The 63,880-nt window shown below is 41.1% G+C and overlaps 1 protein-coding gene across 1 annotated transcript; it reads right to left on the reverse strand.

Annotated features, from left to right (window-relative positions):
- Positions 1 to 25,173: 25,173 nt before the first annotated feature.
- Positions 25,174 to 60,526, reverse strand: LOC122563210 (leiomodin-1-like). The gene is made up of 3 exons (XM_043716770.2): positions 60,025 to 60,526; positions 31,667 to 33,070; positions 25,174 to 25,368 (listed from the first exon to the last, which is right to left on the reverse strand). The coding sequence occupies exons 1-3, from the start codon at positions 60,289 to 60,291 to the stop codon at positions 25,342 to 25,344; spliced, it is 1,698 nt and encodes a 565-aa protein (XP_043572705.1). The 5' UTR covers positions 60,292 to 60,526; the 3' UTR covers positions 25,174 to 25,341.
- Positions 60,527 to 63,880: the final 3,354 nt, after the last annotated feature.

Below are 63,880 nucleotides of genomic sequence, written 5' to 3' on the forward strand. Positions count from 1 at the left end.
TAAACTGAGATAAGATTGGAGTCAGTTGTTTTTAATGAGGAGATGGCTTTAGTAAAGGCAGAACTGTGTGGTTTTAAGAACATCTCAGCATCAAATATTGTTTTTGCATCACTGGCTTGCAAATCATAAGTCAGGCCACTCCCCAATACAACATTCTAGATTCAGCTTGAGTATTCATGCAGATGCAATTTTGACTCCAGAGAGTCAGAAAGAGTCCTAAGGTGTGAACGTTTGTTTAAATTAGCACAGCTGATAGATGAGGAGATTTGGTTCCATTTGTTGTGATATAGGCCCAGCTTCATTCATTGTTCTTAAGTTGCCTTGCCCTCACCCAATCAACTCCTCATGCCCTATCCAGACCCCCATGGATGTTTCTTACCTCCTTGTCTCTTTATAATCTGTGCACTCTCCCAAATACATTGACCCTCTGTGGTGTAAAATTATGTCCCAATACATGTGTGAATCATATTATTGGGCCAAGCAGTGGAATGTGGTGAAAGGGTTAAAATTGTGTCCCAATATATGTGTGAATCTAACCGAAAATGGAAGGTGTCGCTTAGTCCCGTGTGAATCTTATTACACACCTTCCCGTGTGAATCTTCTTATCTGTATGTGACCAGAATGGAATGTGTTTTTCAGCCTTGCTCTGCTGTTCACATGAATGTTTAGATCTCGAAAAGAGTATATCAGCTGGAAAAGTCTCCAGTTCGGTAGAGTCTGCTCCGGGGTTGCGTTTAACCGCCGAGCGTGGGTTGTTGGCAACCGCTCTACGAGAACTGACGGCTCCCAGTTCCGGTAACACGTAGAGTGAGTATAAACCAGACCCGTTGTAAGTACGAGACCTGGTTGTGGCGACGCTGCGGGGAATAAAACACTTATATTCTAGCAGACTCGCCTCTTGGCTGTTTGTTCTGTGTCAGACTACTTTCCTGCGAGCCTGGTCCTTGACCTTGAGAATTTTTTAAAACATTTTGGCGTAGTCGGCAGGATCGATCGCAATTGAGGAAAGATTTTGATACAGAACAATGTTTTGGAAAAAGGCTAAGAAACCAGAGGAACAAACTGTGGAGGTCCCGACCGTCCCGGGATGGCATGGACCGTGGCATGGCGTGGCAGTTTGTTTGAGAAATGGTGGGGGGCGACCGGAGAACTGGGAGGCCGAGGGCGTAGGAACCCCAGGGTCGCTGCTGTCCACCCTTGAGAGGATCCCAGTCCTGCCGAAGAACCCCTTGCCTGGGGTACAGCGGAGGATGTGGGCCTGTGCGGCGGCTTGTAGACAACAGTCAGACAAGCGCCAAAAAGCTGAAGCAGAATTAGCCCTCCTGAAACATGAGCAGGGACTCAGTTCGGGAGATGCCTCTATGTTGAGGCAGGAAATTATGAAGTTAAAAGCTGAATTGACAGCATTAACTGAACTAGCAGGACGAACTATTATGTATCTGTCTGCTAAGAAACGGAAAGAGAAAAGGAAGGTCCCTCGAACCCCGGACCCAGTACAAGTACGGGCGTTTGTAGCCCAGTTAAATAACGGGGATCGGTGGGATATCGATCATTGGGATGGGAACATTTGGGGAGATTCAGATGATCAGTACGAAGAGGACCCACCCGTACTCCAAGCTAAACCAGTGGTTAGGAGAAAGCAGGTTCAGAGACGTCTCCCAGTGCAACGGGAGGTAATGTTAGATAAGAAAGGAAACCCTATACGGAATGAACAAGGGGAGGCAATTATGCATGAATTACCGCGGGCTCAGCCTCCTGCAGAATTCTCTGAATTAACGGAAGACTTCACTACCGATGAGGTGCTGTTTATCACCCAGAAAACCCGACGTAATCCTGGGGAGCCGTTAGAGCTATGGCTAATTCGGCTCCTCGAGGAAGGGGGGCAACAAGTGCAGGTAGACTATCAGGATGCTCCCAAGTTTGGTGGATTAGCAAAGGATGCTGCCATAGACCTGGGGTACCGCAGACAAGCCAAGGATATGGTAATAGATCGCAGTATGGGGACCTTATTTGGGATGTATGCCAGGGCAGTGGCCGAACAGTATCCCTTCCCGTCCGATTGGCCCCCCTTGGAAGGAACTTGGACAACAATTAAGGAAGGGGTTCAGAGGCTAACCCGTTTGTGTGTGCGGGATGCCCTGTTGCTGGGAGTGCTGGACGAGGTAGATAACACAAATGTTAGTAGACAGACTAGAGACCACCTAGTGAAGACTGCCCCCCCCCCATTATAAACCACTGTTATTAACCATAATGTTGAGTGGACGGGGAGAAACCCTAGGAGATGCCCGTAGTATGATGAGGGAGATGGGTGGTTTGGGGGATTGGGGACCCACAACCCGTGCTTCTCAGGGGGGCACGGAGGGGCGTCGCCCTGAGGCTCGGGCAGGGGGAAAAGTAAACCCTAATCAAGGAAGTAACCAAGGCCCCTCACGGCGTGCTTTGTGGCAAGCTTTGATACGGGCGCAGGTCCCAGCATCGGAGATTGATGGCCTACCTACACCGGAATTAAAAGACTTATGCAGACGAAAGGGACTGAAGGTGTCCCGGGTAGAGACGGAGTCCCGACCCACTATGGAAGACCTAGTGGAATTACTAACACAAAAATGTCAGACACGGGGTCCGGTTGTTAATGAGCCTCGAAGGGGTAGAACTTCCACTTCCCAGCGGTGGGAATCCTCGGAGGACGAGGAGGAGGAGGAGGTACGGCCTCCCCTCCGAGAGTGTTATAAAGTGGATCGGCGTGGCCGGAAACCTAGTAAGAAAGGCAAGAACGAAGAAGGGCGAGGCAAACGTCTTTACCCAGTGCTGTCTGGGGAAGATGAATGGGAGGAACAATAGGAATCGGGCCAAGCCCCAAGGGTTTGCCCACGAACGAGCCAATGGTCAGCAGACGACATTCGACCTCATGTATCATTGACTATCTATTGGCGCAAATCCGTCCAAACCGTTATGGCTCTAGTGGACACAGGGGCGGAGGCCACCTTAATCTATGGGACGCCCCATAAGTTTAAAGGAACCCCAGTCACGCTGGTTGGGCTGGGAGGTAATCTGATTGAAGGAAAAACAGTACAATTGCCCCTAAAGATAGGTACAATGCCCATTAAAACTTATTCAATTATCATTACACCAGTTAGAGAATGGATCCTGGGAATGGACATTCTGGCCGGTTTAACACTTCACCTCCAACAAGGGAAGTTTGAATTTGGAATCACGAAAATGGCTTTGCGCTGTAGGACGGTGTTAGTGGGAAAGGTTAAAATGGACCCCTTCCCCATCCCGATCGCCGATCGCGTAATAAGTCTTAGACAGTATAGGATTCCCGGCGGACATAAAGAAATATCCGCCACAATTAAGGATTATTTGGAAGCGGGAGTGCTTAGGACATGCACCACGGCGTGGAATAACCCCTTATGGCCCGTACATAAAGCCGATGGGTCATGGCGGATGACGGTAGATTATCGGCAACTAAACCGTCACACTCCGGCCTTGACGGCAGCGGTCCCGGATGCCGTCACTATTATAGGACGAATCCAACATCATCCAGGGGTGTGGTACGGAGTAATTGATTTGGCTAATGCCTTCTTCACAATTCCTATTCCCGAAGATAGGCAGGAACAGTTCGCATTCACTTGGGAGGGTAGACAATTCACGTTCACGCGATTGCCCCAAGGATATCTGCATAGCCCTACTATCTGCCACCGGATAGTTGCAGAACACTTGGCTGCCTTTAAAGTGCCTGACGAAGTGATGATCTCGCACTATATTGACGATATGATGATACAGGGGACAAGTCAGAAGCAGGTTCAGGAATTGCTGGACCAACTGGTTCAACATATGCGAGGATATGGGTGGGAGATCAACCCAGCCAAAATCCAGGGTCCCTCACAAACGGTAAAATTCTTAGGAATCGTGTGGAACAAGGGGGAAAGGGAAATCACTGCGAAAGCTAAAAATAAGATTCAGGTCTTTGCCGTCCCTCACACCCAGAAGGACGTGCAGCAATTTATTGGGTTATTCGGATTCTGGAGACAGCATATTCCCCATTTAGGACAAATTTTAAAACCTTTGTATCGAGTTACGAGGAAAAAGGCAGCGTTCGAATGGACGGAGGTCCATCAAACTGCATTTGAACTGGCCAAGCAAGCGATACAGCAAGCTGTATCCTTGGGAAAGATACAGTCAGGACCTGTAGAACTGCAAGTCTCAGCACAGGGGGATTATGCCAATTGGAGCTTATGGCAAAAACAGGGAAGAACCCGTAAGCCATTGGGATTTTGGTCCCGAAAATTACCCCCGGCAGGGGAACGGTATACCCCCTTTGAGAAACAGTTATTAGCATGCTACTGGGGCTTGGTGGAAACCGAAGCCCTGACCATTGGACATGAAGTGATCATGAGAACAGCTATCCCTATTCTTCCGTGGGTACTTAGTGACCCCACTACCCACCGAATAGGAACTGCCCAAGAGAGCAGCATCATTAAATGGAAATGGTATGTGTCGGAGAGAGTGCGGACTGGACAGAAAGGAGTGTCAGTCCTACATGAGCAAGTGGCGGAGGCCCCTGAGGAAGGGGAAAAACGGTTTGAGGTGATTGAATACAAGGAATCACCCGTTAAGATGGGAAAACGGTATGATGAACTGACCCCGGATGAACAAGCCACGGCTTGGTTCGTAGATGGGTCAGCCCAATGGAAAGCGGGACAGCGTAGATGGAAAGCTGCCGCCTTTAACCCAAAACAAGGCACTACCCTAGAAGAATTAGGGGAGGGAAAAAGTAGTCAGTGGGCAGAATTAAAAGCAGTGCATATGGTAGTCATGCAAGCAGGGGTCATGGGAGTTTGTTTGTTCTCTGACTCGTGGTCAGTGGTTAACGGCATGACACAATGGATGCCAACTTGGCAGGCCAATCAGTGGATGATCCAGAATAGGGAAGTATGGGGTAAACAGTTATGGGAAGATATATGGGAGAAAGCTCAATACCTGGTCATATACATCACCCACGTAGATGCCCATACATCTCGAAATGATGTGGAAGCTCTACATAACCGATATGTGGATGGTATCGTCCGAACCATGATTGTGCAAAGGGGCACCTCAGTGGACCTAGCTAGATGGGCACACCTTAAGGCTGGGCACTGGGGAGTGCAAGGAACCTTGCAATGGGCTCGAGACCGAGGAATAGATCTTATGGTAGATGATGTTAAGACTGCAGTAAACCAGTGTGAGCAGTGTCAACATCAGCGGCAGGGAGTGCCCCAACACATGATGGGACATATCCATCGGGGGGATGGTCCGGGACAGAGCTGGCAAATGGACTTTGTGGGTCCCTTACCCTCCTCACAAGGATGTAACCACATATGTACAGCTGTGGACACTATGTCTGGGGTTTTGGTAGCCCATCCCTGTCGTCACAACAATCAACAGGCTACCTTGCGATGTTTAGATTTGATTGAACAATTTTATGGATTGCCCATACAGGTCCAGAGTGACAATGGCTCCCATTTCACAGGAAGGGTGGTAAAGCAGTGGTGTCACGATAACCACGTGGAATGGGTTTATCATGTACCCTATCACCCACAAGCTGCGGGACTTATAGAACGAATGAATGGGCTTCTGAAGTCCTCACTACGAAAAGCAGGAGGTTGCAATGACTTAACAGGTTGGAAGAAGCAACTAATTCGGGTGGTGAAACAAATTAATAACCGCCCATTAGGAAATGGGGTAACACCCTTGAATAGGATGATACGAGTATGTGATACCCCAAAGACTCAGCCTATTAAAATGTGGAAATTCGCTGAGGAAGCTGATATTCCCGTAAGGGCCACGCCGGCTTCGGTGATTAAGACCGGATTAGGATTGATTTGTCCCCCTGGAACCTATGGGCATATCTTCCCGCGGTCGGGACTGTCTCTAAAGGGGATTGATGTGATGGCAGGCGTAATTGACGCGGACTACCAAGGGGAGTTGGGGGTGGTCCTGGTCAACATCACTGCTGAACCTTACGTGATACAGAAGGGGGACAGAATAGCGCAATTGGTCATTAAGCCATGTAACCTTACAACGGTGGAAGAGACGGGAGCTCCCGTTACGGTTACTGAGCGTGGGACGGGGGGATTTGGGTCTACTGACACTAAGGGGGCCAAGGTATGGGTGCGCCAGACGACCGGCCCCCCCAGGCCGGCCGAAATCATAGCACAGGGGAAGGACAGTCTGGTCACCATTATGTACCCCGGGGACCCGACCTGGGCAAACGTCCCGGCGAACCAGTGCTACTTACGTGAGACCTAAATAATGTTGTAATTGCTATGCACCCGCAGGCTGGCCCTCCGCCTTGAACATGGGGTGGTCATGGGGATTGCGACTCCTATTGGCGATGTTCGCGATCGGATGGCCACTCCAGGGCATCGGTATCACGGCCTGGACGCTGGTACCGGTCGCCCGCCATGAGGTGCGGTGGGAGGCCAGTAGCCAGCGACGGACGCAGGACAATTTTACATGTGAACCCGGTCAGCAGTGCGTTGTTCTGACTCTCACCAGCGACTGTCAATTGTACACGTGTGCACAGTGCTACATGCGCCGGGATGGGGAAAAATATGACATATCGTTCATACCGCCTAATTGCACCCTGGTGGTGAATGCCCAAGTCAAGACGTGTTTGTGGGACCGACGCACCCAGACATGCGGGACAACGGGGACTCATTGGAGCATCACAGCTCGGGGGGAAGATCTGTGGCTGCGCAATGCCACCGATATTCGGAATCGTCATCGATTCATGTGGTTAATAATGGTACTGCCCTCGACGAACGCCCCGTCTGAGGCGTTATTAAACCCCACGCGGGGCGGGCCAGCACCGAAGAGGGGTGCCACGGGGGGCGTGCGGTCGCATCGAACACAGTTGGCCCCTATTATGTCAACTTGTCAACAGATGGCCCGGGGGGTACTGCACACTGATGTTCATTGGCGGGTACAGTTGCCCCTCATACCCGAGTGTCATACCAAGAGGCGGCGACGAGCGTGGTACGACACCCTGCTGGGAGGCGCAGGAACTGTTATGGGTATCTCGAATGCCATTGACTCTGAGGTAACCCGTACTAAATTATCTAACACGGGACAGGCCACCTCACAAGGACTACATACTATTGGAAGGTGGATGCCATCTGTAATGATGACTCAAGGAGAGACAGCTGAAATAATGATACGATCTCTGCAATGGGAACTGGATGTCTGGGGTGCCACTCAGGAACTGTTTGAGAACATTACGGCTCAGTTAAATTGGACTGGCTGTCATATTCAAATGTTGCATGCTCAAATACAGAAAGAACGCTTTTTGCGTGTGGTAACATCCCCCAATGTACAAGCGTGGAGGGGAATATGGAATGTATCTGAGAAATTGTGGATGATAACCCATCCAGAACGAACATGGTGTAACGCAACTATGTGTAACGGATACTTTGTTACCATGAATGTAACCCACACTGTTACGGTCTGTCGATATTATGTATTACCAGTGATTACATCTTCTGGATATTATTTTCTGAAGACAAGGGGACAGTGGTTTAGCCCAGATACCAATATTACCTATGATCTGTCCGCTTGTGAACAGACTGATCAGGGGAAAACTTGCCTACTGATGGACAGGTATCGGGACCCTTGCTTGACTAAGGGAACGGCCCTGTGCGAATGGACTGTTGAAACTCCAAGGGACATGATGTGGCAGATTGGGCCACACACGCTCTGTGTGGCTACCAATAATCCACATCCTATGCTTCCCTCAGCACCGTTCTCGGGATGCCTCTCAAATGTCTATCAGTGGCACTGGCAGAATCAGACCTATCTGTTGACCACTTATAGCAGTGCTCGCCACTTTACCAAGGTGCAGTGGAAAGTGCTGATGAATCCTTGGAACATTTCCCTGGATCGGTTTAAGCGAGCATTGGACCGATCCGAGGAGCTTAAGCAGATATTACGAAAGCATCAAACCAATGTCACCAAGGTTACGGTGTCTACCTTTATACATGGACAGGAGGTAGTACATGCTGCCCGTGTAGTGGACGTGGAGTCAGCTCATCATTGGTGGGACATATTGAGTGGTATGTCCTCCACTGCGGGGACATTCCTGTTCCCACCCTTGTCGATCCTGGTAGCGGTCCTGGTGATTTTAACATGCTGTAATGTCCTGACTTGCTTGTATATTTGGCGTGTACGTAGGCGCTTGTTAGAAAGAATACATATGGGCATAATGTAACACATGTATTGGGCCAAGCAGTGGAATGTGGTGTAAAATTATGTCCCAATACATGTGTGAATCATATTATTGGGCCAAGCAGTGGAATGTGGTGAAAGGGTTAAAATTGTGTCCCAATACATGTGTGAATCTAACCGAAAATGGAAGGTGTCGCTTAGTCCCGTGTGAATCTTATTACACACCTTCCCGTGTGAATCTTCTTATCTGTATGTGACCAGAATGGAATGTGTTTTTCAGCCTTGCTCTGCTGTTCACATGAATGTTTAGATCTCGAAAAGAGTATATCAGCTGGAAAAGTCTCCAGTTCGGTAGAGTCTGCTCCGGGGTTGCGTTTAACCGCCGAGCGTGGGTTGTTGGCAACCGCTCTACGAGAACTGACGGCTCCCAGTTCCGGTAACACGTAGAGTGAGTATAAACCAGACCCGTTGTAAGTACGAGACCTGGTTGTGGCGACGCTGCGGGGAATAAAACACTTATATTCTAGCAGACTCGCCTCTTGGCTGTTTGTTCTGTATCAGACTACTTTCCTGCGAGCCTGGTCCTTGACCTTGAGAATTTTTTAAAACACCCTCCCTGCTTAATGCCCTCATCAAACTCCCACACCCAGTACCCACCATGAAAAAAATTAAAGGCCAATATTAACACTAAGAATTCATTGTTTCTTTTATTTCATAACCATTAAAATCATGGAATAAGATTCTGCTTAATAAAACGCAGGTCTTTGAGATCACTGTATTAATAGCATATTTAACTTACCAAATATCATACAATTATGACATTTAAAGCAGGCTAGACCTTTTAAGTTTACCGGTTAAAAAGTTCCAGACTCCATAACCTCTTTCCTCCCTAGGTTCATGACATGACTTACTTTTTATGGTTTACTTAGTCTTCAAGAACCTATCCACCTCAACGAAAATATCAGTCTCAGGAAACAGTACATTGCAACACACTTTTAACAGGCAATGCACAAATCACGATATGTTAGCATTGGGCTATTCCCTCCCACATTTCCCATCTTAGGGAAAATGGCATTAGTTACAAGTGGTTTAGTAAACACAAAGTTGTGAGGCCTCAGGCTTTGGCCCAAAGGTCTGGGCCTCCAGACATGGGTTTGTTCAGCATTAGGATAGGAAATCCCAGTTCCAAGATTGTGAACAGCCTTGTTCAGCCTCAGGCAGTTGCCAGGTACAGAGGTGTCTAAGGAACAAGGTTTATCACAGAAACTGAAGACAGTGGATTTGGTCTTTCAAAGTATTATTGATGGAAATTTCTACTTCTCCAACACAGTAAGCTGAACAAGCAATCTCAAGCTAGAAACAATGGAGGGGTTGAGAGAGGGGTGCATCAGCATCACGTCAGAATGTTTCTAAAACTTATGCTATTTTCTCAGTTAATGTTGCGAGAGACTCAGGGATACATCTTCAGGGACATCAGAAGTAATAATCTAACAATTAGAGATGCCACTGTGAACAATTCTCTGGCTACAATTAAAGAGATAAGAATGGAACCATTGGTTGCAGTCACACCCAACTGAATAACAAAGTTGTAAAGTCAGAATCAGGATGACGAATGACATACTTTTTGGTGGTGACAAGAATGTTTTGCCATCCTAGTCCACCTCTGCATCTCTGCAGCCTGTCATGTGGTAAACCAAATCATGGTCCTCTGATGATAACTTATCCTCTTTCTCCTCGCTAGGGCAATTGTTTCCCTTGATTCCCTCTCACCATTTCATAGCCAGATGGTTATTCCTCTCATCCAGCAATGAGATTTATGAAATCCCAAGGTTTTATTCTTAGACCATAACTCCTTCTCACTGGATACTTCATCTTGTAAACAATATCTGACAATATGGGGTTATTTTCAAAATGTAAACATATGTTTCCATATGTATGCAGTACTGTTTTCACTGTCAGATTGGCTGGTCCATCTGCTCCCCGCTCCCGCTATTAGACCAAAATTCAATCTCCACAACTTCCCCCATCATCATTGACCCTACCTGACACCACTGCCACCAGACATGACTACCCATCCTGCTCCCCCTGTCAGACTGGACTCAACCCTCACCCCCCTTCAACATTCTCCCTCCTGCCAGATCTGACTTGACCTGACCCAATCCACCCTGTTGCCAGACCTGATTCCCCCCCTCCCCCAGACTCAACACTAATCCTTGCATCCTACAGTGGACCCGATTTCTCCAGTCCACTGAGCCTACTTCAAACACTTACCTGGCCCCCTCACAATCTTGCACCCTAGCCCCAAGTTGGCACTCTCCTCTCTGGCAACCTATCACACATGTACTTTGTAATAAAATAATCAATTGCAGATGCTTGAAATCTGAAACAAAATCAGAAAATGCTGGAGAAACTCAACAGGCCTGGCAGCATCAGTGGAGAGAAAGCAGGGTCACTGAACTTGAAACATTAGCTGTTTTTTTCTCCACAGATGATGCCGTGCTTACCTTATAGTGTTTTTAATCAATCTGTTAAAGCGCACCTCTGGGATAGGTGGGAATTGAACCTGGACCTTTTTTGGCTCAAAGGTGGGGGAACTACCACTTCACTATAAAATCCCGACATAGATTTTGTCATAATCAACATGTTCAGATATGCTAAGACATACTTCTGGAGCAGGTAAGACTTGAACCTAGATCTCCTGACTCAGAGCTAGGGACACTACCACCACACACCCCAAAAACATTTACTTCATATAGGTCTGATTTGTCAGTAGCTGTCAAAACAGTTATCAGAACCTTTACATTTTAGCGTATGGCAGCTGTCTGCTTTGAAAAGGAAATGCAGTTTTCCTTCCCCTGGCAGTTCTATGCTACAAAAGGTCTGTCAGAATGGCATGACAACATGCAGTTCTGAGGGCAATATGAGAGCAATGTCCTTGCAGAAATGTGGAGCTTCCTTCTTTCATTAAGCTAAAGGGCTAGCACGGCAATCTGTCTGAGATCGTCACTGCACATAAAATCTGGCCGCATACAGTAAGAAAGTGAAATGTGTCCACTGTCATCAAAGACCAAAGTTATACACAATACTATAGGTGAGCTAAGAAAGTGCCCTATAAAAGATCATAATTAGCTACTGTGATTTATGATCTGTGATGATCTCGAAAATGTCAATGATTATTTGCATGCAAACTATTATGTAAAATGTATTTATTCTTGTAATCAGAAAGCTAATCTACTACTATAAGCTTTGTTGCAATTCCTATATTATACTTGCATTGGGAATTACAAATTGTTGAAATAGGAGATGGCACAGGGCAGGGTGATACTAGGCACACGGACACACAAGATGGACACTTAGCCATCAGTTGGCCACTTGACACATAAGATGGCCACCGGACCACAATATGGAGAAAGATAGCAAAGCAAACACAGACACTGCCTGGGGCCACCAGAATGCCAGCACAATGCACTCACAGCCTAGTTGATTAGTTTAAGGCGGGTGGGGGAGAGAATACACATGAGTAGCGTGTACTGCCCGCCAAAGTGTCTGGGTCCAGCCAACATCTTTGATAGAAACGCTAAGTTTGATACAGACTCAATACAGAGTACTAATTGCCATGGTTGCAGTAATTGTCCCTTTCAGAAAGAGCGATTAGTGCCCAATCCTACAGCAATGAACTTTCCGCATAGACATTGAAATTGACAATGTCTGCGCTGAAACTGACAACAACCACGCTGAAATTAACAAAGACTGCGCTGGAACTGTCAATAACTGCATCAAAACTATCAACGATTCTGCAATGTTTGCAATAAACAAACAATGTTACAAAGAAAATAACCTCATCACTGACCTATTGTATTACAACATGTATAAAAGTGCCTTGACATGAGCAGGATATTTATTACTGGTGCCATGGTCAAAGGCCACGATCGGGTCCTTCGTGGAGAAGTTTATGAAGAAAAACATCTTTGACCACAAGTCCGTCAGGAAGTGGTCAGCACGTAGTGTCCTTGAAACCCTTCGGGAAAAGGAGAGGGCGGATCCTATCGAGCGGTTCCCTGAGCAGACTGTCAAAGCCATTTGGCAGAATGCCTCATCGCCAGAACTTTCCAACAAGCACCAAGACATGGCTTGGCTGGTGGTGAGAAGGGCTCTGCCTGTGAGATCCTTTATGCACGCCCGGACTCTCAGCTGCACTGCACGCTGCCCTCGAAGTGGCTGCGGGGGGGACGAGACTGTCACACACCTCCTTCTGGAATGTGCCTATGCAGAGGCAGTCTGGAGAGGAATGCAGCGGTGTTTGTCGAGGTTTGTCCTGAGCAGCGCCGTGACGTGGGACTCCGTGGTCTATGGCCTGTTCCCTGGGACGCACGCCGAGACGAACATCAACTGTGCCTGGAGGATCATCAACTCGGTGAAGGACGCTCTCTGGGCAAGCCGAAACCTGTTGATCTTCCAGCTGAAGGAGTTGACCCCGACTGAGTGTTGCAGACTGGCACATTCCAAGGTACAGGACTACATGTTGAGGGATGCGCTGAAGCTTGGGGCAGCTGCCGCCAAGGCGCGCTGGGGAAAGACCATTGTGTAACGTCTGCCTGCCTAAAGAAGAACAGGGGGCCCACGCAGTCATTTGGGCTCTGCTGACGCCTCAGCTAAAAATGTAATCATACAGACCTGTAAATAGGAATGATTACTCTGTTTCGATATGCAAACAAATGGAATGTTTATATATGTATGGCATGTCCAGTTATATAGATCATCAAAGTATTTAGGAATAAAGTATATTTTTGAAATAAAAAAAAATCGGGGTAAGAACCAATTTGTACCTGCAAATGGGAAGAGTCAGACCGGGCCAAGACACAGTTTAAAAGGTATACCGATTGTAATGTCTAACTTGCTACAGTACTGAGTTAAAAAAATTTAAGTGCATGTCCGTGTAGAATAAGTGTTTAACTGTATTAACTGTTGTAAGAACCTGTTGCTTGTGCTGAAAACAGGACAAGGTAGTGCCTGTCTCAAAAGCCCTGTCCTAAACCGGTTGTTCAGAGGGGTAGCCCCCTCCCAATGCGTAGGTTGGGATTTGAAGTGAGAATTGAGGCGCCAAGGTCACTAGGAGTTGTGAAGCACGAGTGGCAAAGTCAGGTAACATTGGACTCTGTAGAGGCGAACAACACAGAGTCCAGTTAGAGTTTAAGTTAAAAGCTGGGTGCTGTTTGTACTTGTAATTTCCAATGTGGTGAGGAAGAGGAGTTGATCACTCTGACCAAAAGCCAAACCTCAGTGGAGCATGTGTTACCAAGGTGTGGAGCATGGACACTGTGAGGAACCGTGATATCCTGTCAGTCCATGGTAGAACAACAGAGCTTGAATGGTGGCGGTGGCTGAGAGGGTAAAGCATCCCACCGGTAGAGAGCACACCGGGCTAGAGATAGGTTTCTGGGCCTATCAGGAGGCATTGGGTCAGTAGAGGTGGCCAGGAGGTTAGAGAAGTCTCACCAGTAGAGAGCACACCTTGCTAGGAAGCTGCTATGGCCATACAAATGGTGCTGGGGCAGTATTATTGGCTAGGGGGTAGAGAAGTCCCCACTGGTTAGGAACACTTTACTGTTGGTGGTATCCGGGGGTACACAGTCTGCTAAATGGCAGATCAAAGTTTTAAGGGAAAACTGCAGGTTCCCTTATTAAGAAATACAAGGCAGACAAACAAGGGCTGACAGAACAAATGAAGAAAGGTGGTTGGGATCCATCCCAGACATTAGCACAACAGAGAGAGTAGATAGATAAACAGAAACGGAATAAAACTAAAAAAGATAGGGGTAATGTTAGTATACCAATTAGCAGGCCGAATTGAACAAGTGAGTGCCACCACAGTTGGTGGAGAAAGGACCAGAAACAAGTTAAAGAGCTGGAGGACAGAATACAAGAGTTAGAGCAGGGAACAATGTAAAATACTGCAGCCACTGCTAGGAAAAGCATGGGGCACCCCCAAACACCACTCAGAACACCACAGAACTGTGGGAGTCCTGAGGACAGCAGAGCTGACAACCAGCAGCCCCCATTCATGAGGGTAAGGGAGAAGGGAGAATTTATGTACCTGTAGTAATAGGAGGGAGGAAATGTGAAATGCAAATAGAAGCAGCTGTATCCATCACAAACTTACCCTTACCCTACACAAATAAAATGATTCTCTTAACTGAAGCAAGAGGGGATAAAACACCAACTTACTTAAGTGAAACTACCCTCACAGAAATACACTCTATATACATATATATAAAAATATATCCCCATGAGATTCTATGAATGCCAAAATAACGAGGGCACTATAACGGGCAATGATCTCACGCAAGAATATAATGTTCTAATCAATTGTGCAAAAGGGAAATTGATTTGGCCGAGACAGGACGGTTAGAAGACTGAGATTGGGAACCTTACAAGTCACCTTGAAACTATTAAAGTGGCTACAGCCACCAGTAGGGACTGGAATCTCAACAAGGGGGGATTTGGAGCCATCTGCACCTCCGTCCCCGGAACGTGGGCAGTAACAAAGTTAGATACAGATCTAGTTAACATAGACCCGATAAGGGTTCCCGGACCAGAGCATAAGCCCCACCAGCAATACCCAATACAACCTGAAGCAGAAAAAACAATTGTGGAGATAGTGAAAGGATTAGTGAAACAGGGAATCCAGCAACCAAAAGTACAACTAATTCCCCAATGTGGCCAGTAATAAAGCCTGATGGGAGCTACAGACTCACCATTGATTATATAGGACTAAATAAGGTCGCCCACAAATTGCACGCCATTGTAGCAGACCCCTCCACCATTTTAAATGGCTTGGACCCCAAATACAAGATTTTTACTGTTTTAGACATAGCCAATGGTTTCTGGTCTATCCCGTTACACCCTGAGTCCCAGAACAAATTCGCTTTTGTAAGGGACAGTCAGTATACATGCTCTCGCCTGCCACAGGGGTTCCACAACAGCCCCACTATTTTTCACAGGGTGATAAGCAACATTCTGAAGACAATAGATTTACCAGAGGGTAGCACTGCCCTTCATTATGTACATGATATCCTAATTGCCTCAGAGTCCAAGTCAGGACACCAGGAAGCTTTATGTCTAGTATTGCGGGAATTGGCAACCGCAGGTTTAATAGTTAGCTCCACAAAGATACAAATTGGAAAACACAGGTCTTATACCTGAGACACCTCATATCCCAGGGACTCAAAGAAATGCCCAACAACCGCAAGAAGGCAATCCAACAGATGCCACGACCTGCCACTGTCAGGGGAGTCTCAGGGCTATTCAACTACAGTTGGAGCTTTATACCCGAATTTGCAAAATTGACTGAACTGATCCAGAGATTAATTAAAGGAGGCAAGCCTTCCTTGGAAACTGTAACCTGGGAGCCAGAACAGGAGGAGGCATACAGTCAGCTTAAAACTCAACCCATATCAGCCCCCAGGCTTGGGCTGCCAGATCCCAGCAAGGATTTTCACATCCACTGTAATAATGAGGGAGGGTTTTACTCTGCAGTGGTCACCCAAGAGCACAGTAGCAGGAGAAGAGCCGTAGGGTACTATTCAACGACAGAAGGGCCAGTAGTCACCGGGTTGCCCAGGTATAGCAGCCTTAGACTGTACTGCTTGGGCCATTAGGGTTAGCAAGCCCATGATGGCAAGGAATGTCATCCGCTACACTGAACACGCCCTCGTAGAGATGCTAAACACAGTGAAACTGAGGGCCATCTCCAATATGAGAAGGGCAAAATGGAAGGCAGTTCTTTTACCCCCAAGTCAGTCCACGGTAATAGGGATATAGGAGAGAATCCAGCTGAGGGAATTCTAGATGCAGGGGAACTGCACAACTGTGGGGATATAGAAGGAAACAAGGATGGGGGAGAGTAAAAGATACCCCCAAGACACAACCAAGGAGACCCTCTTCATGGATGGGTCATGAAAACACGTAGCAGGGTCGCCCCGAACAGGATGGGCTGTGGTAAATGATAGAAACAGTTCTGTCTGGGAGGATTGATGGGAGTCAGTCCGCACAGGCAGCAGAACTGGTAGCACTCACCAAAGCACTGGAACTAGCAAAAGGAAAAACCGTGACTATATATAGACAGAAGAAAGTGAGGACTGCAGATGCTGGAATACCAGAGTTGAAAAATGTGGTGCTGGAAAAATACAGCAGGCCAGGCAGCATCCGAGGAGCAGGAGAATTGACGTTTCGGGCATAAACCCTTTTTCAGGAATCTTCCTGAAGAAGATTCTCCTGCTCCTCGGATGCTGCCTGGCCTGCTGTGTTTTTCCAGCACTACATTTTTCAACATATATACAGACAGTCAATATGCCTTCAGTGTAGTGCATGACTACATGGTGGCATGGGGGCAGAAGAGGTTTCACCACCATGGGGGGAGCCCCGTATCAGACACCAATTAAGAATTCAGACACTATTGCGTGCCAGTGAACAGCCAAAAGGGGCTGCAGTAATAAAAGTAAAAGCCCATCAAAAGGAGCCAGCAAAAAGAGAGCCAAAATTGGCTAAAATTCAAAGGAAACCAGGCAGCAGACCGAGCAGCTCAGAAAGCCCGAAAACAAGAAGCCATTAATGAGGCTGCAATAGCCACTATTGAATTAGCGAGATATGCTATCCAAATTCAGCAGCTACAGGAGGACACCCCATAGGAAGAGAGAGAGCAATGGAAACTGCAGGGGGGTATTCAAAGGGGAGGATGGTGTCTGGAGGTGAGCAGAAAAGGAGGTAGCACCAGAATGTATAGAGAACACATTGCTTGAACTGCACCACGGGCTCTGCTATAGAGGTAGAGAGGCCATGAGAGCAAGCCTAGGGAGAGAGTGGTGGTGGAAGGGGATGGTAAGAGACGTGGCCAAGTACTGCCGCAGATGCATAGTTTGTGCACAACATGACCCAGGGAGACCCATAAAAGTTAGGATGGGACCTAGCCTAGACCTAGGGGACCATGGGAACTCCTTCAGATAGATTTCACAGGGCCATTACCACCTTCCCGTGGGAAAACGTACTGCCTGGTCATCGTAGACCAGTTCACCCAATGGGTAGAAGCATTCCCGAATAAAAGCTGCACTGCGACCACTGTAGCCAGAATATTAGCGAAGGAGGTAACCCCAAGGTGGAGGGTACCCCTCCAGATCAACTCTGACCAAGAGACACATTTTACAGGCAAGGTCATGAAGACTGTCTGTCAATTACACGGCATTAGACAAAAATTTCACATCCGCTATCACCCCCAGAGCTCAGGGATGGTAGAGAGAATGAATAGAACATTCAAAAATACTTTAGCTAAGGCTATACAAACCTCAGGCAGAACATGGGCTGAGGTGCAGCCAGCCATACTAATGAAATTAAGAGCCAACACAAATCAGGCAACAAGATTAGCACCAAATGAATTAATGATCAGGCGAGCAATGCAATTGCCAGAGACCATAATCACAGGTGGCACCGATGTGGGTCCACTAAAAATCAAAATTCGGCGATATGTCATAAAATTAATCGTCCAATTGAAAGGGATGCGTAAATCTGCAATTGATAAACAGGACAAAAAGGACAAGGCAGGGAAACTTGAAATCATCCCTGAGGTCCCAGCAACCGGAAGCCGCATTCTGGTGTGAGCATTCCCTGACAAACCTGGCTTTGTCCCAAAAAGGAATGGCCCATATGACGTGGTAATAAGTGGGGACACCGATGCCTGCCTAGACATTAAAGGAAAAGGCACATGGAAGCACTGGACCCAACTAAAACCGTTTAAAGACTCCTGTGACCAAACTAATGTCATTGACAATTCCCCAGGTACGGACAGGAACTGCCAACAAGATGGTCATACCGCGAAGAGTACCGATAACACAACAGAACAAACCACACAGAAGCAAGACTGCACCTCCTGGCGAAAACAAAAACTTTGACTGATAACTTAATTTTAACTGCAAAATGTACATACCTGTCTGTATTTTACTGTGTTTAAGTGTCGCGACTGTCGGGAGCATGTCAGGATTCGTAATGTGGCCTGACTATCTTAGACAATGGTACCTCAAAAGCTCTGGAAGCAATTAATATAGAGCTGGCTAAACTCAGACTCTTCACACAGCAGACACGATACGCGGTGATTATCAATTAGCACAGCAAGGGGGATTTTGTACAATTATTGGCGACAATTGTATCACCCATGTTATTGATGCCTCCTATAACATTACAGAAGCCATCAAGAATATCCGAGACCAGCTAGATAATTTTCAACAGGGAGCCACAATTATAGACAGCTGGCTAAATTGGTTGATCGGTAAATCTTGGGGACCCTCTTTGGCACAAGGGATAGTTCTCCTCATTGCATTCATGCTGGTATTCTGTGTGGGCCTCAGGTGTTTAAAGCTCTGCTGTAAGGCGCTACTGAAGAGAACTGTACCAGCAGTGAGTGTCACCATGGAAGGGCCCCCAACCAAATTGGACTCCATGATACCCCTCAGGAGGGGGGATTCCTAGAGATGGCCCACCTCTAAATGTAAATTAGGTAGTGTGTGGGAGATCTCCAAAGTCACCTCCTTGACCACAATGGGGGGACTGAAGTGGCAGATGGCATGGAGCAGGGTGACACTGGGCACACGGACACACAAAATGGCCGCTGAGCCATCAGTTGGCCAGTTGAGGCATAAGATGGCCGCTGGACCACAGTATGGAGAGAGACAGCAGAGTAAACACAGACACTGCCTGGGGCCACCAGAATGCCAGCACAATGCACTCACAGCCTAGTTGATTAGTTTAAGGCAGGTGGGGGAGAGAATACACATGAGTAGCATACACTGCCCGTCTGGATCCAGCCAACACCTTTGATAGAAACAGTTTGATACGGACTCAATACAAAGTGATAATAGCCAGGGTTGCAGTAATCGTCCCTTTCGGGAAGAGCGATTAGTGCCCATTACTACACCAATTGACTTCCGTGCAGATATTGAAATTGACAATGTCTGCGCTGAAACTGACAACAGCCGTGCTGAAATTAACAAAGACTGCACTGGGACTGACAATGACTGCATTGAAACCATCAATGATTCTGCATGTTACAAAGACCTCATCACTGACCTATTGTATTCCAAAATGTATAAAAGTGTCTTGACATGTGCTCCAGGTTGAGAGAAGACTCGCAGCTGACCACCGTGCTGTTGATGTCTTTCCCCCCCCCGGAGTTCCGGTATTTCCTGGTAAAATAAACTCTGTCATTGAACCCCAATTCTGACCCCAAGACTGGTGATTTTCCCCACAACATTGTGGTAGTGTTTTGTCAATTATTGCAACCTAACACAGTATGATAATAAACTTTTTTTTTGTTCTGTTCCCCTAAGTCTGGTCCTTTTCTTGGCTTCTAATCGACATATCACTTGCTTTTGTTTTGTTTTTATTGTACCATTTGTAACAAGGAGTGGATTGGCCTCCATCCAGTAATTTAAAATAGCAAAGGAATGAACTTTTGAGCTGCAGAAAAACTGACCAAATATAGGCATTTCTGTGATGCTTTTGTTTCTTTTAAGCACTGTGTGGTATTTAGGAATTAAATGACCAAAGTGAGTGTTATGATAAAAACCAATCTGATGTTGGTTAATTTTGGGAAAATTAAATGTTTATCTTGCAAAGAAATCATTTGTGTCATAACAGTGAAAACAACCGCAAAGTATTATCATAAACATGTCTTTTTAAGTTGCTTTTCTGTTTTTATCAGTTATTCTGTTCAGAAATCATACAGTGCAGGAGATGAATTGGACTGTGGCCATCATTTATGTTACACTATATTAGGCATCAGGAGGTAGAATTCATGATGAGTCATTCTTTATTAAGTTCTGTAGAGTTAGTGTATGTTATATCATGTTTTATTCAACAGTGAAATTAATATTGGTTGGAATATATTCAATTCAGCTTAACAAGTTGGAGTTATCAGTAGTTCTAAGATTCAACCGTTCAACCTGCTTGATGTTCAGACAAACATAGAGCGACAGTTTCTAGATTACCTGCGTGCCCTGTTTTAAAGAAGTGAATGGTGTTAATTTTGAGTTTGCCAACAGGGTATAAATAGTTGGGTTATACAAAGTTTTACATATGCAAAAATGATGCAAATAGAGTCATAGAGTCACACAGCATGGAAACAGACCCTTTGGTCCAACTACTCCACGCCGATCATTATCCTAAACTAAACTAATCCCACCTGTCTGTACTGGACCCTATCCCTCCAAACATTTCTTATTCATGTACCTATCCAAAATCTTTTAAATATTGTAACTGTAACTGCATCCACCACTTCCTCTTGAAGTTCATTCAGTACACAAACCACTCTCTGTGTAGAAAAAGTTGTCCCTGTGTGATGCACAATGTTATTATTGGTTTTATGAAATTGGCTTTCTTTGTATCAGATCTTTATGTATACATTAAGTATAACTATTGACTAATCCTTAGTAATATTAAATATTTTAATTACATTTAGTGGAATAATGAGTGATAGTGAAAGAAATGCTTTCAATTCCTGTGGTCAGAAAAGTATTATCTCACATATATCAATATCAATGATTGCTTCAGGTAGTTTACTATCAACAAACAAACAAGAATATGGCGATATAATCATTATATTAGCAATTCGTAAACAGTTTTTGTATTAGTAGCTTTTACTTTCTCGAATCAAAGAATATTACAGCACAATGATGCCTCAATACTTCACATCTGTGGTTTTTGGAAAGAGCCACTTAATCATGTTCCCTTGTTCTCCCTTGGACTCTTAAATGTTATTTTTCAATTTCTTATCAATTCCCCCTTTAAAAGCTTTTTTTTGATTCCCCAAAGCTCTTTAAAAAAACCTCTCCCCTCAATTTTTATTTATTTTCATTTCCTCTCAGTATATAGACACCATTAGCAAGGCTGATATTTATTTTACATCCCAAACCCTAGTTGCCTTTTAGAGAGTTGTCATTGTTCAGCTTCTTGAAATGCTGTAGCTTATGTGATGAAGTTCTTCTCATCATGTTGTTAGCTAGGAGTGTCCAGGAATCTGATCCAGCAACAATAAAAGAACATTGATGTATACCGAAACTAAGATAGTTTGGAGAAGCTAAGATGGCATGTGATAACAGTTGTGAGATTGAAACCATTGAATGGGTGCCAAAAAACTGAACTGTTTTATCTTAGATGGTATTATAGTTTTTCGATTAGAGCTCTGTATAAGCAAGGATAGTGTATTGCATGACACTGATATTCTTTCTATGTGGTGGAGAGACTTTAAGGAGTCAGGAGATGATCCTTTCTCTGCAGGGTAGCTGTCTAATGACCTGCTGTAGTCACAACATTTATGTGACTGGCTCAATTTAGTTTCTGGTCAACATTCGTCACACTAACTTTGATGGTGGTGTCTTGATCATCCTATACCATTCAATGCTATCATCATATTGTTGTTCTGTCCTTCACTGGAGATTACAGATAACTGACACATGTGAGGCAAGAATTTTTTTGAATGTTGTCCTCAGTACAGGTTGCTTGTTTATCTGAGAAATTGTGGATACAGCTGTTTTTGTGGAATCATCAGTTAACAATCCATCCTTGATCTTATGACAAAGGAAATATGTTGATGATTCAGCTAATGATAGTTGGACCTAAGCCTGTCAAGAAGAATACCTGCAGCAATATCCTTGGGCTGAGCTGATTAGCCACCAATGTGTACAGCCACCTTCCATTGTACAGATATGATTCTAATTGGTGAAGTTTTCTCTCTTATTCTTACTAACTTGAGTTTTACTAGTGTCCTTTGGTGTTCAGTCAAATGCTGTCTTGAAGTCAAGGGCAGTCAATCTCACCAAACATTGCTTTGCTTGGACTAAGCCTGTATTGAAATGTGGAGCTGATTGGACATGGGAGAGTCAAAATTGACCCTAGGCAAATAAGTAATTGTTCATAATACTTAATGTATGCCTTTTAGATACCAATTGACTAATCATTGGAAATAATTTCTTGATAATTATCTTATAAAAATTGTTTGTAATTTCGCACATGTATCAAATTTGCTAAATCATCTCTGGCCTGATGAAATGAGGACATAATATATTTAAAATCCTCATTGCTACATGGTACTATCATCAGCACTTTCTCCAACAAGGAAATGGAGGGGGGTGGACTTGTGACATTATTTTAAGTGAAAGTTTCCATTATTGGAAATAATATTCTAAGCACAGCCTAACCAATGATTAGGATTAGTACTATTTCTATGTCTTATTACCAATGTCCAGTCAGAGAAGCTAGGATCCTAGAATTTCTTTTTCCTTAGAATTTTTAAAGCAAGGTAAGTGGTAAGTTGCAGGATCTCGTTGATTTGGATGTTGAATTCAAAAAGGGATGCTTTCACTGTTAGAACTGAATGATGAGGTAGTTTTAAAGCAAAAATGCAATCCATTGAAAACTACCATAATTTCATCATGTTTAATCAGCAACACAAAACAGAATTTTGTTTCCTGTTGTGGGTTTGTTGTGCTGTACAGACTGTACCACTCAAACAATTTGACTGTCACATTAGCCCATTAACTGATTCTATACGTACCAGTCTTATTTTCTGTTCCTGCATTCTGGGGCTTTGGTAACATAGAGACATATTTTTGGATAGCATTGTCTCTATGATTGTATTTCAAGAGATGAAGAAAAAGTTGTTCAAGCTTCTAGAAAAATAGGATCCTAAGTGAGACATATTACCAGGAATAGCCATATAAAAAATAACCTTATCCAAAAGATTACACGAAAGTGCTTTGCAATTGAGTACTCTGTATTGTGTGCCACTGGGAACTGTGAACTATCACATCTACTCACCACTGAGTCATATCCCTTTTAGGGAAGGTAAATATTTTTCTGCTCTCTGGGGAGAAGGATTGCAATGATGCAAGGCTAAAACATTTTCAGTGAGCAAAGTAAATTGAGAAGTATGGATCACCATACGCAGTTTATTGAAATAGGCTTTCTGGTCTATTAAATGTCATTGCTAAAAGACGCTGGGCCTGCCTGCAACAACCTGATGAAATACAGCAGTAAATCACTGTCAGATCACACTTCATCTTTGCAAAAATAATTCAAGTGCTCTCAGGACCTCCCAAGTGGCTCACAACTAACTGATTGTTTTTGAAGTGCAATGACTGCTGTTGTACAGGAAATTGGATAAAAATTGGTATTTATATAGAGCTCTACATATCCTCAGACCATTCCAAAGGACTTCACAACCTAACTGTTCCATGGATGAATAGGCAAAATGTGATAGTAGCAATGAATATTCACTGCATTGAGCACCTCTCTCTGCATGTTCTGTAAATCCCATAGTCAAATAGATTTACTGCTTCTAAATCTACACTCTATGCTGCCTGTTTACAACAAGACAGTTAATGATGGAGCTTTACTGATAGAAAACAGTTGAGACGTTTTCGAACAAAATAATTTAAAATGTAAGCAATAGCATGCGAATTGTTATTGTATATCAAGAAATGGAGATTTCTGTTTAAAACATTAAAAATCTCTGCACATGCATATAAACAACAACTTCATGGAACACTGGAATCTGATAGAGAACTTGCATGTCTGCTATGGCAAGAATATGTTATTGTTGAAAATGTTTAAAGCAACTACTTAGCATATCTTTAATTCTATATAGTTTGCATTCTGTAATGTTAATATGTGTAATATTACAAATGACAGACCTGATATGTAGGCAATAGTTATTCTGTGTGTATTTTGTAAAATGCAGAATTTACTAACCACAGATTATGCTTTTTTTCTCATAAATGATTTTTATTTAAATTTGGCATCGTTCACAACAAGAAACATAATTATTACCTGAAAACTTGCTTTCCTATCACTATGATTGTCTATACATTTTTACTGTGTGTCAAAAGGAAATGTTCATGTCAAGACAATTCTGCAATTGAGTTAAGCTCATTTTTTGAATTAACATATTTGTTTCCTATATTGATATGCATTTTACACATGAAATGAAATATGGTTTTATATTTACAAAAATAATCAAAAGATAAAAGAATATTACATGTTTCACATTAGCACAGATATAGCTTTTACTAACAGACAGGAGACAGCAAACCAAATGTACTTGACATACAAGAAAAAAAATGCTTTTAGTCAGAAGAATCGGAAGCTTTTTTATTGTGCTGTTTATTGTATTCTGTATTATTTCTATAAATGGTACATCAGGCGTAGAATGGAAGTTACATGATTCCTGCTTGTGTATCTCTTGTGTGCAGAAAGCATACATTTACAAATGTTCTCATATTACATATTAAAATATTACATAGAAAACCAAACCAGCCAAATATTTACAATTCCTTTAGGATTAAGACATTGCTCTTTTTTTCCACTGAAAATAGTCATTGCAAATAGAACTAGATAAGATTTAAGGGAAACAGGTAATAAGAATTTTAGGTTGTAATACCTATTTCTAAGAAGACTGTTAAAGCTTTTTAACCATCATTATATGTCCTTACCTCTGATCATAGAAGGTCAGCTTGAGGATTACACTGTTATCTAGAATTACAAGGCATCAGCCAAGCTACTGTCCCAGAGGGGAAGGAAGGTTAATAAATACATGTAAAAATTAGGAGAGATGACCAAGCGGCATATCAGTCTGGCAGTGTCATTGTTTCATGAAAGGAGCAAGGTTAAAAAGGTCATATGATTGTTGTTTTAGCAACGAAGAGAATGTGTATCAAAAATGCAATGTTCAGGTAAGATAGACGTTTCACAAATATGTCAATTAAAGTAATGATAAAATTGAGGTAAAGAATTGGGGTGGGAACATCAGGAAATTACAACCAATGGAAAGCTGTTGTAGCAGAAAACCGAACTATAGGAAAGTTACAAGATTTATTAAAAGTGTAAAGGCCACAGTGGAAAAATAGTAAGATCAAGCAATACAATTTGAGGAAGTTCTTCAAAATGTTTTCATCTTTTCACATGGCCTCAAACAAGGCTGTAACAATAAGTCCTTCAAATGATCAGAATGAGAACATTGTATCAATGAAGCTTTAGCTAAATGGTGAATTATATAAGGATTAATGGAGCATCTCCAACAGCACATAATGGCACATCTTCTTACTGTAGCAACTTTGGAACTTCAACCTAAAACCAGTAAAAAAAAATTATTAGAAAAGTATTTCAAACAATTGTAACAAATCGAATTGAACATTATAGGTAATCAAATAGTTTGTTTTTAAATAACATGAAATATTTATCAGTCAGGATTGCAATATAAGGCAATGGACAGTAGTAGAAACTGGGCTGATGTATATTTCCGCAGCCTGATTAGAAAGCTAAAAATAATGGTAGATTTCACAGGAGATGGGGGTGGATGGGATCCTTGGGATCTATGTTGGAAGAGTTCCCCAGTGGAGTCCTGCCCCTGGGCTGTTTAACTGGCAACAGCAATTTCAGGGACGTACAAAATAGATGCAGAAGTAAGGTCTTCAGCCCCTCAAGCCTGTTCCGTCATTCAATAAGATCATGGCAGATCAGTTAGTTGGCAATTTTAATTTAGGCAACGAGGTCCGAGAACTTTCCATTGGTGGACGCCATCACATTAGGAAGCGCCATGGTTCCATGTTCAGATAACCAGAAGCAAAAGCTGCCCCTGCATTGATGCCCAGATGCTCACATGTCCATTTTGAAAAAATCTTCAATCAGAAAGACTAAGTGAATGATCCATCTTTGCGTCCTCCAGAAATTTGGCATCACAGATGTCAGTCTTCAGTTAGTTGACTCATTCTATGTGGATACACTGGATATTCAAAAGGCTATGGGCCCAGCCAAATTTCAAACAACAGTTACGAAGACTTAAGCTTCAAAACATGTCAAGTGCCTAGCTAAACTGTTCCAGTACAGCTACAACACTGGCATCTGTCTGATAGTCTGCAAATTGCCCAGATATGTCTTGTACACAAAAAAAGAGGTACAAATCCAACCCAGCTAATTACTGCTCCCTGACTAGTATTCCCTCTAAAATGTGCAGGTGCTGGGATGTCCAAAACCTATTGGTCAGCATGATGACATATTAACATTTACTTTCAGAAACCATTGCCACCCACCGACCTTAGAGGTCTCTGCTGCAAGGAAAAGAAATTAGAGGGACTGTTGCCCATTGACATCAAGGTCACATTTGACTTATTGCGCCATCAAAAAGCCCTAACAAAAATGAAGTTGCTAGAAATCTGAGGAAACATTATCCATCACCAATTCTCAGAATCAACAATGCGTAGCATCTATTAGATGCACTGCAGAAATTAACCAAAGGTCCTTAGAGAACACCTTCCAAACCCATCTGGAAGGACAGGGTCAGAAGGTACATGGGAACACCATCTATAAGTTCCCATCTAAACCATTCATCATTCAGACTTGGAAACATATCCTTCAGTATTGCTGGTCAATATGCTGGAACTCTCCCCTACAGTATTGTGGGTTTACTTATACTAAATGGACTGCAGCAGTTCAAGAAGGCAACCTTCTCAAGGGCAACGAGGGATGGGCAATAAATGCTGGCCAAACCAGCAATGCCCATATCATATGAATAAAGAATTAAAACAACTTTCAAATTCTGTAAACAAATGTATCCATTTGTGAGTATTTGAGTTCAACCTAGCATTTATAATAAAGTCATCTAGCAAAATGATCTCTGGTCATTTGTTCATCCTGCTTCTGTTGATACAGTTCATTCCCAAATCCTTTGTGTGGAAAAATAGCCACGTGACAGTTGCCAATCAATAGTAATGCAACATATTTTACAGCCACAAGGACAACTGAAATTACAAATGCATAAGATTAGGCTGTCCCCAAACTTCTTCCTGTAGAAAAATGCATCCTGAGCTTTCTATTGTAAGTAAGCATTTCTCCATGCTAGAATATTGCAATCTGAACTTTGATCTATGTAACGAGGTGTGACTTCTAGCTAAGGGTGTCCACACAATTTACTGTTCTTCTGGTGTCTTCACATAATACATGATATATCAGGAATATCAGCATGGCACAGTTGGGGCAGACCCAAGCTGTTCTAGCTAAAAGGTTTTCTGGGAAACAGGACATGAAGTTTTGAATTGCTATTTTCCTTTGATAATCAATCAAACATTCAGTTCCTATGCGACATTAGCACAAAGAGGCATCTTTTCCAAATGCAGGAAACTTTAAGTAGAAAGGGGTAAGGACCCAGGAGAATGAAATCAGAATTCAAATCCTAGTCTTCATAACCACCTCACATTTTCAGTTCAACTTTTCAAGCCAAGGAATTCTACTGTATCCATTAAACAGGAAAGAATGATATTAAAATGTCCAATATTGGACCTGATTGTATAAAACATGATAATCATTGAATCCCTACAGTGTGGAAACAGGCCATTTTGGCGGAACAAGTCCACACCAACCTTCTGAAGAGTAACCCACCCAGACCTATTCCCTTACATTTACCCCTGACAAATGCACCTAACCTACACATCCCTGAACACTATAGGCAATTTAGCATGGCCAATTCACCTAACCTGCACATTTTTGGATTGTAGGAGGAAACCAGAGTATCCAGAGGGAACCCATGCAGACATGGGGAGAGTGTACAAGCTCCACACAGGCAGTTACCCGAGGTGGGAATCAAACCTGGGACCCCACTGAACCACTGCACCACCAAAATTATACAACAGCAAATCACAACTGAGCAATCAAACATGCAACAACAACAATTAGCCTCTATATTGATTTATAAGCTGTTGTGAATTTACAGACAAACTCTTCTCTGCAGTTAAAATTAGAGCTCATAATGGCCCAGTTTAGAGCACATCTCCGAAATGAATATATTTTCTGGCCTGAAGCACAAAAGCCATCTTTCAGAAAGCAGTTTCCTTTAGTCAATTTCTTTCACTCAATAGGAAAAGGATACCACGACACATGAATTCTATTTATATTTCAACAATTTCTTGCATGTATATCATAACTCTTGTCATGAAGTAGTACATTTTCCAATTTCACTCTTTTGTGATCTGACATTTATTGGAATGACCTGAACATTCCTTAACATTTTTAGAAATAAAATTTTGAAATTTGAACTAAAAATTACTCAACTCTTCAAGTAAGTGGTTGGTTTATAACTAAAATAATAACTCTTTTCTGTTGCTCAGTTCAATAGTAATGCTCTTACTTGGTTCCCTGCTTACTAAGAAATATTTGCCAGAGCATCTGGTTGCTCCTCCTGCACTCATGGTGTCAGCTCAGTTGTTCCATAGACCTAACTTTCCTTGTTGCCTGCTTCTTTGTTATTTGCATCCTGCTGTTTAGCAATAATGGGGAATTATCATTGTTGGACTGGGATGGACAAAGTTGAAAATCACACAAAACCAGTTATAGATTAGAATGGTGCTGGAAAAGCATAGCAGGTCAGGCAGCATCTGAGGAGCAGGAAAATCGATATTTTGGGCTGGAGCCCATCGTCAGGAATGTGCTCATTCCAGATTTAGGGTTCCTGCCTGGAACATCGATTTTCCTGCTCATCGGATGCTGCCTGATCTGCTGTGGTTTTCCAGCAACACTCTAATCTTGACTCTGATCTCCAGAGTCCTCACATTCGCCAAAACTAGTCATAGTCCAACATGTTTATTTGGAAGTACATGCTTTCAGTAGCTCGCTACTTGACGAAGGAGCAGCACTCCAAAAGCTTGTATTTCCAAATAAACCTGTTGTTGTGTGATTTTTAACTCTGTTTAGCAATGCTATTTAAAGACAAGTGATCAGTTGCATTGTGTACACTGTTAATACCCAGCTCAACTTCTCCACCATTTCTGACTTCAGACTTACACCCTTTCAGTTGTAAAACTGTTTATCCAACTTCAAATCTTAAAAAAGAATCTCTAGTTAATCTTTGAGAAAGTCAAAGCTATCAATTTTAGCCCCAGTCACAAATTCCATTCTTTATCACTATCTTAGGTTGAGCCAGATTCCTCACATTCTCAACATTCTATTTGAGTCTGAGATGAACTTCGGATCCATCACAAAGATAATCTACTTATTCCTCCATATCATTACTCTCTTTTATCTCTGCTTCTACATTTCTTTAGCTGTAATTCTGTTCCATGTTTTTGCCAACTCTGATTTAACTAACGTAATGCTTACCTGGCTAAGCTACATTGGTTTACCATTCCCCCAACACCTCCCATTGTACTTTTTTTAGGTTATAACCACTATTGGTTAACTCTGTATTTCTCTGATTCTTATGCCTTGTGATTCCCAGACCTTTCATTCCCACCATTAGAGACCATGCCTTCAATCATCTGGTCCCTCTCCTCAGCAACTTGTCTACAAATCTTTCTATCTCCTCATCTCTCTCTGATTCTTTAGCAGTGACCTTAAACTATATTTTAATCCAAACTTTTGATCATCCCCCTTAATAACTTATTCATTCGCCAGAGACCCGGGTTCAATTCCCGCCTCAGGCGACTGACTGCGTGGAGTTTGCACGTTCTCCTCGTGTCTGCGTGGGTTTCCTCCCTGTGCTCCGGTTTCCTCCCACAGTCCAAAGATGTGCAGGTCAGGTGAATTGGCCATGCTAAATTGCCCGTAGTGTTAGGTAAGGGATAAATGTAGGGGCATGGGTGGGTTGCGCTTCGGCGGGGCGGTGTGGACTTGTTGGGCCGAAGGGCCTGTTTCCACACTGTAAGTAATCTAATCTAATCTAATCTAATCATTGACTTGTGGCCATTGTTTTATGATTACACTTTTGTGAAGTATCATCAGAAGACTTCCAACATTAAAGCTACATAACAGGAAGTTTTTTATTATTTTTATTTTATAAAATAATTGACAAAGCTATTATTGCACTCTATTGATTCTTTATTTATGATTGTGTTCATTATCATTTGGAGTAAAATCTCTTTTAAAACACTCTTAAATATATTGATAGTCATTGCCTATATAGTTAATGACAAATGTGAAGTTTTTTGCTTAAAAAAGAACAAAATGTGTTGGAAATTGTGAAACTTGAAGAAATATTCAAAGAAACTCAGATCAAATCATAAGCCAACATGAAAGGTTATTTATATGTAGAAACTTAAAGAATAACTATGTTTTTGTAATACTCTTATATAGATACCAAACAATCATCAATAGATTCACTTCTTTGTTAATCAGAAGTGTTCAAATGTAGGTTCTTGCTCCTAATTTCTTACCTGCTATCAAGGTTTGGATGACTCATACTGATTTCCATCAAAATGCCAGTTAAACTAGACTATCCTATTTTGCTCCTGTCAACATCTCCAAGTCTCTGTCCTTAATTCAACCAGCTTTTCTTGCTGCTATTTCAAACTGTCATTTAATGTAAATGATTAACATCCTATTTCATCTCATGTTCAACTTCCTGTTCCATATCCGATCATTTAACAAAGCCTTTACCTAAGTAATTCATTAGTGCATTAACAATGGTGCAGTGCTGTTTCTGTGCTGTGCTGTATAACTAATTCTACAGAAAACCACTTTTTTCCCAATTTTTGTTGTTTGTTTCTGCCCCCAGCTGTTCGTTTTTCCCACCAAAACTATGTCTAATCATTGTTTTCATCACTGTAATGTTTGACTTCTTCTGTGTCTTTCCAGCACTCTTCCCTTGTAACCATCATTCACTAACCTTAATGCTGCAGACCATAACTCCATAAAGACTCAGACTCCAAACTCCACTCGCCCTCTGTCCACCCCAGTTTGCCAACTTTAAAACCTTCACTTTCCTTTACAAACCTTTTCATGGCTTTATTGCAAACTATATTTTTTATGTCTTTACAAGAATATTCCATTTCCTAGCTTTACTTTGCCTCATTTCCACTTATTGCACATATAATGGATGCTCAATCAACTATTATACATTACCCTCTGCAATTCACTATCCAGTTCCTCTTTGTTGAAACATCCTTGTCTGGTTTAAAACCATTTTCCTCACTAACCCTTCTCTTTCTAGTCCCCTTATTTATATACTCAGTGCCTGAGGGTCCAATGTTTTGTATTATGGAGTGTTATAAATATGCCATTATTGTTTTCTTCACAAAATCATACATGATATAAATGTCTTGAATTAATTTTTAGAGACTTTATGAGCTCCACCAAAATTTGGCTTTAAATTGGTACTGCAATCTTGCTCTTCAACGTGGTTTACAAATACTTCACTTCTACAAAATAACATTTCACATTACATTTGCTTTCTGAGAAGCTGTTTATAGGGTAAAACATTGCATTTACCTCTTAGTTCATAGAATTTCAACTTATTGCACTTTGATGGATGAAAAATTGACATTTCAGCTTCCATATTTGTATGCATTCTCCAGAGAATGTATTTATCATTTCACACTGCTTTCAAGAAATGCCAATGCAAGATCTCCCAATAGAAAATATAGAAAAATTAATCATGTACCTTCCTTAAGTTTTTCTTATTGCTCCCTCGAATGGCAGCCAGAAGCTGATCTCTTGAATTCTGTTCTTGAGCTGGTGGCCTGTCTTCCAACTTTCGTTCAGATACAGGCGTCAAGGAATTTCTTAGCTTCTTGGTCTCTTCATGTTCCTCTCCAGTCCTCTTGCTTTGTAATTTGTGGTTCTGAGTCACTGAGTTGGCTTTTTCTGGCAGGACTGGGGGAGGAGGAGGAGGAGGAGCAGGTGGTGGTGCATGTCTAGCAGCCTTCTTTGGGGTTGGTTTAGGGGATGACCAAGGTGAACTTCTGGGGGAAGATTGTGGAGAAGGTTTAGGTGATTTTTGCATGCCAGGTGTCTTTGGGACTTCAAGTGCTTGTTTTTTGTCCCCTGCTTGCCCCTGTCTTTGCTCCTGTAAACGTTTTTGCCTTTGTTTATCCATGTTCCTACTTAATAAGTTTGTCACAGTCATACGTGGCCCTGCCAACTCAAAATGGTAGCCCAGCTTAAGAAGGGTGGTATTTTCTTTTAAAAGTTTGGCAATATCCATCTCGACTTGCCCTCCAAATATGTGACGCTGATTGTGGAATCTGAATTCTGTCAGTACATTATTCTGCTGCAAAGCTCTCATGATAGCAATGACACCTTTGCCAGAAATGTAGTTGGATTCCAAATTGAGGTTTGTTATGCTTTTGTTTGTCCTTAACACACCAGCAACAGCAAAAGCAACATGGTCATCCGCATGAGTATTGGCAAAGCTAAAGGTTTTCACAATAGTGTTTTCTAGCAACGCATCAGCAAAACGTATTAAAATGTCATTGTTTATTCTCTCTGCATTATTTAAATTCACTTCAATTATGTTTGGATCATTGTTCCTTACTTTTTCTATTGACTCATCATAAATGGTCGGAGTTGTTTGTGTTTCTGAAGCTTTTGGCTGTTTTTTCTCCTCAACGTTTTGTGCACTGGATGAATCTTTACATTGTGTTGAACAGCACTTACTAGAGTTTGTCACAGAAGGGCTGGAGCAGTTTTCATCATTCTTAAAGTCTTTTGAGTCACTCCTTGTCTTAGAGTATCTTTCCTCTTTGATGATTTCCTTTGATGTTTCTTCTTTGGATTTATTCAGTTTTTCTTCTTTTCCTCTTGCTTGCAACTCGCTGCTCTTCTCTTTCTCCTCTTTGTTTTTCCCCTTTATCTCTTTGCTCTTCAGCCTTTCTTCTTTTTCTTTACCCTTGATGTCTTTTATCTTAGCACTATCCACATCTTTTTCATTTCTTTCATGCCTTCCTTTTGTTTTAGTAGCTTCCTCACTTTTTTTTGTATTTTCATTGTCTATCTCTTTAACTGCTTTATTTTCCATTTCATGTGATGTGGATTGATTACATAATTCATCTGGGGCTTGCCCATCCTAAAAGAAAGGAAATGGATATATGAAAGAGTATGGAATTAATGAATATTGCTATTAAATTTCTACTGTTTTCTAAAGCTTTATACACTTTAAAAATACAAGACAAGTAATTCGTAAAATTTAGAACCATTTTGTTATAGTAATTATGATCAAATAGGCTATCAATATTTAATTTTCATCATTTGACATTTATACCTGTGACTTTCATGGACAAGTTGCTGACCTAAAATGGCTGCTGTGTTCACCTGATATGACCAGGCAACCCATATGGAATATACAAAACTTGCTGCCTCAGAATTACCATTTCAATCAACAACCACTTTAATTCAGTGGTCACAAAATCTACATACCTTATTTTGATCACACCTGCAAAATAACTTCACATATTGGAGGTGGAAGTTTATTTATGGAGTGTTCAGTTTAGAAAAGACAATGGACTTGAAATATACAAAAAAAAATTAAATATTCTTCTTTGAGCAACAAAGGGGGAAAAAGCAACATTAACTGATTGCAGCAAAGGGTATGACAAGCTACTCTCTCCTTTTGTCTCCCCGAATCTCAACAAAACACTGGTGATGAATAAACTTGGGAAAACTGTTGACTGGAAATCAAAGGTATCTGCAAGCTTCATCACTCTCGAGAAAACAGGACAACAGTTGGGATCCATGTTTCACTGTCATCACTCGAAGGTGGTAAAAAACTAACCTGTTATCATCCTATTGCACTAAGTACCCCTTAGTCCCCACATTCTATGTAAGCTCATTTGCTTTATTTTGTGTGTGTGGTTGTAGTGCATTTTATTATTATATTACTTGGAAATGGCTCTTGTTTACTTTCTAACTGGGGGTTAAGTAAGTTAATTGCAGCTCTGTACTAAATAGGAAGATAAAAATAAAACTTGGTGAGACTAGCCCAGAAGTAGATTATGGAAAAGGTGAGCTTGTATATTTATCAGGTTAAAATCATGATTGACTGAAATTTCCCTGATTTAGTCAGCCTGATTTTAATTAGTAAGGCAAACATGAGGATTGCTGATTTTATTTAGTGCTCATTCAAATGTCAGCTTGCCTCTTTTGCTTTCATCTTTTCTTGAAAATTCTCAATGAAATACTTGGCCAATTGACAAGACCATGTAAAGGTGGGGAATCTGAACGTTGAATGAGCAAGCTTGGCAAAGCTTTTTAACTGAGCCATGACATTGGTGCCTCAGGCAATGTGGGTAAGGTGGCATGATGGATCTGTCAAAGGAAAGATTTCTAATTAAAGGAACTCAAGCATGGCTTGCAAGTACTCACTTGCATATGGATGTTTGAGTTTGCAGCAACCAGAAAAATGGAGAGGAACCCCAGGAATCTGCTTCATAGGTCTCTCACTTTTAACTGGAGGAGCTGCAATGGGATGTTAGGGATTACAATGACGTGGGCATTCCAGCTCAGACAATACTGAGAGACAGTTGGCCTCTGTTGTGCCTGCCTCTGAAATAGAAGGCACTAATATCTTCTAGGCTAATCATATGCAAAACTACTCCCATAGGTGCGGTAGCTTATTGGATAACTGCTGTCATCGGTGATACAACAATAAATTATTTAGATAATTCCACACCATGGCAAATGAACTATTCAAAACGCTGCACTGTAAAGCCAAACTCTGCAAACTGTTCAGCAACTAGGCTTGCATATTCATCAGTTATAAACATTGCAGAATGCAACTCAGCTCATCTTCAGTGTACCAAATTTGACACCCCGATCTTGACATCCAAATTAACTTGTAAACTACTTGACAATACCACCGGTATAAAGCAGCCCGACTTACATTAGCTGTTTCCTCAACACCACTGTCATCATTTTTATACATTCTTTTGGGAACAGAAATGTGGAAGATAAAGTAGTTTAATGTTAAAATAATTATAATTGTTTTTTAGTGTTGATCACTGTTTTATATTTCAAATATAATGTTTATACCTATGGTTTTTCCCACTTCACATACATTTGCTTTCACATTCTAACATCGTCCTAAAATGATGAAATTTCTAAAAGTAGAAATGACTTGGTTAGACATATTACAGACTTGAATGATTACACTGTATCCAATGAATCTCTCTTTTTCTTCCTCTTTTCACTGCTCAAGTCCAGTGGCGTAAGAGGTAGACAAGGGTGTGGTTAGTTTTCCATGGGACAGATCGCTAGTCTTTAATATCTTAAATTCAATATCTTCACTATTGTATAGAAAGCTTTGAGTTTGTTTTCAACAGAAGGATTGATCCATCCATTCCCAATTCCTTTCTTTACCCATTCCAGTCTCCTCTGTCATAAACGAATAACTTAATACTACTCTTGTCACATAAATGCCTAAGGATGTAATATTTGTCTATTTGTTAACTGTAATAAATTTCTGTTGGATTCTTTAATATTGTGATATCTGTGAACAGTTTCTTATGTTACAGGAAATAACATAATCTTTGTAGCAGTAGGTAAAATACTTTTGGATGCAATCTCTTAACAATCCATGAAAGTAACATTGATAAATTAGCATTGGTACTCAAAGATGTCAGATGAATGTGACATGGGGAGTCCCTCTGACAGATGAAAAAACACCTCTATACTCTCCTTGACAATTATATGTATGTTTTAACCTACTTGGTGGGAAAAAAAGCAAGCAATTATGTTTATGAACAATTTCATTTTTCATGTTATCACACTATCAAGTAGGCCATCAGATCACTGTTTCACAATCAATAATAAGTTTCTGTTTCTGAATTATTGTGCACTTCTTCACTTGGGATAAGGTTCCAGGGGTAGGCTTACCAGCGGTCTTGCCACAGCCTGATTGATTAGTGGTGCAGTGTGTCTTCTCTGGAAGAGATTGTGCCGATCTTACATTGGCTTGGCAGCCAACTGTTGAGACCTCTGACCTCTCAAACAGATTCCTCCATTATCATATTACACTCCCATACAGTCTCCAGTATTACTCTCCCTTGTGGAAATAGCCTCACTAATGGGGCCCTACTTAACAAACTTTATGTAATTTAAGTAATGCACTTCTGTACTGCGGCATTAATAAATAATCATATAACTAGGAGCAAGAGTAGGCATTTGGCCCTTTCAGCCTGCTCTGCCATTTAATATAATCATAGCTGTTCCTTTATCTCAATGTCATATTCCTACTTTCTCTTCTTACACCTTAATACATTTAATATCTAAAAATTAATCCAAACAACTCAGTGACCTAGTCTCTGCAGCCTTCTCTGGTAGTAAATTCCACAGACTGGCCACCCTCTGAGTGAAAAATTATTTTCTCACCTCGTTCATAAATGGTGTACCCCATATTCTGAGACGAGAAAGCCTGGCTCTGGACTTTAAACCAGGGAAACATACTCCCATCACCTAACCCTTTTAGCCTTTTATAAATGTCCAATTAAGAAAGAAATAGAAGGACATTTAATAATGCTAGACATAATCAAATATAGTCAACATGGTTTTGTGAATGGAAAATCAGGTTTGACAAATTTTCTTGAGTTCATTGAGGATACAAAAAGTAAAATTGATAAAGACGAGTCAGTAGATGTAGTGCATTTGGATTTTCAGAAGGGATAAAATAAGGTGTCACATGATGTGTATTTCACAAGATAGGAGCTCAAGGTTGTGGGATAATGTGTCACCCTGAATTGAGGATTGGTTAACAAACAGAAGACAGATAGTCAGGATGAATGGATCTTTTTCAGGTTGAAAAGATATAATTAATGGAGTACCATAAGGATCTATCCTACAGTCTCAATTTTTAACTACCTATATTAATGAGTTCAAGTTCTGCCCCTTCCTTTAAACAGTTAAAAAGAGTATAATATACCCAAATTTTATGATGATGCAAAAGTAGGTGGGAGGGCATGTTGTGATGAGGATATAAGGCATCTGATTGGAGATATAGGAAATAAAATAAGCTTTTTGGCATTAGATAAAATGCCGTATTGTAGCCAAACTCTGAACTATACATGAAAGTAATAAATTAACATTTGTACTCACAGATGGCCGATGAATGTAATAAGGGGATTCCTTCTGACAGATGAAAAAATAAATCATCTATATCCTTGTTGATAACTGATTAGTATGCAAGGCTGATTGCTAGAAATGGACAAAATCTGGCAGGTAAAGTTTAATGTAGGAAAGTGTGAGACCATGCATTTGGTCAGAAGAATCAACAAGTAAACTATTATTTAAATAGAGTGGGACTCCAAAAATGTGCAGCACAAAGGGATCTGGGTGTACTTGTTCTTGAAACACATAAAGTTAACATGGAAGTGCAGTAAGTAATTCAGAAGGTAAATTAGTCATTAATCACTATACATTAGTGATCTGGACAAAGGAACTGAAGGAATTGTTGTTAAGTTTGCAGATGAAACAAAGATAGTTGGAGGAACAGCTGGTGTGGAGGAAATGAAAAGGTTGCAGAAGAACCTGGACAAATTAGGAGAGTGGGCAAAGAACTGGCAGATAGAATATAATGTGGGACAAAATGTGATCATGCACTTTGGTAGGAAGAATAAAGGCTTAGATTATTTTCTAAATGGGGAAAGGCTTCAGAAAGTTCAGGTAAAAAGGGACTTAGGACTCCTACTTCAAGATTCTCTTCAGGCTAATTTGCAGGTTCACTGACGATCAGGAAAGCAAATTCAATGTTAGCATTCATTTCAAGAGGAGAAAGTGAGGACTACAGATGCTGGAGATCAGAGCTTAAAAATGTGTTGCTGGAAAAGTGCAGCAAGTCAGGCAGCATCAAAGAAACAGGAGAATCAACGTTTCGGGCATAAGCCCTTGGCACACTCTCCTCATTCCTGAAGAAGGGCTTATGCCCGAAACGTCGATTCTCCTGTTCCTTTGATGCTGCCTGACTTGCTGCACTTTTCCAGCAACACATTTTTAAGCTTCATTTCAAGACGGCTAGAATAGAAGAGGTGAGAATGTGCTGCTGAGGTTATATAAGGTTATGGTGAGACCGCATTTGGAATATTGTGAGCAATTTTGGGCCCCATACCTAAGGAAGGATGTGCTGGCATTGAAGGGTGTCCAGAGGAAGTTTACAAGAATGATCCTGGGGATGAAGACTTGTCATATGAAGAGAAGTTGAGGACTCTGGATCTGTCCTCAATGGCGTTTAGAAGAATATGGGGAGATCTAATTGAAACTTACAGAATACTGAGACAGCTAGATAGAGTAGATGTGGAGAAGATGTTTCCACCAGTAGAAGAGAGTAGGACCGAAGGCGCAGTCCCAGAGCAAGGGATGACCCTATAGAACTGAGATGACAAAGAATTTCTTCAGTCAGATTGATTAATCAGTAGAACTCATTGCCACAGACGGCTTTGGAGGTCAAGTCATTGAGTGTAATCAAGATATTGATGGGTTCCTGATTGGTAAGGGGACCAAGGATTATGGGGAGAAGGCAGGAGAATAGGGATCACATGGTGGGGCAGACTCGATGGGCTGAATAGCCTAATTATGCTCCTATATTTATGGTCTAGAATGACTGCATTAAAATAAGCAGAGACCTTTTCAGCCAAAGTTGTCCCAAGTATTTAGAATATCAATATGGTATAATTTCTAGCCTTCATTAGTTACACTTTATGCATCTTATATTACAAAACATGCCCTGGTGTAAACCCACTAAAAAGTGAATGCAACAACTGAGACTTAGCAAAATCCACATCTATGGTTGAAAGTTTTCGAATGATGCAATGCAATATCAAATTAATGTCAAAATGGGACTCAAGAAGGAACTTCTCATGTCTTCAAATTTACAAACAACAAAACATCCAAGGCAGTTATTCAAAGCATGAGTCCCTGGATTTGAAATAGTATGGTTATAAGAATAAGAGAAAGGTAAGGGCATATGAAGAAAGGTCTCTTAGCTCATTATTGAGTTCCCTGACTCTCCATCCAATTGTATCTTGAGCAAACTGAAATTTACCAAAAATCAACCAAGTGTCAATTTTGTGGAGTTTCACAGGTTTGTCTTCCTAAGTGCTAGCAAGGTATCTCACGTAATTCTTCACTGCACACCTCATTAAATATGCACCAACTTCTGCGGTTCTCACATTATCTTGCAGTCATCAGCAGCAGCAGTACTCACCACTGCCAGGACTTCCGCTGCTAGTGCCTTTATTAAAGTTATTATTATTATTGTTCACCAAGTCAATTGCTGCTAGCTATGAATGGCCCTTGACAGTATATGTAATGGGAGGAAAATGAGAAACAGCTTCTGAGGGCATGCAGGTGACACTAGTAACATTTCATTGGAAATAGAAGCTCACATTCATAAATGCTTTGCTACTTTAAATCATCACCTGACTGATCAACTGTCATAGAAAATGCAATCACAAGAACCAAGCTGTATAGTCTTCTCGTCCTTTACACTATCACGTTAGAACCCTATCTAAGGGATTTCTACTCTTTCCTAACACCCAGCATTGCATCTTATCATTGTTCTTGTCTAAAATGGCCCAGTTTCTGCCTGACTTGGTAGGACAGTGCAAACTGATAATGCAGTGAGAAAAGCAGGTTACAGCAAACAGTAATGCTTGGAAATGGACATGCTGGAGTTCTAATTTGAAGCTTGTAAGTCAAATCAGACCAAAATGTATAATTTGCAAATTTTACTTGTATTCTTCTGGGTACTGACCAGACACCAGCCTGATCTCTGTGCATCTCCTGATTGCTTTAGTATTAATCTCCTATCTGGTTATGTTGGCTCTGCAGTACTGGCTGTGCCCCACTCTCTGGAGCATAATGGGCACTGATCCTGACTGTCCTACCACTTGACTGACTGGCAAATTCTGCCTGACTTTGTGTCTGCACTAAGAGCAAACAGAATACAGTGTGCCTCTAAGTTCTGAATGATATGGCAATTCACAAAAAAGCAAGGCAAGAAAGAAGTGCTGCTAGCATTCAAATGGGTACAGAGTGAGTGAGTGCTAGGACAGCTAACTAAGAGCCATGAGATTCACATATTCCAATGCATGAGATAAATGCCTGTCCCTATGTACCAAGAGGCAGCAGCATTGCAATGTAAGGTACTGATGCTCTCTAAAACACAGCATTTAAGTGATAAACTGTATTTTAAGGTCATCCAAAATATGCTAGTGATGATGGTGAATGTCTGATGCCAACACCTGTGGATGGAGGGTGGAGATAGTTGCTGCCCCGGACCACACTGAAATGTTAGGGACTATTGGATAAGGTATAGACCATAGGCTCAAGCAGCAAGCTGGAGCTTCCAGGTACCCATTCTAATTTTCACACTGAGAATTGTTGCCATTTAGTCTTTCTCTGCTGCAAGGAAAAACAGACAATTGCCTGTAAATGTGATGAATTTAGGTACTAATGAAACATGAATACATGCAAATAGGGTGCTGACTGCTCACTAGCAAGATACTTATCTCACCAATCAAACATCAAGTGAAAAATTGGATGTTTTTGATATCAAGAATCTCATTTTTCTGATCTTGACGAATTTCTCAGATTGATTTGCCATTAGTCACAACATTCATGTACTGGGAAAGATCAGATGAAAATTCTATGACTTCCCAGCCTGGGAGACAATCATAATTATTTATCACTCTAAGAGTAAAGGAATTCTTGATAATATCCATTTTAAATTTATGTTTATCTCACTTTCATTTATTTTCTCTAGCCTTAACTTTCATGGCTTATGCTGCCTTTATCTTCATTATCTTCTGTGTACAATTTAATATTTATGTATGTTAGTTAATTTTCTCTAAACATTTTTTTCTTTCTATACTCTACAGGTTGAACTTCTCTAAATTCTCCCTGCGGTTTGGCCCCTTTTCATTTGATTCTTATTCATATTAATTGTACCTTTTCCAATGCAAATATATCTTTCAAATCTCAACAGTAAATATAACAGTGTTTGACAATAGATTGGCAATATTTTATATTGAAAAACCAAATAATGTGGTAATATAAGTAACACTCAAAAATGATTGCATCATTTGAGAGTAATATTAAAACATAAAGCAAATTGTCTACTTTGACCTTTCTCACTCCTTACTGTATTAAAAGTTTTCTAAATAGCATTACATGTATGTTGGCCCTTATTAACTGATCTGAAAATGTGTTGCTGGAAAAGTGCAGCAGGTCAGGCAGCATCCAAGGAGCAGGAGAATCGATGTTTCGGACATGAGCCCTTCTTCGTCCTGCTCCGTGGATGCTGCCTGACCTGCTGCGCTTTTCCAGCAACACATTTTCAGCTCTGATCTCCAGCATCTGAAGTCCTCACTTTCTCCTTATTAACTGATGCTAATCAACAATAACGTGAACAATCACTGAAGTAACATACCCAAAATGCAATTAAATTTAACAGTTAGATTGATATTTATAGCTGTATATATTTAACATTCAACGTGCTTTTGCATCATTCTTACTGAACATTTTGTGAAAGGCTCCATATAATCCCTTCTGTTTTAGATGCACTAAAGTTCACACAGAGTGAATACAGCCAAGGATAGGACTGACATAAAAATAGGTTATTGACATCTTCAAACCTAAAGATAGATTGGCAGATGTCCATGAAGAAAGTAACTGTCAATAGTAAGTTGCTTAGCAACAACAACTCTTGCTGCAAATCCACCGATCATATATTTTGCACTGACAGGCAAGCTCACTTATATATTTTAAGCAAGATGGAGACAACAAGATGCAGAGATTCCAAAATATAGTGCAATTTTGTTTCTGATTGGAGCTCCTGATTGCCTAAAGTTTTTCATGTTGAATAACCCAGAATCAGGATGGTCTAGCATGCCAACAGACTATCTGATAGAGAGACAAGACAAAACTTTACATCCCTCATTCTACATTTTTGCCTGAAACGGAAATGAAAGTCTTAGAGCAAGTCAACTCAAGATGTTCAATATTATAATGCTGATATATGGTTAATCTATTATCAGTTCCTAGTCTAAGCATGAACAGTCTAGACCTGAGGATCAAAGCTATATCCTGTATCTAAGAATCTTCAAATGGAGAGTGGTGCACATACAGTCACAAGTTCATTTTTAAAGATAAAAGCAAGAAATACTGGAATGCTATCTTAGAGACAAGTAGAGGTCTGGAAACATACAGAACATATAATTCACACATTCCCTGGATTTTACTTGGTACTTACAGACTAACTTAGACAGTCATTAATACTGAGTAATAATTCAGCTAGGATGTTTTGGAGGGTGAGTAACAATTTGGATTGAATCCTTAAAGTGAAAGTAGTAAACATTTGCTTTCTGTTCTGACAGCCAATTTCCCCAACTCATTTTAAGGAGATGTGAGCAAACATATTTTACAAGTTCCAGTAAACTAGTATCTAAAGTCTGCTGAAGTGGATTGGCATTGGTTATCACAAAAGACCACTTGCAGTTTAAGTACTCTTATACAGTACTACTAATATTAGAGTTCTCAATGTCTGATAGACCACCATGTACAATCTCTTCAATATAATTCAATAACATTGAATATGGGTTTCAGTTACTGTAACACAGTTAACTATGAGTAGAAATTCTTTAGGAATGATTATTTAGGAAAGATAAAAGACGAAAGAAATGTCAAGCCAAAATCTGCTCATCCAGGTACTGGTAAGCTTACTGTGTTTGATCCTGGTGTGTTTACTAGCTTCTGACAATCATTTTTTGCCATTGTCTTCTGCCACCTAAGAAGTGCCCTATCAAGAAATTTTTGATTACACAATGCACAGCAACCATTTTGACAAACTGGCATCATAGATCCTTTATTGACGTTAGCTGAAAGCTTCATTGTCACTAGAAACATTATTGAATTGACTCCGTATCTATAAAATAGTTATCTTGAAGTGTAATGGCTCCCAGTTGCCTAGCCAGGATTACAATGAAATTGCTGGTTCCCCTTTCTATGATAGCACAAATGGAATGGCAAATCTTCAATTTCCTTGCAGTAATTACTTAGTGATGAAGCGAAATTAACAATATCTTTTATTGATTAATAGTAACTATGCTTTGCTTCTGTAATTAAATCCTTCTTGTTGCGCCCATTTTGTACTGTAAATATAAGTATTCAGTGAATTAGGGAACAAATGTCTTCCAAAATGCATTAGTTACATTGAATTCTGTTTTAAAAACAGAAATGGGGCTTGGTGCAATGACTTCAATAGGTCACTCAAAACATTTCAGGGGCCAATGCAGAGTAGCTCAAAGATCACACTTACTTTGTGTTAGAAGACATAAAATAATAGAGGCAGACTTCATGCAGAAAAGACCAGTTTAGCTGAATGCCAAGAAGGCTACTGAATTACACTGGTTCTTTGCAATCTAGGGCTCAGTTAGAATTCAAGAGCAGTTGGATAACTTCATACAGTCAAACCTCAGGATGGGTTGTAGAAGTCAGTAGGCAGCTAAATGTCAGAGTTGGGGCTTAGAATGAGCCGTATGTCACTATTTGTTCAGTGCGGCAGGAAATGAGTGTTGACATTGCAAAAGAAATTGATGCAGCTGAGCAAGATTAGAACTCAGGAATAAATCCAGGACAGTACTAGCTTTGGGAAGATCACTGACTGCAAAAAAGGCAAATAGTCCCAGGAAAGGAGGGTGAACAGAAGCAGTTGTTAAGATTGACATGGCAAATGGCTTTTGAGAGTAATCGAAAACTAGGTCTTTGAAAGAGAAGAAATTACAATTCCTTGTAAAGTCTTAAGGTTTCTCAACTCACATTGTGATTGGCTCTATCCTCACTGCATTTGCTATTTAATGTGCGTTTGGCCACAGATTGCCTCTTATCCACATGACTTCAGGTTAATCCTGGATGTTATAATATAAGGTGTATGTACGTTATACTGTAAAGACTACCCTGTTTGTCGAAACTATGAAATCCTTTTTAATAAGTCCCTGGATCTTACACTGTGCCTACTTTAAATATAAAAGTTACCAGTTCCTAACCAGGCTATAACATACATTTGGATATCTAATTTGGGGTCATAGCTCATTCAGATGTTGTATGTTAGATATCTTGTGATTTCAATGTGGGAAATATGGAGATCTACTTTTCTATGTCATGTGTATGATTACTAAATTTTTCTCTTTTTAAAAGTTTCACTAACATATACAGCTGATACTTCATCTTCGACATTATCTTTCTCATTGTGTGATTTAACATTAACAGTGACACTAGTCATAGAGCCATAGAGATGTACAGCATGGAAACAGACCCTTCGGTCCAACTTGTCCATGCCGACCAGATATCCTAACCTAACCTAGTCATATTTGCTAGCACTTGGCCCCATATCCCTCTAAACACTTCATATTCATATACTCATCCAGATGCCTTTTAAATGTTGTAATTGTACCAGCCTCCACCACTTCCTCTGGCAGCTCATTCCATACACGCACTACCATCTGCATGAAAAAGTTGCCCCTTAGGTCCTTCTAAATTTTTCCCCTCTCGCCCTAAACCTAGGCCCTCTAGTTCTGGATTCCCCCAACCCCAGAGAAAAGACCTTGTCTATTTACCTCATCCATGCCCCTCATGATTTTATAAACCTCTATAAGGTCATACCTCAGCCTCTGATGTTTCAGGAAAAACAGCCCCAGCCTATTCAGCCTCTCCCTATAGCTCAATCCAAGATGAAGGATAGGGAAAAATTGTGACTGTAAGAGCTGCTCCTTTTTTTGAGGTATTTTATTTTTAGTCATCAAATCCTTTGCCGTTCCTGATGATAGGAGAATAAAGTAACATGCTCGTGGTAGTTTGCAAGCTGAATGTGTGTCATAACACTGACATGACAATGATAGATTGTGCTATGCTATTCTTTGATGCTTTAAATTGATGCTTTTCCTTAAGTGAATCAATATCCTTGAAAAGAGCAGACAGACTTTTATCTATCATTGACTAATGTCTAAAGATTTGTTTCAGCTGTTGCACAGAATTTTCCAGCCGCTGTACTTGATCAGAAATCTTCTCAATGCACTCAACTGATTTTTTACAGATTGCTCATTTGATATCAACATGGGGAGCTTTTATAAATGTATGGAGCTAAATATTATCATTTTTTTACTGTAAGGAACATGAAATAATTTTTCAGGATCTTTACTCCAGTTCAAGTTCAAATTGATTTTCTTGTCTTTAATGATTCAGATTGAAGTAATAATGCTTGTTTTATTTTCAATAAATTCAAATTTGTCTACAAATTCCCTTGTTGCAATGATTTCTACTCACCTTTCCATCTCTTTGTGCTATGCTTTACTTAAATATTACCATGATTAAATCCTCCAAGTGATTTAGGTAGGAAGCCCAAGAGGAGAAAGTGAGGTCTGCAGACGCTGGAGATCAAAGTTGAAACTTTATTGCTGGAACAGCACAGCAGGTCAGGCAGCATCCAGGGAACAGGAGATTCGACGTTTCGGGCACAGGCCCTTCTTCAGGAATGAGCAGAGAGTGTTCAGCAGGAGAAGATAAAAGGTAGGGAGGAGGGACTTGGAGGAGGGGAGTTGGAAATGTGATAGGTGGAAAGAGGTCAAGGTGAGGGTGATAGGTCGGAGTAGGATGGAGGCGGAGAGGTCAAGAAGAAGACTGCAGGTCAGGAAGGCGGTGCCGGGCTGGAGGGATCCGGCTGAGACAAGGTGGGGGGAGGGGGGATGAAGAAACTGGTGAAGTCCAAGTTCATCCCCTGCGGTTGGAGGGTTCCCAGTCGGAAGATAAGACGCTCCTCCTCCGACCGTCGGGTTGTTGTGGTTTGGCGGTGGATGAGTCCAATGACCTGCATATCCTCGGTGGAGTGGGAGGGGGAGTTGAAATGCTGTGCCACAGGTTGGTTGGATTGGTTCGTCCGGGTGGCCCAGAGGTGCTCTCTGAATCGCTCCGCAAGTAGGCGGCCTGTCTCCCCAATATAGAGGAGGCCACACCGGCTGCAGCGGATGCAGTAGATAATGTGGGTGGAGGTGCAGGTGAATCTGTGGCGGATATGGAAGTTTCCCTTGGGGCCTTGGAGAGAAGTGAGGGGGGAGGTGTGGGCGCAATTGTTGCACCTCCTGCGGTTGCAAGGGAAGGTGCCGGGAGTGGTGGTTGGGTCGGTGGGGGGTGTGGATCTGACAAGGGAGTCGCGGAGGGAGTGGTCTCTACGGAAAGCTGATAGGGGAGGGGAGGGAAATATATCCTTGGTGCTGGGGTCTGTTTGGAGGTGGCAGAAGTGACGGCGGATGATGCGCTGTACATGGAGATTGGTGGGGTGGTAGGTGAGGACCAGTGGGGTTCTGTCCTGGTGGCGGTTGGAGGGGCGGGGCTCAAGGGCGGAGGAGCGGGAAGTGGAGGAGATGCGGTGGAGGGCACCGTCGACCACGTCGGGGGGGAAATTGCGGTCCTTGAAGAAGGAGGCCATCTGTGTTGTACGTATTTTGAACTGGTCCTCCTGGGAGCAGATGCGGCGGAGACGAAGGAATTGGGAGAATGGGATGGCGTTTTTACAGGGGGCAGGATGGGAGGAGGTGTAGTCCAGGTAGCTGTGGGAGTCGGTTGGAAGCCCAAGAGTACAACTTAGTGTCTGGATTGGTTTCATGAGGAGTCCTACACATGGACTCAATGCTTTGGGTCAGAAAGAAGAGAATTGACCAACTCGCTGAAGACAGCCCAGCAGTACCTGCTGTAAGTTTAATTGCGTGACCATCAGGTAGAAATAGAGTTATTCTCAGTCATGCACTGAAACAGCCTGCATTTGGATACTTAGTCCTAGTTGAACGTAGTTACCAGAGATTTTCCATCATTTCATAAAAGCACAGCTAAAAATTGACATTTTAAGGAGAGATGGGGAAAATCACTCAAATGAGTTCCTGTGTCATGTAGCAATTAATAAACAACAATATGAAGTAACAATATAATTGCATAAAGCTCATGCAATTGAACCACATGTGAACTTTCGTCACAAAACTAAACATTTAATTTATTACAAGATTAACAATGTACTGTATAATAATGCAATGTATATTCTTGAGGGTAATTTTATCTGAACTGTTTCCATGGTTTCAGTGTGAATCTTAAGCTCTATGACTTCCTTCCTCAAATGTGGTAAGCATACAAATTATAATGTATATTCTTCTATCTTCAATCAAAATCCTCCTGACACACTTTATAACTAAACAAATCCAAGTCTAGCCCTTATCAGATCTCAATCTACTTCTACAAACTATAATCCTATACTTGACATACCCTGGGTCACCAATGATCATTGTCTCAGAAAACTTACTATTTAACTATTGAACTCACCTTTGTCCTCAACTTTACCATTCAAAGTCGAGTCTTGTTTCTTTGGATTTTTTTTTATTCAGACCCCTTTGTCCTGAATCCAGTACCAGTTAATTGGTGTTATCAGTCTGAACTAAAATAACTCAAAATTTCAATGGCAACATGTCCTGGAAGAATTTACAATCTGCATTTTTAACCACACAGCAGTTTCACATGAATGATTGTCTTCAACATATATGGCAATATCACATTTTATAATGTACCTCGACCGCTGACAATCATGGGAATGATGGAATGTGGAGGCAGAGAATGAAAATAGAACAGATATTTGCTTGAGAATTGGAGTGAGGATGAACTACAAAATGGGGATAAGATTTGTTTTTGTGAAATCTTCAGTTAAAAGTGTGATCATTGTTGTTTGGAGTGAAGGCAGTCAAATTGTAAACAGCACATTGTAACTAACAATGATTGAAAGAATAGCTAGAAGCTCTGATGCTGATTTAGCTTGTTTTACTGAATGTTCTACAGAAGTCGAATCTTTGCTTAATAGTGCCATGGGATCGTTTATGTCCACTTGAGCTGGAAAAACCAATCTTATTCAATATCTCATTCAAAAGATAATATCTTCACTCACACATCATATCCTTACCGCTGCTCTGAAATATAGCCTGAATTATGTGCTTTCAGCAGATTTACTGCTGTTTTTATTCTCACTAACATCCAATGTAGATTTTTGAAATGGAGTAAGTCACGGGCTATTTGACAGACTGTAAGAAGGATTTTGGTTTGCAGTTGAGACATCTACTCTGGCTATTATAAACAATATCCCATCCAACAAAATTTGGCTGCATTCCATCAGAGGATTTGTTTAAATCAGTGGCCTGAAGCTTTTCCTAATTAGGATGGCAGGTTCATGACAGAGTGCGTTTCATGAACTCTACAATGTACTTCATCCAGCTGTACTTCAGCTTGAGACTGTCGATCTTTATGGAGTATGCAAACTCCATATGGTTTGTTTGAATGGATCTTGGGATTGTCGAGATTATTTCTGTAAAAAATATGTGACCCCAAAAGCAAGTGTTTTCTTTATTCAATTATTTTTTTTTTCTGTTCGTCATTACAGACAGTTAGCTCTTCTAACCTTGACCAATGAATATGTTTTCCCAAGTGTTCATAAGAAGCTCTGCACTAATTCAATTACAGTCAAGAGTGTGGTACTGGAATAGCACAGCAGGTCAGGCAGCATCTGAGGAGCAGGAGAATCGATGTTTTGGGCATAAGCCCTTCATCAGGAATGAGGCTTGTGAGCCAATGAAGGGCTTATGCCCGTAACATTGATTCTCCTGCTCCTCAGATGTTGCCTGACCTGCTGTGCTTTTCCAGCACCACACTCTCAACTCTGATACTCCAGCATCTACAGTCCTCACTTTCTCCTAATCCAATTATTGACATAACTTAAAGAAAAAAAGCATGATGATTCTAGCTCAAACCCTGCCATCTCCAAACATTTTGAGTTTAAATGAGCTGTCACAATGTTTTGACCCACGCCCACCTGCCAGAGATGAGGAATAAATGTTTCAGAACAATGGTTAGATATTTAACAAAATGGCAACCATTATTGGATTGCTATTCCTAAGTTTCTGAATCACAACTGAGCTCCATATTGGTGGTCTGGTCTTCTGTAGCCAGGTCCTTCGAAATATGGAGCAGACATTCAATAGAATTGCTTTCTTGAAGCACTGGATTATTTGGGGAAAAGGGGGGAGTGTGGGAAATATGCTTTACTTGTGCTGTGGTTCCAGCTCCTGTATTCTGGTAGAGTCATAGAGTTATACAGCATAGAAGCAGACCCATTTGTCCAACTCATCCATGCTGACCAGATATCCTAAGTTGATCTAGTTCCATTTACCAGCATTTGGCCCATTTCTCTCTGGTCTCTTCGTATTCATGTATCCATCCATATACCTTTTAAATATTGTAATTGTACCAGCTTCCACCACTTCCTCTAGCAGCTCATTCCATACATGCACCATCCTCTGCTTCAAAAAGTTGCGCCTCAGGTGCCATTTAAAACCTTCTCCTCTCACCTTAAAACTATGCCCTCTAGTTTTGGATTCCCTTATCCTGGAGAAATAGACCTTGGCTATTCACTCTAAGCATGCCCCTTGTGATTTTATAAACATCTATAAGGTCACCCCTCACCATCTGACATTCCAGGGAAAAAAGACCCTTTCAGCCTGTTAGAGTCATAGAGATGTACAGCACAGAAACAGACCCTTCGGTCCAACTTGTTCATGCCGACCAGATATCCCAACCCAATCTAGTCCCACCTGCCAGCACCTGGCCCATATCCCTTCAAACCCTTCCTATTCATATATCCATCCAGGCGTCTTTTAAATGTTGCAATTGTACTAGTCTCCACCACTTCCTCTGGCGGCTCATTCCATACACGTACCACTCTCTGCATGAAGAGGTTGCCCCATAGGTCTCTTTTATATCTTTCCCATCTCATCCTAAACCTATGCCCTTTAGTTCTGGACTCCCACATGCCAGGGAAAATACTTTGTCTATTTATCCTATCCATATACCTCATGATTTTATAAACCTCTATAAGGTCACCCCTTAGCCCCAGATGCTCCAGGGAAAACAGCCCCAGCCTATTCAACCTCTCCCTATAGTTCAAATCCTCCAACCCTGACAACATCCTTGTAAGTCTTTTCTGAACCCTTTCAAATTTAATAACATCTTTCCAATAGGAAGGAGACCAGAATTGCACACAACATTCCAACAGTGGCCTAACCAATGTCCTGCACAGCCACAACATGACCCCTCAACTCCTGTACTCAATACTTTGACCAATAAAGGAAAGCATACCAAACGCCATCTTCACTATCCTATCTACCTGCAACTTCACTTTCAAGGAGCTATGAACCTGCACTCTAAAGTCTCTCTGTTCAGCAACATTCCCTAGGATCTTACCATTAAGTGTATAAGTCCTGCTAAGATTTGCTTTCCCAAAATGCAGCACCTCACATTTATCTAAATTAAACTCCATCTGCCACTTCTCAGTCCATTGGCCCATCTGATCAAGATCCTGTTGTAATCTGAGGTAACCTTCTACGCTGTCCACTACACCTCCAATTTTGGTGTCATCTGCAAATTTACTAACTATACCTCTAATGCTCACATCCAAATCATTTATACAAATGATGATAAGTAGTGCACGCAGCACCGATCCCTGTGACACTCCACTGGTTTAGGGTGTAGGTTTGCTCGCTGAGCTGTAGGTTTGATATCCAGATGCTGACCTACAGCTCAGCGAGCAAATCTACACCCTAAACCTCAACCTGAGCTACAAACCTTCACAAACCTTGCAAACTCCACTGGTCACAGGCCTCCAATCCGAAAGGCAACCCTCCACCACCACCCTCTGTCTTCTACCTTTGAGTCAGTTCTGAATCCAAATGGCGAGTTCTCCCTGTATTATGTGAGATCTAATCTTGCTCACCAGTCTCCCATGGGCAACCTTGTTGGACACCTTACTGAAGTCCATATAGATCACATCTACCGCTCTGCCCTCATCAATCCTCTTTGTTACTTCTTCAAAAAACTCAATCAATTTTGTGTGACATGATTTCCCATGCACATAGCCATGTTGACTATCCTGAATCAGTCCTTGCCTTTCCAAATACACGTATATCCTGTCCCTCAGGATTCCCTCCAACAACGTGTCCACCACTGATGTCAGGCTCACTGGTCTATAGTTCCCTGGCTGGTCCTTACCATCTTTCTTAAATAGTGGCACCACGTTAGCCAACCTCCAGTCTTCCAGCACCTCACCTGTGACTATCAATGATACAAATAACTCAGTAACGGCCCCAGCAATCACTTCCATTGCTTCCCACAGAGATCTGGGGTACACCTGATCAAGTTCTTGGGATTTATCCTCTTTTATGTATTTCAAGACATCCAGCACTTCCTCCTCTGTATAGCTCATGCCCTCCAATCCGAGCAACATCCTTGTAAATCTTTTCTGAACTCTTTCAAGTTTAACAATGCCTTCCCTATAGCAGGCAGACCAGAATTGCATGCAGTATTTCAAAAGTGGATTTACCAGTGTCCTGTACAGCTTATCATGACATCCCAATTCTTATACTCAATGCATTGACTAATGAAGGCAAGCATTCCAAATGCCTTCTTGACCACCCTGTCTACCTGTGACTTCACTTTGAAGGAGCTATGCAGCTGCACCCGTAGGTCTCTTTGTTTAGTAACACTCCCCAGGACCTTGCCATAAAGTGTATAAGCCCTCATTCCTGAAGAAGGGCTTATGCCCGAAACGTCGATTCTCCTGTTCCCTGGATGCTGCCTGACCTGCTGTGCTTTTCCAGCAACACATTTTCAGCAGTGTATAAGTCCTGCCTGGTTTACCTTACCGAAATGCAACACCTCACATTTGTCTAAATTAAACTTCATCTACTGGATAAACTCCTCGGCTCATTGGCCCAGTGGATAAAGTGGGTAAGGTAAATGGATAGGTTGGCAAGTGGATAGGCTGGAAGCTGGGTAGCGTGACAGTGGGATCGGGTGGTAGGTAGATGAGGTAGGTAAGTGAGCAGGTTTGTGGAAGTTAATGGGTCAAGGGATTGTTGTGTTGGGGAGTAGCCAGATTGAGTCAGTGAAGGGAGTCATTGAGTCAGCGTGGGATTGTGGTGGTGCACAGACAGCTATGTTGGTTCAGTGTGGTTGAGGTGTCAGGTGGTGTTGGAAAGTTGGTGTTTTGTCATGCCATGTTGGGGAGGAGTTGGGTTGAGAAGTTGGGGTGTCATGGATTCGGCTGGGGGGAGGGGGAGGTTGGAGAATCAAAAGAGAAAGTGCTGGAGAAACTCAGCTGGTCTGGGAGCATCTGAGGAGAGAAAAACTGATTATATTTTGCATCCAATGACTCTTCTTTGAAACTGAATGTGACTAGAAAATAAAAGTTTTTACGCAGTTGTTACATTTGCTGAAGGAGTGAGTGGAACAGATGGAGAAGGGTGCCAGAGCCAGAGACAAAAGGAGTTATAGTGGTAGCAAAGCAGAGATGTATATGCAAAAAAGCTGTTAATGTTAGTTGTGAATAGTGTGACGATACTGTAGCTTTAAGAGGAATATTTTGTCCTCTTTAATGACAAAAGTTTGAGACAGAGGTGCCAAGCAATCTGCTCCAAAGCCAATAAACAGCTTATGAGGCCTTGGGTTTTATCCTGTTAATATTTCTAATAGAGTTAAATTATCTCAATTCTTGCTTTTGTTGTATTTTAATTATCATGTATGATTACAGTGTATTTTGCTTCAAAACTGGTAGTTTGTCCAAACAAATTATGTGTGGAATACAACACCTTGGCTTTAAAATAAGGAAAAGTTGGTCATCTTCTTAATATATTTTGAGGGGGTTGGTCTGGTCCAGAACAATGATAAAATGTAGACCAGCTCTGCTGAGAGCAAATCCATATATTTGCATATCTATAAAAATAATTACTATGATGATACATAATACACAACCAAATCACAAGAATAAATTTAAGTTGTAAATCTAGGCTGTCTTGAATCACTGTTTTAGATTAAAAGTTGTGTTTTTTGGATGAACATATCCTTCTATGTGTTCTCCATACCTTAGCATCTACATTGGCAAGATATTGTCAGGCAGTTCAGGCATCTGAGAAGGATCATTCACAATAGAAAATTGCTGTACTGACTAAGGGATATGGATGTGTTCAAACTGCTTGTTTTGTTGAGCTTCAGACAGCTGGGATCTCTAAAAGCTGATTAGATATAATATATTTGCTCTTGACAAATTCAGAAATCATGGTCTTTAATCAAGAAGATATCTTATGCCTTTCATATACGCATATATTTTTTCACCTTACAGTTGATTTGGCAAATAGAATGATGGCTTATTGTAATTTATAAAATTCTTTGATCCAAATAGCTTTTCATTTGATTTAAAGGTAAGTTTAACTTTCAAGTTCAATTTTATTGCTGATTTTTTTGAAAAATACATTTTCAATGTACTGCTGCCACTCTATAAGCATACTTTTAATAGCTAACTGTTCTCCAGTGCCCACTTGGTTTTCCAGTCTGGATATCTGGTGCACACCCTTTGCCTCTGCCATATGAGACAACCATTTGGGTTCTTGTCAGCTTGTGCAATTTTTCAGCGGATGATGGAGAACATTTTAGAAGGTCTATCCTCGGTTATCATTTATCTAGTTGACATGCAAATAACAGGGAGGACCAAAAAAGAGCACTTAGAGAACGTGAACATAGTCCTTAGATGTTTCTCCAAGGTGGGTGTACACCTTAGAAGGGATAAATGTGTGTTCCAGATACTCCAACTGACTTCCATGGGCTATAGAATTGATAAGACTGGGTTACACCTAATGGTAAATAAAGTGAAGGTCATCAAAGGTACCCCGGCTCTCACACCTGCACTGGAGCTTAGATCTTTCCTTGGGCTGGTGAATTATTACAGAAAGTTCAGGCATAACGTGGCCTCCATCTTGGCACTTTTGCATCAACTCTTGAAAAAGGGTCAGCCTTGGAAATGCTTGCATTGGCAAGACATAGCTTTCAGGGAAGTGAAGAAAGAGCTATTATTCTCTAAGGTGTTGGCACTCTATGACCCCAAGCCAAATCTGGTATTGACATGTGATGCCTCCCCATTGGTATAATATTAGCTCATAGGTGACCCAATGGAGAGGAACACCCAATAGCGTATTCATCCAGGACTTTGGATAATGCAGAGTATAAATATGACCAGATAGAAAGGAAGGTTTGACAGTCATATTTGGAATTAGGAAGTTCTACCTTTATAGGTGTAAATTTGTAATAAAAGTGGACCATAAACTCCCGCTAGGTCTACTTAAAGAGGACAAGGCAGTACCACCCATAGCTTCAGACATTATTCAGCAGTGGACTCTAATTCTAAGTGTGTATAATTACAAGTTGGAACATCATCCAGGAGGCCAAGGAGGAAACGTGGATGCATTGACCCATCTCCTTCTGGCATATACACTACCAGTGTTAGTGCCACTGGAAGAGTCCATAATGGTTTTAAATTTTCTGAACATATTTCTAGTCACAGCTGACCATATCAGAATTTAGACACAGAAAGATCCAATCCTGGAAAAACTTAAACAACTGGTAATGATGGGAGAAACCAAGGGCTGTCACAACCGGAATTGAAACCTGTTTGGACCTATAAAGACCAGTATTTATCATATAAGGACCATCCAATGGTCTGGCAGAAAGAGCAGTCCAAACTTTGAAGGCAGGCTTAAAGAAACAGCCTACAACTTCACTGGATACCAAGCTGCCCCAGTTCCCATTCGATTATAGGACCACCCCTCATGCAATTACAGGGATAGCTCCAGCAGAATTGCTAATGAGGAGAAGACTCTGTACCAGGTTGAATTTGATATTCCCAGAACTGGGTTGGGGTGGGGGTGGGGGGGGTGGGGGGGGGGGGGGGGGGGGGGGTGGGGAGGTCAGTGTGGGGTGGTGAAATGCTAGACACAAGACTCTGCTAAGCAAGAAAGACAGTGTACTTCGGGGGACAAAGTTTGATGTAGGAGCCACGGGAATGGCCCTGCATGGGTAAGAAGCACAGTTGACATGAGGTCAGGTCCAGTGATGTATAAAGTTTGGGTAGGTGCAACGGTCCTGAACAAGTATGAGGACCATATGAAACTACAAACTTGCAAACGGTGCAGAAGCAAAACATGCCCTGCCTTTCTGAAAGTTCCAAAACCTGTAGACTCTCCTTCCCCGGTGAGCATTGAAAATGCCTCGGAATCTGAAATGGACACAGTGAATGTCTTTGCCTCGAAGCCTTTGCTGCATGAAGAGGAGAATGAATTTCTTCTGAGATGCTCTGGGCGCAAAAGGCGAGTTACTATGCATTATATGCTGCCTGCATTAGGGACAGATTTGGAGGAACCTGACCAGGAGGAGCTACAAAATAAAGAACTAGCCTGTGTCCTCAAACTCAGAGGAGGAGGGATGTAGTTATTGTAAAGAGCTCAGCCAGGTGGGCCTCATGGAATTTGAGTTCCCTGATTGGGGGCTGTTTACCTGGTCCAATCAAGGAACCCAAGCTGACAATTCTAAACAGGAGTGTCAGATGTTCTGTTCACTCTGAGATTTGACTCTGAGGGAGCTGGATAAGTGTCAAAAAATTTCCACATGTAAATAAAGTGTACCTAGTGACAGGATACCAGCCTCTTTAGAGTTACTTTATCCATGATCTCCTTTCCAGTCTTGCCTATCAAATTCTGGGCCTATTGTGGCTAAGCCCTTTAGGGAATGATGACTCTTTTAGGTTTACAAACTGGCTTTTGTATTGGAGATGCAGTGTAATTAAGTATCTAATCCGTGTACCTCAAAATACTTCTTTCTCATATCTTGCTGTCCTTAACCTTCCTGTCAATTTTAATGATTCTCAGCCGTGCATATGTCTATCCATAGCTAACAGTTCATATTCACCACCATCACTTTTTGTTACAGATCCAAAGTTGGATGTATCCTGTGCTGCAGTCACAGGGAGCAAAAGAAATCAAGTTACATTTTCATTCAGGAACAGTGAGACCATATCAGTATTAGAAACCTCTAGCTACAGCTTTGGGTCAGCAATCCATAAACCCTAAATCTACCAGTCATTACTACTGCTCCATGCTGTCAGATCAGTAGGAGCTGCTGTAGTTCAGAGCTTTTTCGTTAGCCAGTTAATGGGCTGGCCATGCCTAGGTTAGTCGCAAATAGTGCAAATGCTGCATGCTTCAGGTAGAAAGAGTAATACACATGCTCAGGTGTGGAAGAAGGGGGCAAAAAAGTTAACTGTGATTATAGATTTTCTGTTGCTTAATATGTGCTTCATTGGGTGATGACATTCAAATTCTACACAGAGGGAACAAGACTTCTGGTGCAACTCAACAAGCAAAAGTGGTCCAAAAGCTTTTAATAATTAATTCTGAACAAGCACAGTAGCAATTTTTGAATTCTTGACATCAGTGATAGAGGTATAAAGGCAAAGTCACCATCATCCTGCAGTCTCACTGCAGAGAGAGATGACCAGTGGTGATTTTATCCAAGGGTAACTATGCCTCAAGTAAGAGGAAGGTTTAAGAAGCAGCAACATTCATGGTAACTTCAACTGGGGTGAGAATTGAAGCTGTGCTGTTGGCATCACTCTGCATTGTAAAGCAGCCATCCAGCCAACTGATCACCAAAAGTCACCATAATCTTAGTGGACTGCTCTCTTATTATTTGAGAAAAAGGACTGGTGGTGGCTTCATCCAAGAGTCACCATGCCTGAGGTGAAGGGTGAGATTGAGATGATGGGATGTTCATAGTGACCTCAGCCAATGCTGGAATTGAACCCAAACTATTGGTGTCATTCTGCATTACAAACCAGCCATCCAGTCAACTGAGCTATAAAAATTAGAAAACCTCTCACTGCTCCTGTCAGAATCTTTTTGAGGGCTGACAAGTGTGATTTCTGATTTTGTAGATGGTTGTCTTCAATGAGTTTTAGAACCTACTGTGTTAATTGTAACAATTCCATATGTTTTGCTCTGTGGTGCAGTGGAATTATTACAAGCTCTTAACTTGCTTTTATAAATGTTGATCTTTTCACTCGGTCCTTTATTTCCAAAAAAGGTAATCCAAGTTAGATAAGTTCCAAAGGGGATAATTTCCATTTTCACTGCCAGGGATAAACTGGATCATATAGTAAGTAGTAATTAAGGAACAGAATTAAGTTGTGTCATCAGTGTCTTTGAATAAAAGTCAAGCTCGACTCTCAATTTCACCATCAGAAATTCAGGTTGCCTCTAAGCATTCTCTGGTACCAAATTCTTTAAATATATAAAGCTCCAAACACAAAGCTGTTTTGCATTAAAAAACCTGCATTCTACAACATTCAATAATTACTAAAAGAAAATCAATCTAATCAAATCTCAACCCCACAACAAACTTATGCAATGCTCAATTACTAATCTCTACTGACTGCAACACAACTGCTGCATTCTATAAACAAGAATTATCATCCATGTACTTTTGTGTCAATTTTGAACTCAATTACCATTTACTCACCTCACTCAGCAGTGACTTGTGTATCTCAGTCACAACTTCATCAGTTTTTAATTTTCCAAAACCTGTTGGTATGATTCAACGTTGTAGGATTGGAGAGGCAAAACATTTATTGCCATATGAAGAAATTAGCAACACCGCAACCTTAGTCACTAATTATCTTATTTTGCTCTGTTTCGAATTTAGCAAATGTCACATTTGTGTTTTGACAAAATAAGTATTTAATGGTACAATATTTAAGGTAATGTTTATGTGTAAGTTAGAAATATAGTGAAATAATAATTATTTTTTACTGAACAACGTACAACATATGAACACCTGATAAGCAAGTTACAAGGGTAGGTCACTTGGCCTTTGAGCCTGTTCTGCCATTCGATAAGATAATGGCTGATCTTATTTTATCCTCAACTCTACAGGCTAGCACATTCCTGAGAATTCTTCAAGTCCTTGCTATTCAAGAATCCATGTATCTCTACCTTAAAAATATTTAAAGATTGTGTATCCATTGCCTTTTGAGGAAGGGAATTCCTCAAACGTTTCCTCATCTCTGATTTAAATGGCTTTCTCCACCTTATTTTTAATTGTGATCCATAGTTCTAGATTCTCCCAACAAGGAAATATTCTTTCATCTTTTTTCCAGTCAAGGCCCTCAGAATTTTGTATGCTTCAGCTGCGATACCTCTGACTCTTCTCAACTGTAGAGGATACAGGCTAAGTCTGTCTAACTTTTCCGCATAAGGCAATCTGCTCATTCCAGGCATTAATCTAGTAAACTTCCCTAAACTGCTTCCAATGCATTAACATCCTTCTGTAAATATGGTGACCACTACTCTATACAGTGCTCCAGATGTAGTCTCAGCAATGCCTTGTATGACTGAAGCATAGTCTCCCTACTGTTGCATTCAGTTCCCCTTTTAGTAAAACATAGCATTATTTTTCTTTTCATTTTCTTGTGAATATTGTACTCATCAGATGTCAAAAGTTGTGGTTTGGAAACATTTCCAGTTGTATTGCCATGATCAGACAGTGAACTAGGTTTGAACCCAGAATAAACACCAGCATGGACGGCTGGACTAAATGACCTGTTTCTATAATGTACATCCTATATATTCCTCTGAGTCAGATGTATCACAATCAGTGTTATTTATGATCATTGGAATCTGTTTCATAGCTTGTACAGGTGACAAATTCCTTTAGTTTTAGAGCAAACGAGATATAAAAGTGAAGCCTAAATTCTGGAGATGGCTATGCTCTTTTTTTCCATTTGTACTATTTGTTCTGAGATTCTTTTGATTCTGAATTGCTTGCTACGCTTATGAGTTTTAGGCATGCACATCTGTTACAGCCTTGCCATCTTTGACTGCTTAAACTGAGAAAGACCTGCAGGCTCTTAAAATTTACATCTGCATTTCAGAAAAAAAATTCCAGTGCAAAAGCAAAGAAACTAGCTGTTGAGCAAATAAGTATAAAGCAAACCTGCAAAGCAGCTATAAAAGAATTGAGAAAATCTATATTAGTGTCTTATTGAGTCAATAATATGGTTTCCTATTGATTCTGTTGAGGGTGTCAAACTTCAGCTGCTACAGGAAATACGCTAATTCCATGGTTCAGTTTTGATTGTTTCTGATATCAAAAATCATAAATCAAAATCACCAGCTTTTCACTGCAAGTCCTGTTGCAAACATTCTTACAACCTTTCATCTATGTGGTGTTAAAATATGCATGAAAGAAATATAAAATACCCTTTGCACCATCAGGACATTACACATAAAAGGTATATGTTCTAGAAGTATAAGCACTGATGTAATGTGAGAAATACTGCCTCAGTTTGATCTCAACAACAGCTCTTCATCAAAATAGTGCCAATAGATAACCTACATATCCACCTTGATAGGGCAGAGGGGCCTAGGTTTAAAGTTTCATCTCAAGACTGAACTTCAGACAACTCAGTCAGTACTGTGCTGAAGTATTTATTTGCTTTGATCAAATCTCTGGGGTGGGACTTTAACCCATACCTTCTGATTCAGATAGGAGAGCAATACCATTGGGTTATGATTGACACATTTGATTCTATTTTCCTAAATCAACTAGAATCTAGTGGTGACATAATACATGCAATAACACAACATTGTGAGATGCTTCTTTGCTGATGCTGTGCTTGGAATCTGCTCAAGAATGATTTTTTCTTTTCTTTAATTTCAGGAAATTATTGAAATGGAAATTGCATATAATTGACAAATATTGAGGGGAAAGTGAAAAAATTACAGACATATTCAATTGATTACTGCAAATTTTAGATCAATTTTCATTAAGAATTATAGCTGCTTTACTCAAACATATACATGCATGCACGTACAGTAAAGTGCATTACGATCTTGTCTCAGTTTCAGATCTGAATGTTGTAAAGGAATGAAAATAAAGACCATAAAGAATAGCTTCTTGAAAATAATAATGTTTAACAAATTGAAAAAAAACTTATAGATTAATGAAAATGTGGAAATCAACAATTGTACTCAAACTGTTAACAAATTCTGGGTGGTAAATAACGTACACAGATGAACTTACGTCAATTGATAGTTCTTTCTCTATCAGTTTCCTAGTTGTTTTCTCACAGTAGGTGAGCATTGCCTCTCGATCATATGTTCCTGTGGGCTGCTTCTCTGTCTGATTTCTCTGTCTCAACCCGACAGCAACATTGGAATTTGGGTCCATGACATCCAACTCAATTTGAAGTTCTTGCATTTCCTCCGGAGACAAATTTGCCAACAAATTATCAATATCTGGATCCTCGCTCACCTGCCTTTTGTATTCTTGTTTTCTAAATCGTGACATTTTTGTATCTTGTTAACCAAAAATAAATAAATAAAACTTATGCACACTAGTTTAAGATCTTCACCTGAAATAGCACTTTGCAGTTATAATGAAATTCATATACATCCAAGAAAGATCAATTTGGTAATTCTGATAGCTTATCTAATAAAATTATGATCTTTAAAGTCTCCCTAACAGGAGGTGTTGAAGTACCAAACCAGACTGTAGAGAATCCTTATATGATTTAGCAACCAAACATGAAATGAGAACTGTAATTGATGTAAGATTGCACCACTCAGAAGCTGCTCCAAGTACGTTGGGAATATTAATTATATGGACAGCCAGTCAGCAGTGAGAGGGGGCACTTAGTCAGCCTAATAATTTAGGTTGCATGGTGAGGACATTCCATGGAATCCTAAGCAGTTGCATTACCAAATTTAGAACAGCAGATTTAGCCTTGAAAGGCAATAGGAAGAAGTAGAGCAAAACTGAAACACACAAAAAATGCAGGACTTGGCAGCACAAAATGCATAATTAATACTGCAAATTTTTCTTTAAAGGCAGAAGAACAAGAGGAAATATCATCGTGGGATCAAAAATACTAAATTTGGTCACTGAACTCAGATTTAGTCTAACTCTTAGTTGTCTAAATAAACAAACTTTTTCTACATTTTGGATAAAAATATTAACAGAAAAAATATAATGCACTGGTATTAATGCTCCCCAGGAAGCTAGACTGGATTGACTTATAAACAGTAGCCTATAAAATACCTTGCTGATGGCATAATCTAATAAGTGCTTTACTGAATAGGCAATAATTTTATTTGTGATACTTTTAAGCACTGCTTACTGCAATGTGCAGAACACAAGCTATAATTAGATCAAGAAAAGGCCAGCCAAACAAGTTCTTTTTTTGTATTATATTTCTTAATCTATTGAATAATATATTTTACACAACTGATCCTTACAAATGAGGTGGACTCAGAATAAAGAAGCAAAGGAATGATTGACCAGGATTGCATTTCCCATCCTCATCACCCTTTTCTGTCAAGGTGCACCATAAAGCTACCTATCATTAGTAATTAAACAATTTCTTCCTCCTTCCATTTCATGTATTCTAATGCAGCCAGGGAGCATTCATGCCTGGTTCCCTACACTTAAACAAGTGCAACATTATCTTTTGGATTTTTGTCACTAAAGTGTTAAGCCACGTAACTCATTAGCCCTGAATTGGACATTAAATAGGCCTGCTGCTGCATTAAAGCTGATGGATAAGTGCTGTTTTAAATATTGACCCCATGTGGCAAGGCTTTTAATGAATCAGAGGTCTTGAAAGAACAGGGTGTTATGCCAAGTAGTTATACCAGAGACAGAAAGCTGTCAGTGTTGGGGACATGTCTGGGACCTATATGCTGCAGTTCTGTGCTGACTCCTTTCACTTAATGTCATTTCACCAGCTTCCAATGGTAACTTTAAGGAGTGTTGGCTAGAATACTGTACATCAAACATAAATAAGACATTTGTTCAACCTCAGCTGGAATATTTAGTAATGTTGTGGGTGTCACATCATAGGAAACATGGGTAAATGCATTGGAAAGAGTGCAGAAGCCATTAACAAGAATGGATCCAGGAGTTCAATTATGAGGATAAATTGAAGAGGTTGGGATTGTTATCCTTGGAGAGAATAAGACTGAAGGAGACTTGATACAAGAACATGACAGTTAGATAGAATAGATTGGGAAAAGCTGCTTCTACGTGAAAAGGGAACAAGAACAAGAGGGCAAAGATTTAAAGTCAAGTGCGATGATATGTGAAAAAATCTTATCACACAGCAAATAGGTCAGATACAGAATACACTGCCTGGAAATGTTGTAGAGCAGGTTCTATTGAAGCATTCAAGAGGGAATTGGATGATTGTTTAGGTGGTAAGGATGTGGGGCGAAAGTAGGAGATTTGCACAAGGTAATGATACACATTTCAAGACTATAGTGCGGGAACAATAGGTTGAATGGCCTCCTTCTTTGCTGTAACAATTCTCTTACTCTGAATAGGTGGAACATGAGTGGCATACAATCTACTCACTTTTAATTAAAATCCCTGCCTGAACCCTAGGCACATGAATTACACAGAATTTACAGAATCATGGTAATTTAGCCATGTGTCTTCATTAGTACTTATGACCCAGAGGCCTTCTTCTACTCATCTTCATTTAACTGGATCAGCATAACTTTCTATTCCTTTCTTTCTCATGTACTTAGCAACACATTCCACTAGCATGTCCCTAGTCCTGTTAATGAGTTCCGGTTCTTACCACTCCTTGAGTAACGAAGTTTCTCCTGAATTCCCAATAGAATTTATTGATGACAGTCTTACATTTGTGATCCAGAGCTTTTGTCGTTGCCATGAATGGAAAATACTGCTTTATATTTGTCTTACCAACCCCTCTACTAGATCATTTCTGTCTCCCTTTTTCTAGAAATACGAACTTCAGCTTGTTCAGCCTTTTCTGATAAGTAGTATATCTCAGTTTTGTTAACATGCCTGTGAATCTACTTTGTACCTTCCCCACTGTATCTATACCCCTTTTATAATATGAAGACTTGAACTGAGTACGGTTTTACATATGCTCTAACCAAATGTGATACAAGTTTAACATAATTTCAATGCTTCTCTATTCTGTCCCTATAGTAATGAACCCCAGGGTTTTGCTAGCTTTTTTAAAATGACTGTATTAACATCGGGATGGGACCATTCACCGCCGCCGATTAGCCACTGCCCTTTCACGCCGAGGACGCTTAGCCACTGCCCATTGGCCACTGAAGACGATTCGCCACCGCAAGTGTTTGTAATTCATTTTTATGTATAAACCAATAAAATGATATTTATTTCACCTCTTTTTTTTATCAATATGTACTATGCTGTTGTATAAATAAAGGGGACTGAGAAGTATGAAAGAACAGGCGGGAGGGAAAACAATCAGTACATATATATATTTCCGGTGTCGAATAGTCTCCAGAGGTCAAACGACCCCAGTGGAGAAACGCTGGTGGCGAACTGGCAGTGGTTAATTGGCGGTGGCAAATCATCACCAATCCATTAACATATGTCGCTATTTTTAGTGATTTGCAAATATTCTCCCTTCTCCTCTACCGCAATGAGACATTTATTAAGCAATTTGTGGCCTTTTTATTCCTCTTGAACCTCAGATGCAGTTTCAAATTGCATGTCTTTTATACAAGTTTATTAATATTTGTGCTTCTTTTCTCTTATTCAATAATAATTAAAACTAACAGTTTGCTGTGATCCACAAATATTGAAATTGTACTTCTGATGCCTGAAACTATATCAGTTTTTGTAAGTTGCCCTTCTGCATTCCAAGCAAGTGCTGAAGACATGACTTTCCAGTAGCTCCCAAAGTCCACCAGGCAAACCTTGTCAAAACCCAGTCCACCAGGCAAAACATTGACCTAATCAAAACATGTTGAGCAATACCTCAGCTGCAACTTAATTAAAGGGAGCATGTCCCTTTAATTAAAGCTTGGGAACCAGCTTTCAAGGGCACTGTGCCTCTAGCTGAGGGATTTCACGTTGGGAGGGGAGTAGCCGCTGT

This window comes from Chiloscyllium plagiosum, unplaced genomic scaffold (genome assembly GCF_037043375.1).
Source record: "Chiloscyllium plagiosum isolate Xiang-an unplaced genomic scaffold, Cpla_swu_hap1 HiC_scaffold_26, whole genome shotgun sequence".
Lineage (NCBI taxonomy): Eukaryota > Metazoa > Chordata > Chondrichthyes > Orectolobiformes > Hemiscylliidae > Chiloscyllium > Chiloscyllium plagiosum.

Bases quoted from the DNA above. Each gene is read 5' to 3' on its own strand.
- LOC122563210 (XM_043716770.2), bottom strand. From the start codon at position 60,291: ATGTCACGATTTAGAAAACAAGAATACAAAAGGCAGGTGAGCGAGGAT. The intron at 33,071-60,024 runs GTAAGTTCATCT...CCTTTCTTTTAG, and splicing joins AGAAAGAACTATCAATTGAC to GATGGGCAAGCCCCAGATGA. The intron at 25,369-31,666 runs GTACATGATTAA...TACTGGTTTTAG, and splicing joins ATAAGAAAAACTTAAGGAAG to GTTGAAGTTCCAAAGTTGCT.